The 72089-nt window shown below is 38.8% G+C and overlaps 1 protein-coding gene across 2 annotated transcripts; it reads right to left on the minus strand.

Annotated features, from left to right (window-relative positions):
- Positions 1–2579: 2579 nt before the first annotated feature.
- Positions 2580–55554, minus strand: pdzrn4 (PDZ domain containing ring finger 4). Of its 2 annotated transcripts, XM_017484733.3 has the most exons (8): positions 55150–55554; positions 24410–24663; positions 22124–22226; positions 17154–17252; positions 10739–10801; positions 7750–7851; positions 6727–6852; positions 2580–5280 (listed from the first exon to the last, which is right to left on the minus strand). In XM_017484733.3, the coding sequence occupies exons 1-8, from the start codon at positions 55216–55218 to the stop codon at positions 3871–3873; spliced, it is 2226 nt and encodes a 741-aa protein (XP_017340222.1). In that variant the 5' UTR covers positions 55219–55554; the 3' UTR covers positions 2580–3870. The 2 variants fall into 2 exon arrangements, with proteins under 2 accessions (XP_017340222.1, XP_047015890.1); XM_047159934.2 differs by lacking the exons at positions 24410–24663; positions 55150–55554 and adding an exon at positions 22331–22877.
- Positions 55555–72089: the final 16535 nt, after the last annotated feature.

Below are 72089 nucleotides of genomic sequence, written 5' to 3' on the forward strand. Positions count from 1 at the left end.
ATAACAGTACATGAATAATCATACACTAATACCTGAATTAATACTTAAATGTGAACTAATGATGAGTTAAGGCATGTACTAATCATGAACTAATGAGGAGCTAACCTTAACTATGACCTGATTCTTACGAATTCACTGGTGAATAATGACCACCGTAAGTACAAGTTAGTACACGTTTGTTAGTTTATGTATTAATTAACACGTAGGGGTAAACTAAATCAAACATGCCTATGAAAAAGAATATGAATAAAATTTGCATAAGTTCACATTGTTTATATAATTTGACGTACACAGCTGTACTGTACACATCAATGGATACTCATCAGTACTTGATGTTTAAGTAAGTATTAATTCCGTTTGATTACTCATGTACTGTTATCATAATGTGTTACCAGGAAGTCTGTTCGCAGCCATGTTTCTTCAGTCTCCACTGAAATGACTAGGGGTGAGATGAAAAATCAAGTGCTATGAATATTTAGTAAGGATTGCATGACCTATGGATGAACCACTATACCAAAGTGAAGGTCAGCAGCAACAGACAGAGACTTAACCTTCTTCAGAGTAGGATCACTGTTCTGTATTCGTGATTTTACGAGTTACATAAAAGCCTTTGATTAATACTTTACAAGACCTTTATCATTTTCATCATGATTTTTTTAATGGATTTTTTGGTTAAGACAAATCAAGAAACAAATACAGGTTGGTGTTACTAACATTTACCTTACAAATAAATAAATCATACCTTAATAACCTATTATAACTGTAAGTTAAGCTTAAAATGACCATTTGTTTGCAAGTCTGGCTAAAATATTCAGCAAATCCTGAGGCAAAGAACCTGAGACCATTATATTTCTGAAATCCATGTGACTATGTACAGGAAAGCGGGGAAAAAAACGCAGTGCAGTAAACTATCTAATTACTGCTTTCATGAATTCTATTAAATAATACATTGAAGAGACAAGTTTGCACTCCAAATGGAGGTTTGGTGAATAATGCATTTTAATTATCATTTTAATCATGTGCTGAAATATTCACAGATTTTGGGGCTTATTTAAATTTTTCATGGTCTGCTTTGGTGTTATGGAAACAACAAATGACAAATAAAACATGGAAGCGTCAAACTAAATGCATTTTGCTTTCAAATTCCTAGTGAGACAAAGCATTTCATAAAACTTGTCAGCGAAGCTGAAATGTGTAAAGTCTAGAAGTTTCAAAGTGAGAAAAATGGATGACCCTCTTCATATCCCAAAAAGGCAGTATTGTTTTTTTCTGCTTGATGCCACAGCTTTATAGTTGAAAGATTAGTAGTTAAAAGCATCACGCAACTAAGTGTAATAAGGGTGAGCCTGGATATAAACCAGTATTTATATTCTGAATATTTCTGAATCTCAGCAACAAGCAAGTGCAGCAAATGGCTCTCAGTAATGTTGTGGGTTTTTTAAATATATATTTTTAAGACAGCTTCTCTTTCAGAAAATACACACTCTGCCTCTCAGCCTGATAAAGACATCATCTCTGAGTGGTTGACAAAATAAAATTACCTCTATCTCAGCACACACCTACAATCTCTGCTGTAGAGAAGCCCATTAGTGTGGCCCTTCAATTACCATATCAAAGATCACAAGCACCATAAATATACGAAAATGACAATGGCTACATTATCCCAAGCACCAATGGCTTTGTTACTCATCCACATGCCCAGAGAGGAGCTTTCATGCTGCTGTGAAAGTGACAGCCTCTTTGTGCATTAAAGCCTCCTCTAAGCATTGCTTGAAGGTGAGCTAACGTTCCGCAGCGTAATGGAAGGGAATTTGTAGTCTGTTCTGTCCAGGGAATCATAAAGGTTATCAACAAAGCTTCAGAAACGCAAGCAGTGGCCATGCAGGACAGCACGGTGAAGGCTGAGGGGGAGGGCGACTGACGCTATCAGTTTGACATTTCTGTCAGTCCTGCTATTTGATTCGTTAGATGGCTCTGACAAATGCCAGCGCTGTCACTGGATCTGGTTTAATTATACCTGACTTGCAGCCATCCCTTGAGTCTTGCAGCCATCCCTGGATGAACTTAATTAGCTGATGTACATGCTGCTCCTCACAACTCTGAAGTAACCCATGTAGCAATGGGGGTGCTAAGACGGCATTTAATGGTGTCTGCTTAGATGTGAATTATGCAATGGACCACTGAGTTTGGGAAAATGATTTTAATTGTGACTATTGAGTAAAATTCGGAGGATCAAAAGCTAGACAGGGCCTTTAGACAAAACAGAATGGGATTCATTAACCTCTCCATAAAGCGAAAGGAATCACCACTCATCTGTTATTTATACTAAAAATGTTAAGGGACCATGGCGGAAACATAAAATGTACCTTAGCAACCAATTTAGCTTGCTTTAAATTATATGCTCGAATATTCAAAATACAAAAAAGTCGCATTCTCTCCTAAGAAATGAGCATAAATGCGTATTACATAGAGTGTAAAGTAATTGCCTAGTATTCAATTAAGGCTAATTTAATACGCAGATGAGCCAGTAATGAAATACTAATTAACCTCATTGAAATTCAACATGCAAACAAAAGAGGGGGCATAGAGATAGTTTTTTATTAGAAAAAAAACCCCAACAATTTATTTCAAAATATCACAATGACCACACATTCACCTGGCCAGGAGAGCCTACTACATATTACTTGAAATAAGACAATTAACAATTAGTCAATACAATTACAGAAATTTACATTTCTACATTTACATAGTTTCTTTAAAAAAAAAAAAAAGGCATTTTAATGATGGATTTGTAGCAAAGACATGAGTCCATAGTTTTTGAATGCCTGTAGTTTAGTTTTGAGAAACTATGCTACATTACTGATCCTGCTCTGTGTTTCCTCACACATAAAGGCCACTGTGTTGGAAGTAACATAATCATAGCATTTCGCCAAACATTCCTATTCACTTGTACAGATGCTTTATATCACACCAGCCTTCAGTTTTTGTTTGGTTATTATGTTATTTTCACATCTTAGAAACTGAGAACCGTCAATTTCTGTTATGAAGAAAATCCATCAATATATACCTGCATAAACTGGGTTCATTAATATAATACTTTAACTCAAATAGTCTTTTAAATCATTTCCTGGTTCTCATTCATATTTCTTGGGCCTTTGCACAGTGTTTTATTTGTAACACCTGGGATTCACCTGATCAACTAATTATTAAGCCCTTGAGGAAACAATTCAGTTTAGGGTACCCACTGAACTGGAAAGTCGAAGAATTATGTAGTGCTGTAGCATCAATTGTGTGGACTCTTTAGAGAAATAATAGTCCGAAAACAATTTTGTCCAGAGTAGCTACCATGTGTCTGCTGGTATTGGTCTGTTGCTGGTGGCTGGTTTGGTTTGACTCTTACAGTGTAAGAGAAATGCTGCATTGGTGTCTAGGTGTGAGTACATCGAATTACCATTCAAGTTCCAGTTGAAACAATGAAACCAGCAAGGAAACAAACTGAAAAGCTGACACCTTAATTACATGGCAGTTTATTTTCCAATTAACAGAAATCTGAATATGAGTACATAACAGAGGTAAGGATGCAGCAAATACTAAAAAAGAGCAGCTTTTAACACAAATTAGCACTTTGAAATTTTTGCACCAAAGAGTTTCTCACTGCAGGTGTCATGAAAACCCTCAAAATCTGTGAGAAAACAAAAAAAATCCCATTACAAATGTGATGAACCTGTCGATAGACTGTTTACAAAATGTTCATTCATAACAAAGTGAGAAAAATACTTTTTTTTTTGTTCCTCTCATAAAAATTGCCACATTGAACGAGGCAAAAGTAGATCATACCACATGGGGTAGAGTTTGAGTCCGAGTGGCTCTCTATACAGTTGTAACTGAAAGGAAGGCATTGTGAACTTTGGCCCCTTCGGGTGCTTTCGCTCCATGCGTCATCAGCTCCTGAATGGTCATCCAGTTGTCCAGGATCTTCTTGTTGCGCTTCTTCATCATCTTGCGTTGGCTGAGTTCGATGATGCTGAGCTCTTTTCGGCCCTCGCCGCTGCTCTGCGGGCACTCTTTCAGACTATCGAGCCGGCAGCGCTGCATGAACTCACGCCGTCGCCGCTGTTCCTTGGCCCTCAGCAACTGCTGCTTGCGCTCTTCCTTGCTCCAGTAGCGGCCCATCTTCATCTCACTCATGGTGTCATCGTCCGTGGTCATACCACCACTGCGTTCCTCTTTGATCTTAAGTGCTCGCTCACGCAGCAGCCGGTCCCGCACTGGGCGCTTAGTGATATAGCGTGTGCCATCACTGCGCACCTTTACCTTCCACTCGAGTTTTGGCTCAGAGGGCTGTGCAGGAAGACTGAGCTGACATTGTGCATATTCTACAGCTGAGCTCTGCTGAATCAGCTGCATGTAGCTCTGGTAGTGTGTGGCATGGGCAGGGATGTCTGCTTGCTGGTGCCTGGAGGAGAGGTAGGGGATGCGTGATCTTAACGTTCTCGCTTTTCTTGGTAAGCTCTCTTCCTCTGCTGGGGGTGTCTGCTCTGATTCAGAGGGGTTGCTGTGGTCAGGGCTGCCACTCGGAGCCCTTCTTACTGGAGGACAGAGGGCAGAACCGCGCCCCACAATCATAGTACTCCTTAGGTTTTTCTGATTGGTCAGGCTTACTAGTCTCTGCACAGAATGTTCTGGTGAACGGTCCATGAGTAGTGGTGTGCTGCGTGAGCTCTCTGCTGTGTTATAAGCACTCGAGCTGTCCTTGTCTGACTTCTCCGGACGTTCACTGATGTGGGCCAGCTTGCCTCGGTGAGGACTCTGCGTCCCTTGCTCTTTGGCAGACCTGTCCTGCTGCAGTTCCCTTTTTCGGAGTTGCTGTGCCTGCATGATGCTCTGGCACTCCAGCTCAATGCTGCGCAGTTCTTCATTGAGGAGACGCAGCTCGCGCTCCATGCCGCTGCTCCCACCCTGTTCAGTCAGGCTGCACTCAATGGTGCTGCTGCGGCTATAGAACAGGTCGTACTCACCACTGTTACGGATTTGGCACTTTAGTTGCAGCAGCTGCTGGTAACATTCACCTTCAGAACGTCCATCTTCTTCCTTTGGTGAGTCTTGGCTCTCCCGTCGCTGCCTCAGACACTGGGACAGTCTCTTCTGGAGCTGGGCCAGAACACTTTGCTCAGAGCTATCAGCCCCATGGTGCATGGATCCGGCAGCACAACTCCTTTCCTGGCTGGAGGAGCAGCAAGCACTGCTGCCCATCACATCCTCCTGCTCTGCTTTCCAGACCTGAAAAAAAAAAAAAAAAAAAAGAGTACAATATTTTGAATATAAGGTCTGTTTGCACGAGTATGCAGTAATTCTAAACTGCAACTTTTCCCCAAAGTTTCCCAAGTGCACCCGGAGGTTTTGGACCAAGGTGATGGAGCCGATCGCTGGTCTTCCTGAAAACGGTAGATGGGATTTTGTTTCAAGTGATCTCTGGTTCTATTGCCCCATGAACCACTCCTGGGGCCAAGCACGTACTGTTAATCTTGTCATGTTAGTTTCTATTTTAAGTTTGCAATGGGGCAGAAAGGCATGTTGTGGTCTGCAGATAAAATGAAACTCAAAGCAATAATTTCATGCTGTTTCATTTTCCAGACTTTGCACCCAGCAGACATAAAAACTGTCCAACTGATTTGCAGTGCAGAAAAAATTTGTCTCTGCATAAAAATAAAAAAAACAGCAGTAGTGATGCCCTCCATCAAACAAGCCCTGAATTAATATTAGGTAAGAATTTATGTATTCAGGCCAAGTGTGAAAATGCTCTAAAAGTCTGCTTTATGTTACCTAAACATCCTCTTACCATCTGCAGTTTCAATCAGAGACCATGCCTTGGCTTCAGTCTTGTCACAGCCTCTGCTTTAAAATCTGTCTTACTTCCTGTCACCGATCAGGTCCCAGTCTTTGGACTTTATCTTATTCTTGTTTCAGTGTTTCAATCTCTGCCACTGCTTCTCACTCATTCTCAGTCCTCTCTCTTTCCCAAGAGCTCAATCCCACACACTGACTCCGTTTCTGTGGCTGCTGTCAGCTCAGTCTGTGTGACTCAGTGCCAGTCTCAGCCCCTTACTCATGTCACATTTCATCCCTTGACTCAGCTTTAGTTTCAGCCCTTAATCCAGCTCCAGTATCATATCCAGTTCTCTCCATCTGTCCCCAATTCTATCTTTGTCTTGACCCAATTTCTGCCCCAGACCTCACTCCATATACCAGTTAAAAGGACTCAGTCCCTTCACCCTACCACCACCAGTACTGTCCTGGGATCGGTGTCCCCTGCTGTTTCCCCTCCTGAGCCATGCATTAAGCAGTGTCATAGGACCTTTACCTTTTCCTTCTTTTATTGGGTAACATTATCCTGTGTGTATTTACCCGTCTGTCTTCATCTTGCAAGGGTGTGATCACAATTCTAGATCCTATTCCTCAGTTCCTAGTTCTTAGCCTCCTGCATTACTAGTTTTCTAGTACCCATGGTGTGTTGTTTGCCTGTTTAATAGACTGCATATGCTTTCTGTTTTAAATGCAGCCTGCCTGTTTGTAATCCAAGTATGGAATTTTTTTTTTAGTGATGACCTTGGCTGCCTTTGTATTCAGCCAAATACCATATATATAAAAAAGAAGATCCATGACAAACATGTCCAACCACCACCACCACCACACCTGTTTAATATTCTGAAATATTCCACAACCAACCTGCTCTTCCTCTTCTCTGACTGCTCTTTCCATCTCTTCCTCTTCTCTTCTTTGTTCTTCCAGCATTTCCATTTTGAGTTCTTCTAAAAACTCAGTGTGCTCATCATCCAACCAGGCCTCCTCCAACTGCAGAAATCAGAAAGAGAAATTTACTCTATTACATAAACTGGGTATAGTCAAGCACTATAACAAAGACAAACAAACGAAACAAAGCATCATTCGAACCTTTATGAAAAATAGAAATTGCTTTCATAGTCTATTACACTGTGCTTTCATGGTCTATTAGACTGTGACGGACAGATCGTGGTCTTGTACTGTAAAACAAGCCTGTGCATGTTATGTTTATCAAATTTTGCAATGCTCATTAGATTGCTCCAGGATAATAAACTTTGCATGTGGCATATAATGAAGCAGGCTCTCATATCAGATGGTCAATATACAGCACAGTGGCCTTCTGACCCTCTCCTTTAATTTCTTACATCAGCTCTCTGCCTGGTGCTCACTCATAAAGCATGATCCATATTTATGGATTCAAATTTATTATCAGAGATGCATTTAATTACAGGGAGATAGAGAAGTGAGTCCATTAATGGTGGGATGAGCTCCGCTGCACTGGTCAGTCAGGGCCGTTCAACTTGGTCAAGGGTTTGAATTCATACAGTATTAGTGCGCTATTAGTTTTTTATGGGTGACTGCTGGAAGTCAATTACACCGACATAGCAAGAAAATAAAACATGACCAGGTGAATGTGTTGGTGATCAGCATGAGGAGAGGGCAGGACACATCCTCTGCTCTAGGCATGTTTACTGGCAGAAATAAAATTAAATGCCAAGCCTTTTTATGCTCTGTTGAGTACTGAAGGGAAACACCTTTAAAGAGTCTGAGGGTACATCAAATGAGGCTATTATGCTATCTAATGGTGTATAATTCTTGCTTTTGCTGCTATTATTTTCCTGTTGGTGTGGAGAGATTTATACGTGTGTGTATGTGTGTGTGTGTGTGTGTGTGTGTGTGTGTCCCCACCTGCACCTCTGGTCTGGCTACAAGCAATACAATATTTCTAGTGTCCTCACAAGAGAGCAGAGCCACTGCTTCCTCTCTGTTCTGCACATCCTGACCATTTATCTGTGGAGGAAACACAGCGATGGCCAAGATTAATCTCAGTCTGACCTGAAGACACTATTCATGAGGCCATTTTCCCTATATAGAAGGAAGGAAGCACAATGAACAAAAGAGGGAAGAATACGAACAATGTATTCTGTGCGTCACAAATAGCCCACAAACAACCCAGTAGTAAATAAACTCAATCAAAACTACAAGTCAGACCCTACTAAAATCCTGTAATAAATGCAGAAATCGTGAACTCAATGTCAAACACATTGTAATATGTACAAGGTATCATATTATATTGTATATTTTAACAAAGCAGTATTAAACAAGTGCAGTTTTCCTGAACAGTTCTTGCATGCAGATCTTGTACTTCTACATATATTGTCATGAATAACAAATAAATATGACTATGTGTAAGTCAAATCATTCACACAGCAAGTTTATGTGCATTTACAATATTTAAAGTGGCTTACTGACCTGATAATTCACTACAGTTTAGTCATAACTACAGCCTACATACTGTATGCAATAGACTTTCACTCTTTGCATTAACAAATCCATACCTGTTCTCAAACCTTTAACATTATTGGCCTAACCTAATGTGTGCAAAACATTTCATTTAAAAAAAAAAATGAACCTGTAATAGCAAGGCAAAAGTAGCTCACCTGTCAAGCCTGACTATATTATCAAAGTTCAATTAGGAATGCTTGTTGCTTTAAAGGTGCGATAGTCTAACTTGTACAAATATAGGTACAATATATAGGCCTCAGTGTATTATGTGGCTCAGAAAACCACTTGGAAAACTGCATTACAGTCTGGAATGTTTGTTTATGCCTGGATATGCCTCCTGTCAGTCATTTTATAGACACTCCCCAATTCCCCTTCATTCTGCCCCATTTCAGTGTAAAATTGGCAAGAAACCTGATAATTCTCCTGAGAGCAAAAATGGATTTACTTCAAAGGAACTTAACAAGAAATGCAGCAAACCCAGAATGACTATCAGCACTTCTTTTCCATGAATGAGGAATTACTGTTGAAGGGGGTTGATAGAATGGCTTGCTTTACATGTTTTTTTCGTTACAAATAAAAACAAGACACCAACAGCACTACTGCAGTGCTTATAAATCTCAATATGCCAAATTCCACATGTTTCAAGTGTCATAACTTGGCTTTCAAGCACTTGAAGACACAGAGTGTGCTTGAAAGTGATGTCATGACATTCATGGTTAATGATAAAGCTAGGTGAGCCACAGTTCTGGGTGCGGAGCTTTGTGTACATGGGTAGGAATGAGGAGCGGGCTCAAGGAACTGTTATTCAGCCCCACCTACGTAACTGTTAGCACCCTAAACTTTCAAATCTTAATAAATCTTGCCTAATGCTCCTTTAATGTATTTTAAGAAACCACTGCGAAGGCACTGGTCTGAAGGCACTGATGCAGTGCGTCATTAAGAAATGTTACTACACTCATTCAAAAGCCTTTTTTTCTTGCTGTAAGTGCTAGCAGTTACTGATGTTCAGGAGGTGATGTTTCCTTATTGCATATGAAGAAAAAAGCTGATGAGACAGGGCATTTGTGTTCGTGAGTGCTTCCTGCTTGCATCCACCCAGCCACACAATTAAGTGCCCTGTGACAGCCAGCGTCCATCTTTTTCCAAGATGAGTAATAGTGCAGTCATGGCTGGGATAACACTTTCTACTCTGCAAACCAGCACCAATCACTCGCCGACACACACACACACACACACACACACACACAGGTATTCATTTACAAAGAAATACTCATTTATAAGCATGTGCATCCACCCACACACATTAGCTTGATACAGACTGAATTGGCTACCTCACTCTCTCCTCTCCACTTATAGCTGGTGTGTGGTGGGCGTTCTGGCGCATTATGGCTGCCGTCACCTCATCCAGGTGGATGCTACACACTATTGGTGGTTGAGAAGACCCCCCCCAATACTATGTAAAGCGCTTTTAGTGTCTCCAAAAGTGCTATATAAATGTAACTGTAACTAACAGACTCATACGCCAACCTCAAGGCAGTTGTTATGAATTTCTATGAATGCCAAACAGGCTTGGTCAGGTCAGGACAAGCAGGACAGCGTTTGCTGTTTCTTTTCTGTCTCAAGTTGGTTCAGGTAAAAATGTTCCTAGAAGAAAAATATTTGACCAGCAAATTAGTTTTCTTACAAGAGTACTATTCATATATTTTATTTAAAATGTTAATTTTCCCCATTACAGATATAAATTCTGAAGGCAACTGGCGGCCCAGATACTTTACAGAGATTTATTATTATTTTTTTGTCAGTGAGCCAAAAGAAGATTACCAGTTAAGGTCACCAGAACATCCTAAATAGCTAATAACCCCATACTTTCCTCTGGATCAGCAGAAAATGGATTAAGAATTGCAGTACTGAAACTGTGGTTATATCCAAAAATATCTACTCATGAAGTACAGAACCTCCAGAGAGCCTGTAATAACCCACTCGAAAATGCTCCACAAGGAGACATTAACACTTCATGTGACCAGCACAGCAACACTGCTCCTGGCTAATGATGCCAGGGAGAATTCATCCCTGCCCAGGGTGTATACACACACACAAAGGAAGTAGGAAAAAAAAAGGATCTCAAGTAATGACCCTGTAATGACCATTTGGAAAACTTGCTCTGACTCTCTTCCTCTCTCTGCCTTAAAGACTTAAAGCCTCACTAAAGTAGGATTCAAAAGTGTGTGCTCCCCTTGTGGGCTGTCTTTGCTGACTCCTACACCAAGAGGGGTTACATGCAGGCTTAATGTACAGCCATTAAAAATGAAAGAGCCCTCTAACTGCGAGACGATGGCTGCCCTGCCAAAGAGCTCCTCATGAGTGTATAATGAGGATCGAGAAGTAACGTTACCTGCAAGATACGGTCCCCTTCCCGGATACGACCATCCCGGGCTGCGATGCTATTAGGTCCAATCTAAGAAAGAGTGGAAGAATGCATCATAGAGAATGAATAGGCATGAATTGCATAAGTAAATAGACACTTCTAGCTGGTTTTTCCCCCCCTTGTCCTTTACTCCAACACTCTTTTTTTTGCAGTCTATTGTTCTTGTCTCTCAAGGTGAAGAACAAAGTGAGAGTGACAGTAATGCAGCCATACCGCGGCTGAAAAATCACAATAAATCAATCAGACACTATTGTTTTGAATACTGACACACACAAAAAACAAAAAAACAAGCTGCTGAGTTGTGCAGTAGTGCACAACCTGGCAGATGCTGAAAGACCAAAGTGGTGAAGGATTTTTCGGTCAAATCGTGAAGAGGCTGTTGAACAAATCAAGAACACTCTCTAAGATGCAGGCATAGACTCAAAGACTACTTTAAATAAAAACGCATGTGCATGACCTTTGAGAGTTTACCACACGAGAGAAATAACAGGTAAACCTTAAGAACGTGAAAGAAAGGTTGCCATTTGTTGAAAAGTACATCAAATGAAGCATGTAGAGATCTGCTGCCAATTACGCCAGATGAGTGTGAGAACGATGTTCAGGGAGTAAAGTCAGTCTTAAACCATAGGTTTAGAGTACTTTAAACCTAGCGCATTGTAGCGTTCGTCTTATACCTCAGATGATTAACTATTAATGCGTAACATGGTCAGAAATCAAACCTTTGTTGCACAAAATGATCAATAAATCACCATCACTAGCCAATCAGAAACTCAGTCTGACATTAATGGGAAATATTACATTCAAGATCGAGATGCAAGGAAATGATTATTCAAATAGCTTGTGCTTTAATCTACATTTGAATAGGCTGAAGAACAGAAAAAACAAGTATAACATTATATTAACGGTAAAATGTTTTCAGTAGGTTGTGATGTGCATCTTTACTGGTGATGTGTACAGAAATTCCAGAAAACAGCCGCTTTGTTGCAGGTGCATCATTATAAATACCTGCTGCACATGGTGAACGTATGCGGCAGTTCTGAAAACTACAGGCTTTTCTGGATTGAAATATCCTTCCCTTTCACATGTATCTTAGCCAAGTTAGGCTTATGTCCATTTTGCTTTGGCACATAACTATCCAACAACTTGATTGAAGCATGATCTTCACTGTGTGATGAAAGCACACAAGTTTTAGATCTCTTTTCGCAAAGATTGACTGCTTTAGCCACCACATTTATGTTAAATTGACTCCTTACCTAATGTAATCTTTGTAGGAGGATTAAAAAATAAATAAACAGAATATTTCCATGTCATTTTGGTGAAATATTTATGTTTTCTTAGATTGGAGCTGTCCAAGTATTTAAATTACACTGAAAAACTCAATTGCTCGAGTAAACTCGTTCGCTCAATTTAATTTAAGAGTAATGGGATCTCCAAAAATTTGTATATTTAGGTTAGTTAACTTGGTGCTTAAGTGTAGGCTATTTAAATACAGGGTGTCCTCAAACAAGTAACTTTTTAGCAAAAAAGTAACTTTATTTACAAAACATCCTTTACATGATTGCCATTTCTTTGTAAACACACACAGAGTCATCTCTAGTACTCATGATGAACTCTTGAATTTCATTACACCGCTACCAGTAACAGACCAGACGAGGAGGACTGCATTTTGCAATTATCTACCAATCAGTGCATTAGTTCTCTTGTTGCCAGGCGAACCTTCTTGCATGGCCAATCATGTAAAAGAAAGACCAGAGTGAGCTATTTTAATGAATCGTGGTTTTGAATTCAACTTGAATTCAACTTTATGTATTTTGTAGGTAAATGCGTTTAATGAATGAATTTTTGACTTAGTGGTACAAAACAAGTTTAGTCAGGATTACTTAATTGTTTAAGTAAAAACAACATTAGGGTTTACAGTGTATAGGCAACATTTCTATTTTATCAAAGCCTATTTTAAAATACTTTTTGGCAAATAAAATCTGCAACAGTGACAGCCATTGTTTTTTCCCAGATTACCTGTGAAAATTTGTCTTTATTGTTTAACCTTTTGATCTTTTGTTAAAATTCACAAAAATACTCTGCTCTCATGGATATCAAACACTTGCAAACAAAACAGGTTTTGCAACAAAATATTGGCACCCTTTTAGTCAATAATTTGTGCTACCTCCCTTTGTCAAGATAAAAGCTCTGAGTCTTTTCCTATAATGCCTGATGAGGTTGGAGAATACATGGCAAGGGATCTGAAACCATTCCTCCATACAGAATCTCTCCAGGTCCTTCAAATTTCGAGGTCCATGCTGGTGGACTCTCCTCTTCATTTCACCCCACAGGCCATGGCAAGACCTTGATTTTGTGGTCAGTAAACCCTTTTTGTGTTGATTTTGATGCATTTTTGGATCACTGAACTGCTGGAAGATCCAACCATGGTCCATTTTAAGCTTTCTGGCAGAGGCAGTCAGGTTTTCATTTAATATCTGTTGATATTTGATAGAGTCCATGATGCCCCCCCCCCCCACACACACACACTACTAAATCACTTTCTGAAGACACAAATCGCCCAAAACAAGCACTATCTGAGCATAGTTGCGTTACAGGCCCGGAAGCTTGACCAGTAAAGCTACTCTGTCTCTGGGTTGTAGACTTCAGGCAGTGTGTCACATTAATTCTCATTTAAGTTTCACTGCCTATAAAGGCTTGACTGGTTCCCCAGTTTAGCCATCCCATAGATCCTCTGTCACTAATGATACTAAGCAAGTGGGCAGGCCCATCTTTCAGTGGCTAATCAATTCTTGTCTTGCCTCATTTGTTTCACTCTGTCCAATCAAGGCGCATCTCCAGAGATGACTGACAATTGGAGTGTTCCATCTTCATAACACTCCAGGCCTTCTCAGAGTCGCAGCTCTTTAGAAAGATTACCTGCCACCCTGTGCGTGTTCATTCTGACACGGCCATCCTGCCTTTAAGAGATACCACTGATATGTACCGCTGATCTGTTAAAGCAGCCTCTCAGCTGTAGCATTCTGTCTTGTAGATAGTCATCTAGAAAGACTATAAATGCTATCTCATTCAAGGGCTCTGACCTAAAGATTTATCACCGTACAGAATTATAGTGGCTTGTTTCTGCAGTTCATCCTTAGTTCTATATTATGACTACTATAGTTTTTGTTCTCGTATTATTTTAACAAATGAATAACTTTGCTACCTTCAACATGAATATCCTTTTCTCATAAAATGCATTACAATACAGTTACTAGGATCCCACTTTCCAGTTTTACAACCTTGTGAGAAAAGGCTTTACATCAAGGGCAGCTATAATATGGCACATAGAGCAGGCCATGGTTCTGCAGTCTTCAATTTTATGGAGTGAAGATTTTAATAAACCTGTAACCACTGACTGGCTCTGACGTATCTATATTCAGTGCAAGTTTCTCTTAGAGCATGTTGCAGCTCTGATGCAACTTCAAACGAACCAGTGAGTACGTGCGACAGAACAGAAACGAGGGTTTTGATGCTAACAAGTGTGAGAAAAAGCCTCTAGACCAACTCTTACGCACACATCCCAAGATCATTGGAGAGAAACTTTTGTCATGTTAGTAAAGCTCTGTATAGGTCGGTTCCTTTTCTAAAACAGATTATTGTGGACAAATCAATTAAACACTGCATATGTAGTGCAGTGAATAAGTATTTTCTCTCTAGCTCATTGGAGCTGAAATGATCTTATAGTGAAGCAATCTTGATATTTCTACAGAGATGCCATTATTGCATAATTCTAGCAGGCAGAAAGAAAAAAAAAACCCTGGTCTGTGTGGACAGGATGGCTCCATGCTAACAGCATAAACGATACTTGTCTCTTGATACAGACATTCAGAATACTTGTTTGAAGGATATTCTACTTTTATATACAGTTAACCAATTTCATTTTCCCTCACTGAGATTCAAACAGACTGATAGCACATATGTATGTATTCAGAGGTGACATGTTTTTCCCCCAAATATTCACCAAGCATCAATAAAAAACATCCAGTCTTGCCTTCTTCTTACTATTTACTCACAAGACTGAAGCTCACGAATTCACAACTCAAAGCTAGACAATCCAAATGTCATGGTAAATGATACAGCAAAAGTGTAGATGTTGGCAGTTCTGTTTATATCTTTATTAAGATATTTGTTTGCCCACATTTCAGGGGACAACATTTGGATGAATTAATCACAAATAAAACCAGCTTGTGTTTTCCTCATTTTCTTCAGTCTTGGACAGGGTTGTCTTTATCTCATCTGTTCATAAATCTTTCCCAGGCAATGTAACCTGGCCAGTGTGTTTTATCAGTGGTTGCATTGAAAGTGCATGTAGTAATGAGTTAATACAAAATTGGTGCATATTTCTATGCATAATAAATCTGTTATTGTAGCACAGGAAACAGAGAGACGAAGCAAAGCATTGCATGTTATAAAGACAAATTTGGTTGCTTACAATGAGAACCTTGAGGATCATTTGTGGCAATATTACACTGAAATATGTCTCACACTGCATTATTTTTCTTTTGCACATTGTTTAGGTTTAGTCCCAGATATATTGGGTATACTTCCCTGCTCAAACAATCAGTGTTTGCTCAACGCACAGCACAGCAGATTCACACAATGTGTGGTTAAGGATTTGCACATCAGTTCCTCTGTGAGAGATACAGCTCTACACAAGAAAACCCTGGCAGGTCATGAACTGCATGCAAGCAATGTCAATAAACTAAACAGGCCACCAAGAAAATCGTGTTTAGCACACTTTTAGTCTGAATACGGAAAACTTTTCCTGCAGATTCACTGCCATATCTTTTCAACTTTGAACACAGCTCCTCTGAGGTCACACTGCTCTCATTTTTACTAGACTCTTTGAACATATCTGCCCACCTCCTAGACTGTTTTCTTGATATGGATGATTGAAAGCATTTTGGAAGGATGCTATTCTGCACAACCAATTCTAGAAACTGGAAAGCTTAACACAAGAAATATTACCTTAAATGGTTTGCATGGTTTTATATTTATAAATTCATTGGTTTCAGGTGAAACCATGACAGTAGTTACCAAGTACTCCTGCCATAATTATGACAACATTACACAAATAAAACAACTTGTATAACATAACGTTCATGCTAACGACTGTGCATTTTGCAGTAATTTACTGGCAACAGGGTTGCCAATAACGTACTGTAAAAAATATATTACAATAAACAACTGTAATCATATGCTAAGGTTATGATTAAGGCTCTGATTTGCAGATCAGAAGATCATGTGTTCAAATCCCAGCTTTGCCAAGTTGCTATGGTTGTGTCCTTAAGCAAGACCCTTAACCTTCAGCTCAATTGTAAGTTGCTTTTTTTTTTTTAACCATCGGCCAAATGAGCAAAAGTACTGCATTATGTGCTATTGTATACTGTGTAAGATATTATAGTACTTTACTGTAAATACTGAATGTTTAAATAAATATGGATTGTCGCCTGTTGTAAATTACTGTAAAATATAGTCTTTTAATATTTTTTTTTACATTGTACAGTATCATTCATATTATTCTATTACTGTGCTGTTAAATCTGGCACATTTTTAAGAATAAATAAAACACTATACAGTCATATTTATCAGTCTAAGCACTTAGTTGGGCATCAGACTCAGATATGACTTTTGATTAAGATATATTTACAACGGGTGCGTTCTCTCATTTACATGCTACCCACATGACTCTCAGAATAGGAATAATAATCAGAGGCATATTTCTCTTTGTCAACATCACAGAAATCCTCAAAGAGTAAAAAACCAAAAAAAAAAACAAACATGCTCCCTTGCTGTGATATGCATCAGATTTCATAAATAATTAATGAACAGCATTATTACCAGGAGTTTACAAAAAAAAAAGAAAAAAGAAAAAAAAAGAAAAGAGAACTGTGTTTGGGCATTTGTTTTGTTTTGTTTAAAGATATGCAACCAGTCACAGTAGAAAGCTGAAGAAATACTGCATTGCTTTCTGCACACCGTTATACAGTACAATATATAATGTGTCTATTTTAAGACCCAAAACTACCATTAACCCCTTAACCTCTCAGGAGCTGACAGGAGTACATTCCTTATTCCTATTCCTTAACACCTAACTTTCATATTAATTTCAGTGTAGTTACTGAATAATTCATACTTACTGAAAAATATAGTTTAAGATGAACAACTTAATAACAAGAAGAGACCCTTAAGGGGTGAATCATGAATCATAAAGTGCTTTTAGCAAAGAGGGACAGAGCTTGTTTATGCCTATTGTTAGACTTGCATTGTGTTTTGGGTATGAGAATAATGTTAAATGATTGAATCTGGTCCACTGACAAAAAAAGAAAGAAAAAAAGCTCACCTCTGACACATAGATGGCAACGTCATCCTCATCGTCTGTCCTGTAGCAGAGAGTGAGGCCGAGCTTCTCCTGACTGTTCAGGCGGCATAGCTCTACCTCCTATATGGTGAAAATCATTGGACATTACCCCGACTGTTATTACACTTACGTTAGTAGATACATAGATAGTTTGTGAACCCTTTAGGATTTTCTATATATCTGCATAAATATGACCTAAAATATCATCAAGTTTTTCCTAAAAGTAGGCAAAGAGAACCTAGTTAAAAAATGAGACAAAAATGAACACAATCCAATATTAGGAACGGGCTAAAATTCCTCCAAGCCGATATACAGGACTGATCAACAGTTACCAGGCATGTTTAGTTGCAGTTATTACTGCACAAGGGGGTCACACCAGATACTGAAAGCAAAGATTCACATACTTTTTGCCACTCGAAGATATGTAATATTGAGAACATTTTCGTCATTAAATAAGTGACCAAGTATAATATTTTTGTCTCATATGTTTAATTGGGTTCACTTTACTTTTAGGACCTGTGTGAAAATCTGATGATGTTTAGGTCATATTTATGTAGAAATATAGAACATTCTAAAGAGTTCACAAACTTTAAAGCACCACTGCACTTAAAAATGTTATATAAGATTTACACCAATAACTATTACAAACAATAATACAACAATGCAACCTACCACAATTATACATTCATATGTAAACCATTTATAAGTTGTGTTTTTCTCCTTCAGTGACAGTGTGTAAGAGTGTTTCCTGGACTTCTAAACACACTGGTGGACTCAGTTTGGCTTCCAATATTAATGTTTACTTTTTTAATAAACTGTAGTTATGATATGACACGTTTATTTATTTGGGCAATGATTCCTGTGCAGATGAAAAATTCATTGGTTGCTCCACGGTAGAGATATTACGAGTGAGCTCGGTTAAAATCATAGCATCACTAACAATAACAGGCAACTTCACCTGAGAACATTTCAAATTTGAGTGACAGGCTTGTGAAACTGTAATCAATTTCACAATATTTACAGTTTGACCTTGTAATGTTTAATCATGCATTGGAGTGAATGTTCTTTGCAAAATCCAATGCATCTTAAGAAAAGAAATTACACCAATGTCAGAAAACATTAGTTTCAACCTTGGAGAGGTTTCAGGATCTATGTGCTGGAGCTTTACTGGGCGAAATCAAATACACAATCCAGAAGTCAAGGTTGTATGGAGCACAATGGTAAAAACGCAACCTAGCATGAAACATGAGGCAAAAAAGCATTCACTCGATATAAAGCTCAGGACTTACACACACTCAAGGGTCGGCAAGACATCACAATAATTGTTCATTTGAGATTACTTCATATACTGTGTAAACAGGAAGTACTTGCAAAGTAGTTCAGAATTTCAGGAGATGTAATATGACAGGTTGACGTGACAGGAGTAAACTATTTATAATAATGTTTATACGGGGGAAATGCCCAGGCGCATACTTATAGCACTGCTGAAGACATGAGCTGTCTTATTCAACCAACATAACCAACCAGATACAGATTACACGCCTGTTTCCTGTATTATTAATTTATTATTACTGAAATCTTTGTACTACTATGTACTGCTCAGTATGATATAGTACAAATCCACTGTTTTAATATTAACTCGATCACACGTAAAAAAACAAGAAATATATATATATATATATATATATATATATATATATATATATATATATATATATATATATATATATATATATATATATATATATATATATATATATATATATATAAAGAATTCAAATTTACATAGATGAGTGAGAAGGATTAATGGATTTCAAGCAGAAGACGGGCTAAGACATCTTCATATTTCCGTTGAGACGTTAAACAGTGGTCCTGACTCTCTGTGGTCATTAAAAATTTCAGGACACTTCTCGTAAAGAGTAGGGGTATGACCCCGGAGTCCTGGCGAAATTCCCCCATTGACCCTTCTATAATGGCCCCCTGATAATCTCCATCCCTGAATTAGCTACATCACTCTCTCTCCTCTCTACTAATAGCTGGTGTGTGGTGGGTGTTCTGGTGCACTATAGCTGCCGTCACATCATCCAGGTAGATGCTACACACTGGTGGTGGTTGAGGAGATTTCCACCATACATTGTAAAGCGCTTCGAGTGTCTAGAATAGCGCTATATAAATGTAACTGTAACTAACTAACTGTAACCAAGACCTACAATTGGATTGTGGAAATTTTAAATTTGTAAGTAAGTTACTGTGCTGGGGGACCGCTGATGAAGTAAGAATTTCACTAAGCAGTATTTGGTACAGGCTTCCTACTGCAAGTATTCCAAGTAGCAGAGTGAGCCTGCTGCTGCATGTACTGCCAGAGGTCACTTACACGTCCTCTTCCTTTTCTCTTTGTATTCATCAAACAGTAGTAGTCCGTCACAAACTCACCAGTCCAGGCATCTGCACAGCTAATTACCCCCCTGAGCAGTAGGCCAAAAAGGAAGGCAACTATATTGTCAGGCTTTGTGTCTCAATTTTTTTGATGCACTCCAGCAGACATGCTCTCAGATCTTTAATTGAACACTTCTCCAAGTGCTAGGCTACTGAAGGGAGTAAGGCACTGCAAATAATTCTATCAAAACCAACGAGAGACGATATGCAGGGATAAAAATGATACACTGGGAGGTTTTTCTATTATGTTTGCTGAGCTTTAATCTATCACTAATGCAGTCAGTCATCATACTTTTGTCTTTCAATAATAATAATAATTAGAAAAATATAATGGATGCCACAGCACTGTGTTTAGTATCATAAGTCCAACAACACTGGCATGAGATAAAAAACAAACAATAATTATACGCAAAACTAATTAGTGATATTGTTCAATAAGACAATGATGCTCTATTAATTTTGATTACAGATAAGTCACAAATCTATCCATTCTAATAAAAGTCAGTGTATTTTATGTAATGAGAGAAAACACAAAGCGTAAACAGCATTGGCAGCCACATTATCAGCTGCAAACACCTGCAATTCAGGCCTTAAAAAGGAAATTCCTCATACAATGTGTTTCCTTCTCCGGGGGTTTGCAGTGTAATACATGTATTGTATTATTCCCCTGAGTGGCTCAAATCTGAAAGCATCATCTGATCTCTTTTACACAGTCTCTTTGCAGAACATTCTTACTCCTGTTGCGTCCTGCTCGCTATGATTGCATTTTCTAGGTGATTCCAAGGGTCAGGGAAGCAAAGAGACAGAGAAGATGAGAGGAGTTCAGACGACTGATGGTAAATGAACGTGTGTGTTGGAGAGATTAGATGAGGTGACTGCCCACCGTCAAATTGCGCTGGATGTTGTCATAACAAGTGTGTATTTGCAAGGTGGTAATGTAAAGAACAGGTTAGGGATTGGGGGAAGTAAGAGGAAGAGAAGAATAGTTCCTCTTCCTTATCAGGAGACTGAAGGGCCTGGAAATGGAAAATTCCACACTTTATTTCAAAAGTCTATGGCACACTTTTAAATGCTGGAAATAAACAATAATAATAATGGTCTATCCTTCAAGCAACTTTTAAGTGACTGTATTAAAACCCCCCAATGGAAATGATAGCATAGGCTGTAAAACCTCAAAAACTACCTTGTAAGTCTCAAATCCCTCACACAGATTTTCTGGAAATACGCTACTTTAAGTGGACTACTCTCTCTCTCTCTCTCTCTCTCTCTCTCTCTCTCTCCACAAATATTCCTATTGACATGGTAAATGGAGATACGTTTGTTCAGCATGAAATACAGTAAAAGGAGAATGTACAATCTAATAGAATCAGTTAATAGAAATGAGCTGTGTAGATCAGCACATAATTCATTTACCCTGCCTTAATGAAAGCAGCAGGAGACACGAGTGGATGCATAAATCTTTGAGGAATAGCAGGAGCTCACGCTTGGAGGGGAAAAGCATTCAAACAAATTCAGGTTAAATAACGACATCACGGTTCTCATATATCACTCAAAGCTTGGAAACAAACAGTCTCCTCTCAGCTATGGAAATGAAGAAATCTTGAAGCTTGTGCCTTTTTTTTTTGGCAGGCCATGTTAAAAATATGTTTAATATGTAAGCTGAGGGAAACTGTCAGACCTGAATATAATCAGCGATATGACTGATTCTACAATGCATCATTAACATTAAGATTCTAAATGACACGATGCTTGGTATTGTTTTTTTTTTATATAGTTTGGGGGTGAATATTGCAGTGAATCTAATGTGTAGCACCTACATTAACCTTAAGTATTATTTTGCTTACCCAGTTCAGAGTGAAAACGCCAGGGTTGAATAAACACCTATACTGTTGAATTAGTTCTTACAGGGTTCATTTGCATCCAGCTGGACTTTTATAAACACAACAGGGTATTAATCAACACTAAGCATTTTGCTGTGTAGCCTGCAGCCATCCTATAGAGCCTCAGCCTGCTTGCCATGTTCATTCAGTCTGGCTGCAACCATGTGATCATAATATCATTAATGTCGGAGCACGTCTATTGCAATAAACCAATTACAAAATAATAATAATATAATAATAATAATCTGAAGGAATCCAGACTGTCAATATGTCTGTGATATGCCTGAATATGGAACTAAATTAGATTATCTGGATATCTGGAAAACCAGACTGGTTGGTACAGGAAGACTATAACTATATGCCAGATTTTTAAACAAATGCAACAATGGTGTCAGCATCCAAGGGCAACAGCATGCTTTAACCCCCACCGTTTATATACCATGCTGTGATCATAGGTCATAGGTCATGACTGTGACCCATCATCTGTCAGGAGGGACCCATGGGGACAACCCTGGGGAGTGTATTACCAGCAGGTCTGCTCTTATGCCTAGGAAAAGTCTATTATAGGCATTCATGCTGGGTGGATATCAAGTGTGAAAAATAAAAGTGACAGGAGGAAACAGGATAATGTCCTACCTCATACTCTAACTCATCAGTCCTCTCAGCCTCAGCTGGCATGTTGGAAAGATACTCACTCCCCTCGTAGTACTCCTGGCCCATGGTGTGGAGGGAGTGACAGCTGTGGGAAAAAAAGAAGAGAATGTGTAAGGTAGTGTGAAAACTTAACAGTGTGAATAGACAATAAATGAGTGAGGAAGAAATTAGGCATTGAGAAAATGATACTGAAGAAAAGAGGGCGCAAGAGGAATCATAAAGCACTCAGAGCAACAGTAGGGTAGAAAGATGGTCATAGCGGGAGATGGGGATGAGACATGCTGAGACAGAGGAGGTAAGATGGAGAGAGATGAGGGTAATTGTATGTTGTATGTACATTGTGACTGAGTCACTTGCTATTTCACTCACTTGCTGATTGACTCATTGATTCACTCACTGACTCAGTCACCGATTCACTTATTTACACACTCAGTGATTTACTGACTGACTCATTGACTTACTCATTCACTGATTCACTTACTGACTCACTCCTTCATTCACGCCCTCACTTCCTCTTTGACTCACTGACTCGCTCACTCACTCACTGATTCACTCACTCACTGATTCACATTTTCATTGATTCACTCACTGATTCAGTCACTCACTGATTCACTCGCTCATATGATTCACTCACTCACTTGCTCATTCACTCAGTGATTCACTCACTCATTCACTAACTCACTCCTAACTATGCAGTCCTTGTCCTCTCCTCTCCGACAGAAATTATAAGTGAATAAAGTATCGCCATACGTGATCAGTGATGATGTCATGCGTGGGGGTTGAGGAATCATTATAGACCCTTCAGTTCTTAATGATACTGTCACTTTCTGGCCTCCGTGTCCTTGGAGAAACCATGCCGACCACCTCTCTCCCATAATACACAAGATTTATTCCAGACATCTAGAGGAAAATGTACCTTTCCTTAATATACTCTTACATATAGGACTATGTGAACCCTAATATACAGAACTCTTGCTGTGGCTCAGAATTTTGGATGCTATGAAAATAGCAAACCTATATGAGCTGAACATATCACAGTATACCTCCATGCAATACATTGTAAATGTCACAATGGTTTATTTTTTTGGATCTGCCATGTGCCATGCCGCAATATGTGAATATAACACAATTACACATTTTTATGATCGCTTGTGTGGTACAGTGGGGAGAAAATGCAGTTGTTGGATATATAAAAATCACTTCTCTGTCTGAGGCACTTGATAGCAGATGAGGAGCCAACAGGAGCGTTAGTTTTATGGGACAGCTTGATTACATTGGGGCTCTGCTGTAGGCTATAGGAATAGATTTGGACTTAATTTTGGCAACTATGGTTTCCTATTTTATAGGTCCATTAGCTTTTCATTACTGTGTGCACTTTTTCCTAGGAATATACTAATAATTGCTGGTATTCTAAGAAAATATTTTTTTTTTTTTATAAAATATGAATTTTTTTATTTTTAAATTTTTTTTTAAAAAAATTAACGGCTTCTTATCTTTAGAAATGAGTTATCTTTTTCAACTTTATTGTAAAAGTCTCTTTCTTCTGGTTGTACAAGTGCTAGATGTGTGTGAAAGTCCTCAGAGTTCGTTTGGCTGTCATATGAGTATTAATGAAGCTTGTCATCAGATTCTGCCGCCTTTGTCTAATGAGACAAAAAATTCATTTGAGAAGTCCAAATCAAAGTACCCAACACAAACGGGATCTCAAAATGAAACATGACTCTTATATGAGTGACAAATTTTAGACAATTAATTATTCAAGGGCCATTGTGTGGTAATAATTACCTCCTTTACACACAGTCTTTGTCTGTGGGTGTGTGAGAGCTGGTCTCAGATAACTTCACAGCACTGTGGAAACAAACACCTCCACATACACGGCTCACCATGGGTGTATCTCAGGGGAGGAAACCCAGATATTCTTTATGCTAAACTACATCTTGTTCACATTTCACAATTCCTCAGAGAGGAACTTGAGAACAAGCTGAAGTAAATTAAGAAAGAAAAGAAGAAGAAAAAAAACCACGAATGCTCTAGCTTCCTAGCTTTCCTTCCTTTCTAGAAAACCCCAGGATGCATTTAAAATTCATTAGGATTTCATGGTCTTTAATTTAGGAACATTTGTGACTGAAGAGTCTTTGTAACAAACTTCTAGGGTATAGAAATTAAGAGCCTTGTCCAGGTTTGATTAACAGCTTGTAAATCCCTGGTAGTTCAGCAGGTGTTTCAGTAATGAGTACTCCATCTTAGCCTGCAGTCAGTGGTTCTTACCTGTCTGAGAGCAGGAAAGGGCAAATGTCTGGCACAGGAGGGCTGCTAGGTCGGAGTTTGGCGATAGCCATGATATGCTCGAAGGTGATGTCTGTCTGTGTGCATACATCCACCAGCTGGACATCCTGAGAGGACCCTTGACCCAGAGGCAGCGGTTGCCGTCGGAGCACCTGGACCACAATGGGGTCTTTGGCAGTGCGGAAGGCCTGCACTGCCTCCTCATGGCTAGCTCTCGATAAGTCCTTCCCATTTACCTGGAGGAGACATGGCATCACAGCATACATCACAATCAAGCACTCTTACCTTCAAACAGGTCTGTAAATAGTTCTTAATAGAGTCAAGACATTTTTTTTATTCAAATCCTGTGCTAAATAACTATAATACACATTCTAGAAGGTGCTGTCTAAACTGTGACTGTGTGAAGTGTCTAACACCTATAGTGGAATACCAGATTCATGGAATCTGGAAATAACTTTAATTATACCATAGCCTGTTCGAATACTCGATTCTGATTGGCTGGAAGGTGTGCGTTAAAAAACGTATATACCACAGGTAGTTCCAGTCAGTTTTAATTTAATGCGCTGCCTATAAATAAACTGTAACCATAGTAACATACATTTTTACTCACAGCTTCATTATTAGTAGAGATGCGGAACAGACGCAGGTAATTCACACATGCACAATCTCTCTCTCTCTTTCTCTCTCTCGAATAAATAAGTTTTTACTGGCAGAAAAAAAAAAACTTCCCTTACCCTACAGGAAAAATCCACAAAACGGTAATCAAGTTTACTATGCACAAGATGACTAAAATCAAAATTATTACATGTTTCACCAAAGACCTTAAAAGGCCCATATACAATAGAACGTACTCTATAAACTTATCGAGCAGGGTTAGGGTTATGTGCAAATGGAAGGCACACACAAATTTGTCACCAACTCTGTTCCTGGAGATCTACAGTACCTTCCTGAAGACTATAGCTCCAACCATAATCATGCCCACCGTGACTATCTAATCATCGCCTTAAGAAGTTCTAGATCAACTAAAACAGGTGCATTAGATTTTGGTTGGAGATGAAACCTGCAGGAAGGCAGATCTTAAGGAAGAGGGTTGGTGACCACTGGTGTAGAACATACTACTGTACACCTTACATGAAACAGCATCTTGGTTTAGCCATGTAGCATTTTCTACCCAAATATATTGTGTAAACAAATATAGCAAGATATTTCTAGATAAAATCTAAATAGTTCAGGACTGTTATATGATGCAACTGATTTCTGAAGTTAAAGCAAACAATAGGAAATAAAATAAAATAAAAAACACCTAATTAAAACATAAAATGTTATAAACCTTACTTAATTTGACATTTTGTGTAGAATGTTTTTAAAGATAAACCAGCACTGAGAACACCAAGCAATCTAGAGAACAGCAGAAATTCGGATCATAATATATGTTAATTTACAGTTATGTTATAGTCCCAAGCGATTTGGAGATGACTTACAGCTTATATTTTAATTTTTAAAAAAAACACAAAAAAAAACAGCCTAACTGGCCCTAAGTGTGGACCCTCTGCATGAAAGGGGTCATCTCTAAATAACTGAATAAATACACTTTATATAAGGTATTCTCTAAAAACCTCTCCAATTTGTCTGGTATAGTTCCTAAATGGACAAAGAGAGATGACTATTAACGTGTGAAGTGAATGGGGCGTGATGTTAGCTGAAGGCTAGCAGTTATGTATTCGAATAGTAGGCTGCTTTTTGTTCCGTCCCCCGGAGGCCTGTCTGGCTTCAGTTTAAAAGGGGGGGGGGGGGGATGGGGGGGGTTGGGGTTAGTGAATTCTGCTTCACTACAGAATATTATTATAAGTAATGAAAAACATCAATCTTTCTTAAACAGGTGTGACCTAATGAAAGAAAGACTTCTTCATAATTTATATTGAAGCTCGCTACATTTAAACATTTAGCAGTGCAAACAAATGGATCAAATTTGACAACATGTCGAAACCCAAGAAAGTGTACCAAATATCCAAGTAGAAGAACAGCTCAAACCAATTAACAATGCTCTGTGTATGAAGCATCAAAACAACAAAGGGCTTCTACATTTAGTAGAAGGGATTACTTATTGCCTGCACTCACCAAACTTTCACCATGAATATATTTTTTAATGTTGTGCATAATTCAAGCTTAATACTGATTAGCTATTGAAACATCCATCCCTGCAGCTAAATGAATAATAAAGCAATTACATGCTTCCCAGGATGCTATAAATGACAAATTAATCCAAAAAACAAATACAGTATGTGTTTCTGAGATGGATGAGAGCACACACAGGATCTCTACATCATTTAAAAATCTGCAGAATGATATCCTTCAGTGGTCAGTCTCAGTTCGAAGCTGTGCGGTTGGTGCCTCTATTTACCTAATTAGTTAAATATCTTTGCTCTGCACATGGCATGTATATGGAGAAAGGCTGTGGTTCATTTAGCTCAGTAATTGGGAGCCAGAGAGAGAACAATACGGATGAAATACTCCCGTGAATAGGCTTTGAAACGCAAGATAAAGATCTGCACCTCGATTATGGTCAAACCAGTACAATTTCCCCCCTCTTTGCTTTGCACTGGAGTGCCCCCAGCGTTTTCTCCCATTTGGATTTGAAGAGACAGTTTGAGAGAGGCATACAAACAAACACAGAGAGAGAGAGACAGAGAGAAAAATGCACATATACCTAAATCAGGCAGTGTAAATGTCTGTCTCCATATTCAAATAATGGCCATATTACTGTATATAATGTAATAATTCTATATGTAATGATACACATTTCATAATTCCTTTAATTCTCCATTATATGTGATCTCCCTAGATATAACACTTGACTCTGTGAGATGACTGACATGCCCTGAGACCATACAAGAGTAATTTCTGACACCTTTGCCAGTGAGAAACATTCCCAATAACATTCTCTTTAAAGATGCTTCTCTGCTCAGTCAAGTGACCTTTGTGTAAAGCAATGTTGCATTAATCAGCTAGGCGATAAAGTAGGTCAAATCTCCAGAGAGACGTTCATGACAAACATGAGGAGAGAGGCAAAAAAAAAAAAAGGAATCAACACAATGAGACACAGAGGCAGTCATCTCACTTGGGTCGCTACTTTCCTCTTCCATTTCCACACTGTTTTGCTCTTTGAACCTGATTCTACATGCTTTTGTTTTTTTTTGTTTTTTTTTTTTTGCTAGTCAGCATTCAAAGCCTATTGTTGTGGTTCCATGTGAAGTGCCTCTGTTACGGCCCGGCACACGATTCCTGAAGCAGAGAGATTCCAGACAAAGAAGCAGCACTAGATAAATGAGCATGCCTATAGCTTATGGCAGGCTGAGAGGAAAATGAACAAATTGTAAGTGCTAGGAGTGCCTTTCCCAGCTCCTAGCCTGATAGCAGATGTGGCCTTGCTAAAGGAAGAGAAACCATTTTAAAAGGAAAAACAAAACAAGTTTCTTGCTTATTGTTTATATCTGCTCCAGATGGACTGATTAATCCCTAATTGAGGGATAGAATATGAATAATTCTAGGCATTACGGGCATGTACCAGGCCATGCTGTTAGCATTCTGCTACCTTTCAGTGAATTAGCACTAACAATGTCGTTCTAATGCCACACAGATGTTCGAGGTAACTCACAAGGACAATGCATGCAGAGAGTGTAATGCAGATATGGACATTATATGAAGTATTTTTAATATCTGTGTAGTTTCACATAAACTATACGTATAGCTTCAATGTAAATGAAGATGTATTCACTGTTTCAGGATTGAAGAAATGCATTTTATATCACATGCATCACCTTCGATATAAAATGTATCTTGAGAGTTGTAACAGATACAGAGTGTCATGTCGATACCGGGATCGTTGAACTCCAATTCGCACAGCATACAAACATGGCTGCCACGGCCTACACCGCCGAAAACACGCTCCATGTCAGCTGATTATTGACTGTTTGCACATGCACTCAATGACACATGCTCATACACTCACACACACTCTAATACCCAGTCACAAACAGTCTCATCCTGTGTATCATCCTGTGTTTCTAATCCTTGTTGTTTCTGTGCATGACATTCTGTTCTTTGATCTTGTTATTCCCATTTGCATGTTTCTTGTGACCAAGTTCTTGTGTATCATTTAGCATCTGCCATATTGTTAAATTAAGCATTTATCTGTAACTGCAACCATATTTGCCGCATGACACAGTGGAGAATTGCCAGACTAGTGTGAGTTGACAGGATGGCTACAGTAAGTCAAATACTCACTCTTTACACCTGTGATGATCAGAAAAGGATCTCAGAAAGCACAACACACCAACCCTTGAGGCAGATGGGCTACAACAGCAGAAATCCACATTGCATTACATTGTATGAGGCTGAAACCAGGCACCTGAAGATTGGAAAGTAGTTATACTGTATATAATATATAGAGAACTGATACATCTTCTTTTTGGAGCTTCTGCACTTCAACTGAATGATTTGTTGTCAGCGGTAATCTCACCAGGATACTGGAAAGATACCTCTGTAACCTGGTGCTCATACTGAATATGCTCTCACCACACTTAGTACTGTGTGGCTTCATAGTATACAGGTGTAGATGAGTGATGATTTTCAGTATAATTCATCTATCAGGTGTCACCCAGGAGACGATGGATTCCCTTTTAGGTCTGGTTCCTCTGGTTCCCGATGTCGTTTCAGGAAGTTTTCCTTGCCACAGTGTCCTCTGGCCTGCTCATTATGAAACTAAATCTACATCCGGCCTCCTGTAATGCCGCTTTGTGACAGTGTCTATTGTTAAACGTGCTATACAAATAAAACCGAATTGAATGGAATTGGATTATAGACCTTTACAGCAATTAGCAGCTTAACCAGAAGAGACTTGTACTTAGAAGAAAGCAATAGACTCAAGAGTATGTAGTAGGACATGAAAGCATGAAAGGCAGCCTGGATGTAGGGTCAATTTGTGGACAAACACCTAAAATGATAGGGATCACATTTTGGACCCATTGTAACCACTTAAATTCCTAGGAATTTCCTCATGTTTATAACTACACAGCTTACCTTTTAGTTTTAGTGTACTGAATAATTCTTACTGAATAATATGCTTTAAGAGGAATATCTTATTAATAGGTTAGGAGGTTAATTTGATTCCTAATTATGGATGTTATTATTTATTTACAGTGAGCACTGTATTAAAGCCTATACATGATCAGGGCTTTGCAGGAAACTTTTTGACCCTATTATGACCCTATTATGTAAATTTAATATCCATTTAGATATACAGGAAATCTGTCATGTCCCTGGGATCAAAACACGCCATCTGACCAACTCTTCAAGAATAATTTTGATCAAATTCAACCACATTTTCCTCCTCCAGCAAAGTTGTTTTTTCATCAGTGTTTCCAGCAGGAGGTTGATTATATGGCACTTCCACAGATGCTCATAGGTGCTCAATGCTACCCTTGAGAAACTTCTTAGCATAATCCATAAACGTGAAATAAATAGTATCACACACTTGTTGAATACCTTCAATCTCTAAAGTTAAATGAAACTGACTTTAGATATTTTGCACACCACTGGTTCTTTTGTGCCGAACAGTGGACGATGTAATGGAAAAGCCTTGGGCTGAACACTGTTGCATGTGGTCCTGTTTGCACACAGAATAACATCATCTGTGATTGGGAGAGAACAGTTTTCATGATTAATCCAATAGCACTTCCGTTTCACATTCAGGAAGTCACTCAAAACCATCTAGTGTCAATATAGGAGTAAGCACAGGTCTCTTGACATGTATAAACAATCAAAAATATCTCTCGAAATCTCTTTTGTCTTTCAAAAGCATCTCTGTAGCTTTCCTGAATCACTACTCTATTTCTGTACAAAAGGCATGCTGAATAGAAAATATTGCACAATGATTTTCTGTGCTGCTTTTGTAGTCAAACATTTGTGCCCTGTGGATGTGCAGACTCAGAAGTTTTTTCAATATTATCTTAGTAGGAATATTTTCTACCTCAAGCTCTGGGTTGATATACATGTTTTGATCAGAGCTCCCCCCCCCCATTAGATGCCTTTTGTCAGCCTAATGTATATATATTCATTGCAATTTGTACTTTCTGTCAATGCCCATTCACTGTATGACTGTTTATTGTAATGACCAAAATTTCACTATTCATTGTTCATCAAGGTTCCACTTTCACTTCTGGCTTGCTAATTAGGGACCTAAATCTGGATCTGAATATCTGTAAAGCTTCTTTGTGCCAATGTCTATGCAAATAAAAACTGTATTTAAAAGAAATTAAACTGAATTAGATAATATATTCATGAAACAAACTGATGTGAATAAAAAGTGAGAATAGACAATAAGTACCATGAATAGTGTATAGCATGTAGGTCAGTAGCACTTCAAATCAATTATATTTCTGTTTACTAGACATCTCTGAATATGACACCTCAGCCAAAGCCACAAGGGAGAGGCTGCGTAATACGACCACACCGTCTCTTCAGATCGAAGTGGCCTCACTCTGGTTCAGTCGTCTTACAGCATCACAGAAGCACAGAAACCACACTCATACAGCCAGGGGCTGAAGCAGACAAATCTATATAGACAAGTGTTCTGACATGTAGAAGTATGTGAAATAAAACCTAATGCAAGAGTTCAATATGGCATCGCATTTTCTTCAATCGAGTTCTGATGAGCCGCCAATTATCTTTGTTTTCACTATGAACAAAGGAACAATAGATGTTGGATGTGAGAGGGAGGGGCGTGGCCAGGAGCCTACTCTGGGCACTGCGCTCAAGTCAGCCGCACTCGTTTTCTCAGACAGGCCCATTTTTTTCTGACTGACTGAATTCCTCTCAAGTGACCAACAATGCTCCACTGACTCAGCCCTTTGTGTCCCAGGAATCAATTTACATTTTCATAAATAAAATCCAGTGTTGGTGTGAGGCACAGGGCCGCTTAAACCAAGGACTGGTATTAAATTAAAAAAAAGAAAAGAAAAGGTAATTCCCCAGTGCCAAGGAGAGTCATATCTCCAACTAGCCACCACTGGGCCTTCATTCAAGCGGGCTAAATGTCTCATTTCAATAATAAGTGTCAGACTAAAATACGATGAGTGGTGTGATACAGTAAAGATGTTATGAGTACATAAATCATGCGGGGGGAGACAGATCGGCTGCTTTAGCGGGTCCCAGCACACGCTGTGCTGCTCCAGTGACACGGAACTGCGAAATAAAAACTATGAGAAGATCGCAAGGGAAATCTGAGTGGCCCCTCACATCACAACATCAAGCAGCTGAACATCTCGCCTTTCACCCCACCGCAGCATAAAACACAAGCACAGCACAGCCGCTAGCTATTTTATACATTAATAGAACCTATTCAACTCTACGCCCAGACACATTAAATGAATTTGAGCAATTTTCTTGCTCACGTACCTCTCCTTCTGAGCAACCTGAGTATTTCATTTATGTTCTGTTAGGACGGTATGTTTGAGTTTGGTTAGCTACAGATGGACGTGAATCAGTGCGAAATGCTTACATTTCTTCATAAGTTGATGAAGGTAAAGAAAGCTGATTTTGCCATATGGGGTGAAGTTCTCAATTTCTGGCAGCTAGCAATATAATATGAGTGAAAAATTGATGTGGACAAGCAACATCCAAGATCTGCTTATAGCTGAAGCTTTCGCCTATGACTTGGTGACATGGTGAGACATGATGTGCTTCATTAGAACATTTGTTAGAAAAATGATAATAACAAGAAATAGCACAGCGACAATTAGACAATGCCAAACGCGTGGAAAGAGCAATGTTAAACAATTTGAGTGAAGTTCAACTTCATGCAAAGTAGCAATGTGACTGGGATTGGAATCCGGTGGGTGTTACAGTTCTTTTTTTCTCTCACTGTGAAACATGATCCTTTTTTTGTTCCCACATTCTCAATGATGTTTTTAATATACTGTTTAGGTACATAAAACTAAAACTTAAGACCATCAAGTAGGTGGCAGAAACCGTGAAGAGCAAAACAGTATTCTTGGCTCATTCTGCTGCTACTAGACAGTGACAAACTGCATACAGTAGATGCATTTTATACAGTTGAGTCTCACCGTCTGGCCCAGGAGCTGTTAGTAGCAATGAATATGAAGAAATATGTTGTTCTTCACAGGTAGAGGGGGAAAAAAAACTACCACTGCACCGCTTGCATGAAGTTAAACTTCAAGGGTCACTAACAACTTCTCTACCTCTAGTTGCCTTTTGAGAATTTCTATTTTTAGTGTAAAGATGTCTGATTTGTGGGTGGATTTGCATAAATTCTGCAGCTGGCTTGTGAGGATATTGTGATTTGGGTGGTTATTGCAGTAGTCTGGTGCTACCCTTAAGACCAAGGGTGTATCTCGATCAGCTTGCTAGTTCAGTAGTCAGGGCACTGATCAGGGAGTCGGCCATTTTCAGGGCTGTCTCAATCAAAAATCAGTGCACTGGAACGTGTGCTCCCTAAAAAATCCCACAATGCACCGTAAAAACCATGGAACATCAATGCCCACTATGTTTCCTTACTGAAAATGACATCATATTTTCTGAAGACTCCATTTGAAAAAAAATGGCGGACGAACTCTCAGCCATTCGTCTACAAATGTAAGTAGCTTGTTATAATTGTCATAGTTCTCAAATGATTACGCACGTTAGCGATTTTTAACTTTATTTGACGCTCTATATATGATTTGTTTGAGTCTAACCATTTTTAGGTGTTTAGTGATTTTTAAAAATCCACTAGATAGACTACGATCCTGCTTGAAGTACCATGACAGTAACGTGTGAGATTAAGCTAACAAATTTATATGACATATAATGTCAGAAACATATCGGTCCTGCCTGTTGTTGATAAATGCCAGTGGTGACGTTTTACAGCGCGAGTACATAGTCATGTCACCGGAAATTGAGTCATCAGTGTCCCAGTGTGTAGTGAGCCAGGGTCCTTACCAGTGCCCAAAGTCGTGTATGTTATACTAATTCACAACCGAGGGAGCTAATTGAGACACACCCCATGACAGCCCACTAATGACCAGAATAGAGTGATTTTAGCAAAGTGAAAAAAGGTGTGAGGTCAGCTTTAGACTCCCGGGTCCAGACCCCTGACCATCATAACTATGCTTCTTATTAGCTTCACTGTAATTACTAAACAACTAGTAGTGCATGAGGCAGGACTACACCCTAGATGGGACACCATGCGCACACACACTCACACCTAGGGGATATTTTGAGTTACAGATCCACCTGCTTTCAAGTTTTTGCTAGGTGGGAAGAAACCAGAGAACCCACAGGAAATTCATGTGGACACAGGAAGGACATGTGAACAGTAAACTAATTAAACCAGGGACCCTGAAGCCATGACCTCCCTTTATTAATCAAATGATACAAATAACTGAAAAACAAGTTTTAAGGAATTATATTAGTGTTTCTTTTTCTTTAAATCTTTATTTCGGGGCTTAATTGATTATAAATATATACATAACTATATATATATATATATATATATATATATATATATATATATATATATATATATATATATATATATATATATATATATATATATATATATTTATTTATTTATTTATTAAGTCCCAATTTAAAGCCTTTACTGAGATGCATGAGACCACCTTCGATTGGTCCTTCAAATCATCCTTTTCACAGGGGATTTTATTCAACCAGACTTCAGTGTTGATGGTGTTAATATATTTCCATATCACATAAACATGCCTGTGTTTCTTCTTCAAATATTTAAAGACCCGCTTCATAAATTATGTCAAAATTCTAAGACTGCTAACAAAGCCCTATGAGGATCTCACAAACACAAACTGCAAACCTTCTCCTTTCTTTTCTGAAGTAGCTCAATCTCACTGCATCTCAACAAATTATTGTTTGGGGAAAACACATTCACTGAGGTGCCCTACAGCATATAATGCGCAACCTCTGCTGAGAGAGGGTGTATATGAGTGTGTGCGAGAGATGATTTAAAGCCTCAATGATTCTCTGCACATTCATTTGCACATCCGCGACCACAAAGTGCACTGCACAGGAGGCAATTAGCATCATGTGAGCGATATTTACATAGTGTCAGACACATCCTCGCTCACAACAAAGATGCTTCATGTGACTGGCTGTCACTCGCCCGGCTAGTTCTCTTCTCATTACAGCCCGAGCATGGGTCACGGGGTGGTCGTCAGAGCACAGTGCTGTAATGAGCGCACCGAGCACCAAGGGTCAGTCAGAACCCCTGCTGGTGTGGTTGCTCTTGATGCCGATTTGCAAATAATTGGGAGCTCTGTAACGTGTATGGAGGTGGACACTGAGAGAATCCTTTGGGCAACAGGGGGAAAAGGAGTTAAGAGAAATAGATAGTTAAAAAGGTATGAAAAACCGACTATTTGTTCAACACTCGTGGGGTTTAGCTGACACGTAAAACCTGCTGCCTGTTAAGGAAGGCTTCGAGTCATGTCTGAATTGAATGTTTGCATAGAATGCTTCATACTGAGACCCCTCCTTGAAGGTATCTTTTGCTGTCCTAAAGAGCTTATAATAATCTCATGTGTCAGTCTGCAGGTAAATCATACTTAACAATAATACTTAACAACGCTTTATTTAATCCAATGAACATAGCATATGTCAGTAACCTGGCAACATGGTGATGCTGTCTTCAAAGCCCATCTCAAACGGTTTTCTTACACACACCTTCAAGATATCAAAGTGCTTCCTTGTAAGACACTGATTTATGAGACAGCACAGACAGCAAGGCATCAAGGCAGCTGCCTTCTGTTTGGGACACAGCCACTGTCATTGTTAAAATGATGGAAAAGCTCCAGTAAATCAAATGTTATCCAAGCTTCAAGACAAGCGATTACTGAACCATCCTGTTAGTTTCATGAATCTTAAATATCTCATCCAATTATTTATAAAACCGCATTACAAAAGTAATATCCAGTTTCCCACTCAGATCAACCCAAACTGTTTACACCGTTTTTAACAAATTCAATATCTATTAACAGATGTACAGAGGAATAAATTTGTAGAGATCAAACACACACACACACACTTCGTACATAAACAGCCTCTCTTATATGCTGCTATACAGCCAGGACTGCTCTGAAAGTGAGGTTTGTGCATTCATTATTCGTCATTCTTCAGTCTTTGTGTCTGTCTGTCTCCCTCAAACAATTTTAAACTCCCTCTAAGATCTTAATTTTGGGGTTGGAGACAGCTGGCATGTGGCAGCAGTTAGACAGAAGTCTGACAGGAAAATAGTTTATTCTTCATCTTTGTCTCTCATCACTTGGGTAAATTAGAGGTTATAGGCTTAGAGGTTAACAAAGCGCTGTGCCAGGGAGTTTCACTGAATGTGCCACTAACACAATGCTTATTGTCTACAACTCCTTTTTGTCACAGTGTGTGGAAAAATATTAAGTTCATGAGGCCAGTGGTTTTTTTCTCTCCTTGTGTTGGATTGAATTAGGACTTCAACAACTAATACAGTTAGAATTTCATTATAATTTAGCTGGTTATGAAGTTAAGAAGCACACACTATGTTACTTCACTTAAACTAAAAATGTATTTGATGGAAAATGGTGGAGAATGTTGTAAAAGAGAAACTGTACATGTACCAAAGTGCTCAAAGTATGGGAACTCTTTACATTACACCACTATTATTGGTCTTGTAAAAATACCTCTTGTTTTGTTGTGTTTTGAGGAATAATTTGACTCAGTCATTCTCTTGTGGCCAACATGAGAATCACGTTTTGCCTCACGCCTCCGGGGCTGGGGGTTCAAATCCCAGCTCTGTGGAGTTTGCATGTTCTCCCCGTGTTTCAGGGTTTCTTCCTCGTAACCCGCTTCCTCCTCTACTAAAAAAGACATGCACTGTAGGCTGGTTGGCTTTTCCAAATTGTCTGTAGTGTGTGAATGTGTGTGAATGTGTGTGCGCAATTGTGCCCTGCGATGGGTTCGTACCAAATCCAGGGTGGCCCTGCCTTGTATCCCAAGTTCCCTGGAATAGACTCCAGGCTTCTGCGTGATCCCGTTTGGAATAATCAGTAAGGAACATGGATAGATGGATTTATATTTCCTACCCTATCGGAAAGCACTTTCTTGTGCTCCCCGCCTTGTGCCCGATGATCCCTGGGATTGGCTCCAGGTTCCCCCGCGACCCTGAAGAAGGAGTAAGCAGTAGAAGATGGATGGATGGATGGACTTTCTTGTGCTACTTTGATGGGTACAAATTTATGGGGTGAAAATGAACCCATGATCTCGAATGATTAGCCTGTGAGACAAATATTTTCACACTAATGTCATGCAACTAATTTGCACTGTGTTTCTTTTATTTGGCTTTGGAATATTTGATTCATAATTAATATCCTGAGTTATTAATAGATTTATGAGAGTCAGGATATTTAGCATGCATTGTTGGACAATAGCATCACCAAAAGAATCAAAGCTATTGGAATCAATGAGCTTGCAAGTAGTAACTATTTTTCTACCCATTGACATTAATAAAGATGACATTGTTTAATTTTCTCAATGTGTACAATATACTGTACATTTTCACTATGTTGGGTGTCGAGTCTATATGTCACCTCCCTACACCAATTCAGATGTTGGTGTTGGGAGTCAATCCCAGAAAGAGTCAATTCACTGATTCCAGGCATTGAAAATTAAGAGCCAACCCAAAATATTTGGGAGTTGCTTCAATACACCAAATATGACTTGCCTCGTGTAAACATATCAAGGAAAATTCATTTAACATCCCAGAGTTTCAGTTAGCGAGTGGGTATTGGCCCATATTATTATATAGGTAATGTATGTAAGACCCTCACCTAGTGGCATGTAAATGCAAAAATGCGTGCAGAACCAGTAAAAAAAAAAAATGTACAGAAATTTGAAAAACATGTTCAACTCATGACACGCTTGATAATATTCTCATACCATGACAGATGTGACCTGTTTAAAAAAAAAACAAAAAAAAAAAAACAATTACGTTCTGTAGTAGTATTAGCTGATTGACTTAAATTCTAGTATTTAGTATATTTTAAAAATAAACCAATTAATCGATTCATCCAAAAAAGTTCTTACTTTCTATACTCCAAGTTATAGTCTGGTGTCTACTTTTTATATGCAAGTCCATTGATAGTGTAGTGCATCGGTCAAATGTCCTGCAGCTCAAATCAGAAAGCCATGTAGTCAGATCAGGAGGAGATTAAAGAACGTTTCTTTCAACAGAGGCAGTTCATTTTAAATACCAAATGAGCTCTCTTTTTTTATGGGACAGATTATATGCTGGTCTTTGAAGACATCTTACATTCAAATAATTCAATACAGAGTTCTTAAAGCTGTAGTGTGCAAGAGTAAAAATAAAAATAAAAACACAACTGGAGTCAGAGGAGAACAAATACTCTAACAGGCTGCTGCAAGTTGCATTGACAACCCTGTATCTTTTTTAGTCAGAGCTGTTGGTTGGATTTGGCCAGAGATTTTGGACACATGGATCATCCTTGATACGTCATACAACATGACAATCCAACCTTAGAAAGAGGTCCAGCTTCACACAGACCTAATACTAGCAAACCAACCAGTTCATGTTGGCTGGATAGTTAAAAGACATGCATGAAAGACACAAATAGAATTGGCACAGACGATAGTGTCATTACAATTAGGCATGTGGTATGCAGTTTGAGACACAGCCTTGAACTTGTCACACGCAGCTGCTTAATTCACATGGCAGTAGGGTGTAGCACCATACACATATCGAAATGCTGTGTGAGTAGCTCGGAATAGCATTGTTTTAACCAGATTTGAGGATTATAACTACTATAATCTCTCCAAATCCCATCCATCAGCAGTGAATCACCGCAAAAACCGGGAAAAAAAGATGACTACTTTTAACTTCACGTTTGATTTTCCTGAATATATCAATCCACATTGCCATAAATCAATACATCCTCTTCATTTAAAACAGTTATGTCTGCTTGTGTTATGCAAGACTGCTTCAGGACACCTTCATGTCTACAACTGTACTTTCTAAGCTCTCTCTACACATTTCTCTCACATCCACTGTGCAGTACCACTTACAAACATGCCACAGTGACACAGCAATTGAACCCTACCTTATCGTATCATAGGCACAGGCTTGATCTAATGTGACTTTGCTGGAATATAAAGGTCATTGAATTACATTCTCAGAGGACGAATGCTTGTGTGTCTTGGCTGACTGTTTGGATAAATTAAATGCAAATAAGTTGCTTGTTTTGTTCTCTGTTATTGGATTTTCAAAAGGTATATAAAATAGTAAGTAAGTAATTAAGTAAATCTTTATTTATAAAGCACATTTAACACAGCAAAGCTGGCCAAAGTGCTGAACGGAGTAAGAAAAGTAAAATAGAAAACAGAATAAAACCAAATAAAGACAGCCAATAGACAATAGTAAAAATTTTGGGAGATGAGATATGCTTTCAGCCTCTTTCTAGAAATGATAGAGGTTGCAAGGCCAGTGACAATAGATGCCATGAACAGAAACTGAAAAAGCTCCATCCCCCTTAGTTTTTTTAAACGGGATCGAGGGACATACAGAAGAAACCTATCAGAAGAGCTTAAAAATCTGCTGGATGAATGTCGTGTAAGAAGATCTACCTTTCACAGGACACAATCGCACACACACTCACACACTAGGGACAATTTGGAAATTCCAATCAACCTACAATGTATGTCTTTGGACTGTAGGAGGGAACACTGGAAAATAAAATAGACAGTGGTTCAAATTTTGACATAGTACAATTTACTAACTCTACTGTCTATACATATACAAACATACAATAACCAGATACATAAGCTGAATTCCACACAAATGCAAAAATTCTGAGCTCAACAATATCAGGCAGTCATTCAGGAACAAGAAAGAGCAAAAGAAGAATCTCATAATCTTTCTCATAATTTGTTCAGAGTACTTAAATACGTTACAAATACATTATAATAAAGTGTTAATACTGGTTTCTTTGGGTTTTCTTTGTTGGTTTGTTTGTTTTTACATTGAATTGCTCTACTATAGAGCACTTGTAATCCTTTACAAAAGTCCATTTTGGTGCTACCTCAACAGTTATTTGTTTTTGAGACCTCAGGGGTTGTGATAGTTACATCATTCAGACTGTTTTAATTCAGAGAGACCATGAGCAAGTACAAAGGTAAGACAGAAAGAGAAATAGACTACTACTATCTTACTGATGTATTGCACTTGAGCAGTAGGCAGGAGTAATTTACCAGATAAGACTCTCTGCTTGTGATTGCAAGGTTCAACTCTGAGGATCATGTCTCTGTTAGGTTTTTGTGCACAACCATTATGTCTCCTCAGACACAGAACTAAATTGGGTTCTGAATAAAATATCCATCCATAAATCCATTTTCTGTACCGCATATCCTGCACAGAGTCACAAGGGAGCCTGGAGCCTATCTCAGGGAACTCTGGGCACAAGGCAGGAGACACCTTGGATGGGGTACCAACCCTTCACAGGGCACAATTGCACACATGCATACTATCGACAATTTGGAAATGCCAATTAGCCTACAATGGATGTCTTTGGACTGGGGGAGGTAACCCCCAAAGCATGAGTAGAACATGCAAACTCCGTACGCACAGGGCAGAGGGTTCGAACCCCCAGCCCTGGAGGTATGAGGAAAATGTGCTAACCACAAAGCTACTATGCCCCTCTGCCGCACAATATAACAAAATAATCACTGATTTGTGACTATGCCAAATTAATAAATGTAAATGTAAGCATCAAATGACAGACTCTACACAAGTCCTGAGACAAAAACCCAACATTTCTCATACACTTCATTTTGTGTAGCACAAACCTTGTTGACTTAACCATGAGTTGAGTATCTTAGCAGACACTTTTACAGCTGAAGGAGTTGTCAGTAGAAAAGATGGCCCTGAAGGCATATCTGCATTTTTGCATAATGCAGCTCAGTGCCTCAGAGATTTGTCACTTGCACCCATTTCACAGCTCCTTTACGCTACAATTCCCTGCTAGATAATTAAATAAATTACTCGAGTCATCAGAAAAAAATGAAAGTCACACTGTGTGCTAGTGAGTTTACCATTCGGAGCGTAATGAAATTCGTCTCAGATGTGTTCTCCTCTGATCACAGCCTGTGTTCAGGTTTATTAAGGAAATGAACAATCATTTCCTGGAAACACAGTACCTGCATACAGATTCCACAGGAAACGCACTTGCTGTGATTGAAATCATAACCGATAATGATTACACCTTCCAGGTTTTGTTGGCATGTCTACAGTTGGTGTCTGGTGTTTATAGTTATAAATATGTCATTATAACTAGATTCAATCACAACCTCAGTGAAACCTGCCATGGCTACATCTGGCAGCATGAATGAATACATCGACTGAATGAATAGAGAGACCAAGCTGGCTGGTCAGTATATATGTGTGTGTGTGTCTGTGTGTGTGTATACTCATGAGGGATCCAAGTCCATTCTGCTGGCAGTTTGAACACTAATAGCTCTAATAAAGGATTGTTTCTCAGAGGGTTCACTGCTTTATTCATGTTTTTGAGACAGCGGGTTGCAATAAGCCAACACTCTCCCTTTAATTTCCTCCTCACATTCACATGCCTGATTGACTAATGAATGCATCTCTCACTAACACGCATATGTGCGCCGCTTGTGCTGAATTGTTATGATCAAATTTATCTTTAAGCAGCAATTTAACAATCAGCAAATCTAGCACAGCAGCAGGATCGTAAATGGCTCCTGTTGAGACACTAAATGAGAGGTCGAGCATGGGGTCAGGCACGTATATACCAAACTTATTAAACAACAGGCTGAAGCAGCGAACACTGTTAAATAAGATGTAGAGAATGAGTGCAAACGATAAAGGTAGAAGTCTGAATTTTGATTAAGTAGGCCTATTTACAACCAAACCATCTGGTCTAATATGATTGTATCCAGGTCCCAGTAGATGCATTAATAGCTATTGTTCTGTTGTGGCTCACACTGCAATACACTGATAATTTCTGCTCGCATGCCAGATTGCCAGAATAAATATTCTTTTTGAAAAAATTTTTTTATGATTTGCAGGTTACCTACTGAGCTATTAAGTGTGAACCAGGTCTTCTTTTTCATTTCCCTCTGTGGGCAAGCAGACAGTGTTAGAAACTGCACTGCGGACATCCGTCTGCTGACCTTGCCCCGGCTCTCGGCACCACTAGCAGGTGCTTAATTGGTGGACGACTTTGCCAAGCATATGGGGAAAGCCCTGTCATTAATGCTGAATCCTGAACTCAGCATCAGGTAAAATGTCTCCTCTTTGCCAGTTCTCAGACTATCACTCTCAGCATCAGAAAGTCATCAGCTCATCCAGGTAAATGGAAATGAAGTCTGATTCCTTTGTTCCATAGAGGAAGTGGGAGTGATTATATGTGGTTAGACCAGAGTGCCACTTGGCGAGAATGGCGGCTCCACGTGGAGCCACAGTAACTCCAGGATGAGACCAAATGGCTTCCGCAATTGGAAAGCAGAGGGAGGTGGGAATATGGGAGTGGGGGGATGGTGGGCAGCGAAGGTGCATCTGTTCCAAATTCATCTTGTGTTTCATAATGAGGCGAGCCCAATTGGTTCGGAAGCAAAGCAACACGTCTGTTGAAGTGTGATCTTTCAGATAACAATTGTACTGGACAGAGCTTGGCTTGACACAAGTGGTACCCTCAACAAATATTAACCATATTGCATTGGAGAAGAAAGCTGTGTTTAAAAATGAACACATTCGATGCACAATTTGAAGGATGCAATATGGAGACAGATGGAGACGAGTTGAGTTTAACTCTGACCAACATGCTAAGAGAGTCTGGGATGCAAACCACATGGTGGACAATAACAGTTCAAAACTAAATGCCAAGCTCACCATGCTGAGTAGAAGATACTGAATGTAGAATACATTGTGCCACATTGGTAAAAATAAAAGTTGATTTTCCATCCCAAATGGTGCTCATTTTTCTTAAACTAGTATGCATGTAGTTGTAGATTACATTTACATTTATAAATCCTGGAGTTAATGTAGCTCATGGTTTTAAGGCTTCAGACTCACTGAGTAACCAACAGCAGGAAATAAGATTTCCTCTACCTGCACCAACATTAATGTAAAGCCATTCCATCCATTTCCTGTAGATGGCCAGATGCTAGGGAGTTGATACTTTCATTTCATTTCATGCATGGTCTGCCAACAGTGAAAACTTCACAGGTATAGCCCTCATTTTTATTTTTAGATTTTACATACGTGGGGAGGGGGTACTTTCTTGCTGCATCTCCAAGTATATCAGAGCTGGAAGAGTTTTCCTTTGAGGCTGTGCGAGATAAACAGGCTGCTAGGTAGCCAAGTTCTATGCACCAGCTCCTATGGGATGTTTCATTGCTACAAGGGCTTTTCTGACCCCAAACCAGGGTGTAGAGACCTGTAGGGAGATTTCCAGTCTAGGCTAATGACCTGTAGTCCTGAAGCTGTGGGTTACCCCTGTTTCGTGTTTCTGGCTCATTGCCAGAGCCGATAAGCATTTGCTCCAGTGGGTGAAGACAGGCAAGGTAAAAACTCTTATCTCCATCTCCATCTCTCTCCCACTCTCACTGATTAGTGCCATGTATCCCCTTTAGCTGTCCCAAAGCAGCCTTTAAGGAAAGCACTGTTTCCAAATCAGCAGTTCCAGTGCCCTTAGGTGGGATTTTTCTTTCCACCCCTGCAGTGCACAAACCAGACAATATGGCAAAGGCTCTTTATGCATGTATAAGACTAGCTTTAAGGAGACACTGTTGTTTTGTTTTGTTTCATTCTGAAAGCCAGGAGCTTTGACAGGCTTTGCAGCTTGTAGCCCAATTTAAAGTCTGGTATATAAAAAAATAAGTCTTAATTTTTGGAATTACTATATGTCAGATAGACTACTACCAGCAAAGGGATATAATCAGTATATATAAACAACTATTTTTTACAATAGAATTTTGAAATCAGGTAAGTTGAACCTCATGTTTCATATTTGATAGTATTTACATGCTGCATTTTCTATTACATTTGCAAGATTCTTTAACACTGCTAACACCAACTCATACAAATATTTATAGTCAGTGGTACATCATAAAGCAGGTATTACAGAAATTTATAAGACAGCTTATAATGCATCATGATCACATCTTAAATTGTTATCATATTTACCATCCACTTATTCGGTTTTATGGGTGGATGGAGGCATCTCCGAGTCTGCTCCAGGCACACTATCACATCCTCACAGGTTTGAGTGATGACTTCTCATTATGTTCCTCTTCACTGAGTGGCATCGTAATGCCAGAATGCACTTCCTCCAGTACACACACTCATACACGTACACTCATCTCACACAAAGGTAACAGATGTGTCAAAAATGAACTGACATAAATAACGATACAGCGAGCTCATTAAAAATGAAAGAAAAATCAATTGTGAGTGATTTGACAGGACTGAAGTCATTAACAATATTAAGCACACAAATTGAAGGGATACAGCTATAACAAGCACAAATAATCAACAGAAGTGTACTTATGCACAAAAGCATCATCTTTCTCAAACTTGTCATTTTAAAAAACAATACCTTAGCAGTTAAAACTACAACACCTCTTTGTAGTGATGTCTACATGCACCACACACACACACACACACACACACACACACACACACCGGAGAATGCGTTTCACTAACAATAGCCCTTGTGTATAAACTCTTTTGTGTAACAGAGCTCTTCAAGCTGTAAATGCAGATGAATGACACTGTGCCTTTTGTCCAGTTCCTTATCATCTACTGGCCAAACTGGTCCAGGTGAGATGCGAAACCTCAGAGGTGTACAAACCTCTGTCTTCCCATCAACCCACCTGTTCCCCTGCGCCTTATCAGGTGGGCTGCAGAGAGTGTCCACTGACGTGGAGACTGACATGCAGAATAAGCCTCTCATCAGGGAATCTGTCTCCCAAAGCACAGCCTCACCAAAGCAAAGCATTTCCCATGATTACTCTTTATCCTCAGAGCAGAAGAACTGGGTGACTTCTCCTTATCTCAGACAAATGTGCAGCTCAGCCTCGACATCTTGTGCATTTCTCGGAATGTCAGAGCAGATCTTGGAATGGAGATATGTCCAGGGGGGAAAAACACATCGTGAGCAGCTATTGACAAATAGACATGATAAGAGGGAATACTTGCTTGAAAGATGTCTAAAGTATATTCCCTATTCAGTACTCAAGGTAGTAACATTGTATTTCTTACAAAGAATGGCAAGTTTTAACTGTCTACATAGCCATGTCACCTTTGTGTTTAGGTAAGGGAGTTTATTATAGAAAAAGGATCTTGAATGGGAACTTGGAACGAGGTTATGTCACTTCAATAAAAATCCTTGATTTTATTCCCCACACATAAGCCTTGCTCTGTAAATACAAATATACCAAACCTTGACATTTTTCAGCTCAGTGTATTGCTGTTTGCCTTTTTTATTGACTTAGATATTGTTAAATTAACATTTATACACCGATGACCTTTTTTTCTAATCAGAGAACATAATACCAGCGACAAGCAAGCTTCAGATCCTGTTCTGTGGATTGATGAGTTGAAAGTGGAACTGGCTTAAACCAAAACACAGTATTCCACAAAAAGAACAATCATACCTGTGGTCAAGCATGGTGGTGGTAGTGTGATGTTCTGGGGCTGCTTTGATGCTTTATGGCTTGGGCAGCTTGCAATAATTGAGGGAAACTTGAATACCAGAAAATCCTAAAGGAGAATGTCGTAAGTCCGTAAGTTGAAACTCAAGCGCAACTGGATTATGCAGCAAGACAATGATCCAAAGCATAGGAGTAAATCCTAGTCCTAGAAGTAAGTGAAAGACGGATCTCCAGTTTTCGGAAGCGTTTGGTTGCAGTTATTGCTGCTAAAAAGGTAGCACAATTAGATTTTAAGTTTAAGGGGGAATTAGTTTTTCACACAGGTGATAGGTATTGGATAACTTTTTTGCTTCAATAAAACAAAACTGTAATGTATGTTTACTCATGTTGCCTATGTTGTATTTCGTTTGAAGATCTAAAACTATTTAGTATGACATATACACAAAAACAGAAGAAATCAAATACTTTTTCACAGCACTGTATATGTGGTAACACACACATAAAAAAGCAAACTACCCAACAACTCAACTCTCACAATGTGAAGGGAGCATTAGACAAAGTATGACAGGCTTCATTTACGCATACACACAGCCAATTGCATAAATAAAATTCCAACCTTTACCCGCCTCAACCCATCAGATCTCTAGATAATTCATCACTGAGCCATTTTTAGGCTGCTAATAGTCTCTCCCCTCACCTATGGGCACAATATCTCTCTCCTGCAAAGCTTAAACAAGGATAATCGGACAGACGGCAGCTCTTGTCTGTTGCCAAATGACCAGCCAGCCCCATATGTGATTTCATTGGACTACGGTGTATGATTTCAGTTTTATTCACTGTTCAAAGCCTGGAGCCAAAGCTACTGAGGATGTTGTCACCCCAACACAAGCACGGCGATCCAGACACTTCATTACACCTCAAACAATCCCTTCAGTATGATTTCCTCCTAGCCATAAAGGAGGGAGATTGCTGTTTTGAAATGCATAAAGTGTCATTTATGGAAAGGGGTTACTACAGCTTCCCTTCACTGAATTTAATAATGTGTCTCTGCCAGTGAAAGACAGAAAATATGGCACAATGTTTCATTTATGGCCCTCTGAAGAGAAGGTGAACAATACGGCAACATTGTAATGTCACGGAGGCTGACATGCCCTTTGACCACAATGTCTAACTGTCAGTAAAAAATACAACAGCAATACCGCTGTCACTTAGTAGCTGTTTTGCAATACCGGATCAATAATTCGAGAAATGCTGACAAAACTGCCAATACTGACCTGCAGTCATGAACATGACTTACACTGTTCATTTCACCCAAGATTTCAAAAAGAATTTCACCTGCTACATTTATAGTTTTTCATATAACAACACATGATGCATCGTATGTCTGTGTGCAGCTCTATGTGTGATTATTTTTTATAGTACAATCAAACTGGAAAGCTGCAAACACATTCTGATGGGTTGCGCTTCCACAGACGGTTCAGTTCAGAGCGATATGTCATGGATTTGGTACATGCCTGCAAAAGGTCAGTGCTGCTCTTACAGGGATAAGCAAGAGGTGCTAACGCTAAAGGGCAATTCATCAGCTCTCTCTTAAATCCTTATCTCATCCTGTTTCCTGAATGAGGTTCTCAAAAACTGACTGATAAAGCTTCCTGAGTTCATATCCAACCATAGGATGTGCATAGATTGCTGATTGTAGCTTGGAATTACACACGCAATCAGTCCTATAAAAGATAATTGGGAGCTAAATAATATTCAAAGGCTGCAGGCTGTTCAAAGTCAATAGCATATGAACTATGTAATGTAAAGTGCATTTGCAAAAAAATATTCATCAAAAGAATACACATAACCACCAACCAAAGTGTTAAACCTGCAAATAATATGCAGTATCCTGTGCTAATCCTGTCCCAATGCCTACACAACATGTATTCACCTACATATTGTACTGCTAGCTGTTATAGTGCTTGCTGCACTGGACAGGTGAGTCTTTGTTGAAATATAACACCTAGCTGCTTTAAAAGGGGAGGATTGAGAAAAGGAATGAAGTTAATCTTCTTACAAATAGTCAATCAAACCTTTCTTGAAGGAACAGGTAATTAAGACTAATACTATGTTCTCTCGCTTCCTCACACCCACACACAGATGTTCCCACACCCGCAGTGCACTCTTAGGGGCCGTTTACACCAAAAACTAAAAACAGAACACTTTTTATGCGGTTTGGATGTTCGTTTGCACAACAGCTGCGTTTTGGGGCCTGAAAACGCAAACTTTTAAAAACGGGTTTCAAAGTACAAGTTTTTGAAAACAATGGCATTATCGTCTCTGCGTAAATGTAGAAAAATGAGAGTTTGTGAAAACGAGGACACGTGTATTACGTGTTCAGTCTATAGGCATGAGCGCGAGTACTTCAAAACAATGTGCAAGATGTTCAAAACTACAATGGTGGAGTACAGGACTGTATTTGTGCTGCTCAAGATTTTGAGGTTATTGACGCTTCTCCAGCAAAGTGTAGATTTACTGCATCAGTAGTACGACCAGTGGAGACACATTTTTTTACATACACCACATTATTAACCCACGTCTACGCCGACGAAGGGTATTCAAAATCTTATAATTATCTTTATAATTGTCTGTTTTGGAGTATATCTGCATCCTTTTATTGCTAATAAAATATAGAAAGCAGACTGACTGCCAGTGTCTCAGTATTTGACTTGTATTTGCCGATTTTGTTCCATTTTGTACAATGATGGTCAATTATTTGTACTTAAAGATGCACTATTTCGATTTTTTTCAGTATTTAAATATGAATGAGCTTTGTTAACAGAATTCTGTCCTGGAGCACAAACACAGAAGATGCATTTCCACAATAAAAAAAAACACAAACTTTATTCACATTTCATGAACATTACATTATATTACATTTAGTGACGTCTCAGCATTTACTAACCAAGAAAAATAAGCCAAATCTATGCTTGACAAGTGTGTTTTCACAATTCCTTATGACAATTAATAATTTTCCAAGTCTAACTATCGAGATTCTAAGTAACTGGAGGCAGAACTTTTTTTTGTACTTCACGTAGCTCATACATTAATGAAATCATTTGAGAAATGTAAACGTTATTGGGCTTTTTTTTTTATTTTTATCAAGAACAACCACAGCTCCCCCGTTTACTTGTATTGGTTTATAGGGCAGTCTTGCCCGGTCAATATGGCAGAAACGTTGACGTGAATGCTAATGTGTGCAGGCGCATAGTGATTCTTTACAAAGTGACATCGCCAACTACTGGCCTGGCATGCATAATACAGCGTTTTTAGTCGTTTTCGCGGATCCGTGTGAACGGGAATGTTTTGACAACGTTATCGTCTGTACGCAAAACCTTTCAAATACGCAAAGGAAAAAAGTTGTCCATTTTTAGTACATCGTTGTCATGTAAACGTCCCCGCAAGCAAGTTTCACACCTTGCCCGTCTGCTGAAGTCTGTTCAGAGTTTCATTTTTTTGTGGCATTGTATCTGTTTCTTTTGGTTCAGTTGGTTTTCACTATGCTGTCTTTTAATTTTTTATCCTTGTTGTGTCTTATATACAGTACTGTGCAAAAGTCTTAGGTACCATTTTTTTTTTAGTACAAACCCTAAATATTTTAATATAAATATAAATTTCCAAACATTTTTAGTTTTCTAGCACAAAATTCAATGTTACAGAAAAATGTTTGTAATAAGAAAGCAGCATATTACGTAAGAGACCACTTTTTAGACAAAATAAATAAATAAATAAATAAAACCATAATGAAGACTGATGGGTTTTGCTGCAAAAATAAGAAGCGAGTGCGACAATATTTTATATATATATATATAAACTGCACACATTGTACCGAGACTGTTTTTATTTTTTGTCATGACAAATATTGACTTTCTTTCATTTATTATTGTTTACTGCCCTTTACGTTATTCTCTTTAAATGTAGAAACATTTAATTTCATTATTATTGAAGGCATCTTTGTTCTACAGCATTTCTTTGCATGTGCCTAAAAATTTTGTATATTCTCCTGGACTTTTTCTAATCTTTAACTACCCAGTCTCAGTGAGCCTGTGTCCACAACAGCCTCAGATTCCCATTCTTAGTTGTCAGAAGCAAAACCCGATGGTATCTCCTGCTGTTGTAGCCCATCTACTTCAAGGTTTGACCTGTTGTGCACTCTGAGATGATTTTCTTCTCACCACAGCTGTACATAGTGGTTATTTAATTTACTGGAGCCTTCCTGTTAGTTCGAACCAGTCTGGCCATTCATGTCTGATCTCTCTCATCAACGAGGTGTTTCCACCCTAAGAACTGCCGCTCACTGGATGTTTTGTGTTTTTCACACCATTGTGTTTAAATTCTAGTGACTGTTGTGCCAAGAGATCAGGAGATTCCGAAATTCTCAAACCAGCCCAACAACCCATGCTACGGTCAACGTCACTGCGATCACATTTTTCCACATTCTGATGATTGATGTGAACATTACCTGAAGCTCTTGACCTGTATCTGCATGATTTTATACACTGTGATGGTGCCACATGATTGGATGGATGGATAATTGCATGAATTAATTGCATGAATATGTAGGTGTACGGGTGTTCCTAATAAAGGGGTCAGATACTGTGGACAACAAATGAAATAAGCTCTGTTTTACTGTGCATTACTATTGCTGTTATTCATATTCAAATAGTTTAATTCATGCATTCATTCATTCAAGCACACCAACTTGTGCGTACGTAAGTGTTCCTTTATTGGTCAGAAATTTGCGGTTCTGTTTTTTGACACTCTTTATTAATTCTCATAAAGTGTATGTTTATGACCTTTGCAGGTCATGCACATGCATCTTTATTAAAGAAATGAATAATATTAGTTAGTAATTACTAGTTAATGATATGTCAAAAACATGCACAAGTCACTCAAACAATATTTGATGTTTGTTCCCGGATTTTTAAAGATTTTTTTTAAACACATTTTTATGTTCTTTGTTCCTGGACAATAAAATATCGCTTAAATTCATCTCATCCATTTAACCGAGAACAAATTTCATGTTCATTGATTTCTGTGTGCAGTAGAAAAAAAAAACGCATTGTGTTCTGTGTGGAGAAGTGGTCTTTATTTTTTCATGCTTCATTTCCCAGAGAAATGTGCAGACGAGTTGGGTGTTAATCATTCTCTGTGCTCGTACTGTTGCAAATCTGTGAGCGTTTACCGGATAGCAGAGTTCATTCAAATGGTATTAGAGCCAAAAAGACAAACGTTGAACGAGAAACTGCTTTTACACAAGCACTCAGTCCATTGTATGTCATCTTGATGTGGAAATGCATTACCATTAGTAACCAAAAGAATGATGAGTCTTGGATAATAACTGAGAACCTTGTTTAAGGCAGATCCAGTTGTTTGGTGTGCACCCAACCTAAAGTCCCTATGCAATCAAAATGGAAGTTTTGTAGCTTTTAGTATGAATATGTTAACCTTAAAGCTATATATAAGCGAGTGTGCTCCAAAACAATGACAAAATTCACATTTAGAAGATATATGCATTCAATATTTACAGTGTCTCTCTACCTCTAATACAGATCAACAATTTTGATGACATCATTTTGCACTTCAGCTTCTCATCAGATTTTCTGTCCAATCAAATGCTCTCTAGAATCGAAGTGTCCAACCCCGAACATTATAAAAATTCATGGTACTAACGGTCAAGTACGGCTAAGCTAAACACTATTGGGAGGAGCCACTCGATATGTCCTGCCCTGATTTCCTGTTTCAGTGGAAATGACATCAATACATCGAGTAACGCTACGTGTTTCAAGGCAGTTTGCGGGGACTTTAAGGTAGAGAGTTCACTTCTGTCAAAATAACCCAAACTAAAGATTTGTATTTGAGTGGTTCACACTGAACAAGATACACGTGAAAATGTGTCTGTGTTAACATAAATGGTTCTTCAAGAGTTCTTTGTTTGGATAGCAGTTTTCCTAAGAAACCCACTGGCTATATATAGAATCTTTTACAAACCCTTTAGGATTCAATATAGAGTGTGGATGCACTGCACATTTTCCATCTTCCAACAATGAATTTGCTCATATCTCATGAAAAGACTGACATTTACCTTATGAGTTAAACTACGTCAGCTGGAGAAATATGTGGTAAGGCGGCAAGACTGAGAGCCAGTGCTCTGAAGATTTGATGAATCATATAGGCTACTGCAAGCAGACTCCTCTGGAAGCCAGGCTGAATATCACACTGGCTATATTAAAAGAGAAATCCTGATTACATAAGGCACTGCAGTGGATGAGATGTATGAGGTGAAGAGAGAGCGAGAGAGAGAGAGAGAGAGAGAGAGAGAGAGAGAGGGAGAGAGAGAGAGAGAGAAAGAGGGGGGGGGTGGGTTCAGGCAAATATTCCTGCCTCTTCTCACTTGCTTCTTTTATGATTGAAAAAAGCATCAATGGGAAATCAAGAGGACGCATGCATTCCCACCCAACATTTTATCAGAAGAAGAAGGGCTTCTAAGTACGATTGTCACTCTGAGAGAAAAAAAAATGTTTTCAATGCTCAAGTGCAAGTGTGTCGCTCTCTCTCTTTCTGTTTCTCGACCTTATATATATAGTACTTCACTGTAATCTTATGGCTGGAGACAAAAGATCAATCAAGTCAGGCATCATTCTATTTTTCCCCCTCCTTTGTTCTCTCCTATCAATTTTAATGGCTGAGGACCATCACTCAGAAAAAAATGTAATGGGACAAGAAGATGGATGGGAACATTTGTAGCATAGAGGCAGGAGATAGCACCAGGACGCTATGAGGGGTGACCAGAGCTGAGAAGGGTGCAGAGGCCTCAGGCCATTCTTCACACATACATGATCTCACACACACACACACACACACACACAGTGGGGGTGACCCAAGCAGAAAATTCCCTAGTAGTGATGAAATCCATTTGTCAAATACACAAATTCACACCTGTCCTTTTCCACATGATAGGAAAGTCATATCCACAAGAATGCACATCTCTTCCTCTTATCTTGGCCATCTGAGTTTATTATTACACACTGTGCCACTGCAACCAGTGATCCTATAGGGGGCACTCACCAACAAACTTTTTTTTTTTTTTGGACTTTACACACAAGTGTGCTTGAGCAAAACTCTCCCTTTCAAACCCTTCCTAGACCGTGTGCATGCTGTAACTGAGCAGTAACATGCACGTCCAAAAACCACTCAAGCACAAACCACACACACACACAAAGGAATGGTAAATGAATGTGATAAACAGACAAAAAGAAATAACTCAGAAGCCTATCATATTATGCTCAGCAGTGTGTGTCAGCTTCTCATCTCTAGTCTCTCTAATTAGGCCAAAAAAGACACACACCAGTGAGTTTAACTCCTCCCAGATGCTGAGCGACACTCTCATGTGAAGTGTGCTGCCAGATGAAAATGCATGACAAGCGCAACGGGAAGAGAGGGACACAGAATTTTTTATATATATATATATATATATATATATATATATATATATAATCCTACCTTTAACAACCATGCTATCCACTGGTGACAGTGTTGGGAGTGGGAAATGACCAACAACAAAAAGCTTCCAAAATAACGAGTATATTAGCAACATTATCTACTAATCATTATATATACACACACGGTGGTTATAGTATATTATATATATATATATATATATATATATATATATATATATATATATATATATATATATATATATATATATATATATATATATATATATATACACACACACACACACACACACACATACACATATATATATATATATACACACATACACACACACACACACACACACACACACACACACTCATTGTACTGACTGATATACTGGTAGAGAAAATATTCTGAAGGACAAAAAGCGAAAGATAGGACACAAAGAGAGCGAGAGACAAGAGAAAAGTAGAAGAGAGAGACAGTAGAAGGAAACTCCAGCGGCAGACCTTATAATCACAATACCACTGTTTCAGCATGGAGCTCTTCCAGTCCTTAAAAAACACTGCATGATCTGGTTATCATATTACTGATGGTTATTACTGGCTGGCCGTTGGTCATATGGTCAGCTATGCACACACACAAATCCAAGGACCAAAACAGATCGGAAACTAAACTGCATATTTGTTTAAGGGAAAGGCCTCAGAAGCCTATATTCCAAGTGGAAAAAAATGTTCCAGTCAATATGCAGTTTTATTACCATTACTTTTAATGCATGTTTAATCGAACATTGGAAACAGTAGAGTGGTTTAATTTGCTGCATATCATTTTAGTTGTTAATATTCTTCATCAACACCTCACTGCTCACCGAAACTCTCTCTCTCTCTGTCACTCTCTCTCTTCCTTTCTCTCTCTCTCCCTTTCTCTCTCCCTCTCTCTCTCTCCCTTTCTCTCTCCCTCTCCCTCTGTCTCTCTCTCTCTCTCCCTTTCTCTCTCTCTCGCTCTGTTGGTGATGATGTGCCAGGTGCTGATGTGGCAGCAGTCCCCCGCAGAGCACTAGGGTTTAGTAGTGTATGCAGGATCAGATGCGTCCTTATCTAGCATTAAGGGTTCAACACACACCTCGTGCACCAGGACACAACACACTACCTCTGGTTTTCACCAAATTCAATTCCCATACAAGCAGAAGCTTTGTTCTCTGAGGCTGCAACTGTCTCCCCACACCTTTTCTGCTTTCCATACTGCAAAATAACAAATGCCAAGAAATAACAAGAAGCAAGAGAAACAGCAGAGGCAGTATTTTCTAATGCAGTGTTTTACCATTTAATGAAGCAAGTTTGTTAAATGTGGCAAATACGTTCTTCAATCACTTTTAGTATCCAGCTCTGGCCACATGACATCTGTGAAACTTTCCATTGCTGAAATATGAGCTGCGAGAAGACACATGATCTTCTCTAAGGGATCAGTGTTTTCCTGCTCCAAAACAACGCTCAGCCCTTCATCGAAAACCCAAATCCATTGGAGTATGGTGGCAATTAACCAAGCTGATATGCCTTTGTGTACAAAGTGAGACATTGCACATCTAACTCAAGCTCAGGATTTGAAAGACGTGCTAATGAGTCTGTAATTATACCATTCTGAGTGCAGTTGTGATGGATGGATGGATGGATTGATGAAGATAAGATAGAAATGGTTCGAAGAACGGTTCACACACACACGCACTGTGACATTAAGTCTGTAGATTTAACACTGTGGGTGACAATCACCTCTGTAGTGATACCTTTCACTCATAGGATGAGGATGGCATACCCATAAAAATGAACCAAACACTTAACATCAGTCTTAATACCCACTGTAGTATATTTTACATACATGTTTATACAAACACCAGCAATTTATGATGAGTGAAAAATTGACTTGGTAATATATTCGGTATATTTAATAAAATGAGGAATTTTGTACTCCTGAGCACATATTCCGAGGTCAGACTAGAATCCTTGAGAATCGTACTTGAATTGCTCATATGTACGGACTAACCCCAAACTGTCAGAAGAATTGGGTCTCTTCCATTCGTGTGTTGGTTCAGCACAGGTGTTTGGATACGATCTCTGCTATCTCACCAGGGACCTTTTCCTTGGCAAGAACAAATTATCACACTTCCTCTCTAACAGAGGAGGCATTCACGCGCTCTCTCTCTCTCTTTCTCTCTCTCTCTCTCGTGCTCTCTCTCTTTCTCTCACACTTTTCCCTCATAATTTCCTCGTATAGTTCTTTTATTATTTCCTTCCTCACATGGACCATAATATACCAAATGTAACCTCTTCCTTTGACTTTGATTTTTTCATGCCAGTGTAAATGACAAAATTCCGGTGGCAAATTGTTCTATCTTACAAAGTCTTTCTCCTCACACATGCACACACACACACAATCTGGTGTAGCAGTGCTCGCTCTCTCGCTCTCTCTCTCTCTCTCTCTCTCTCTCTCCATCCTACCTGTGAAATTTCATAAAGCAGTTTGTAATGCTCCTCTCTCTTCTGCAGCGAGCACAGATTGCAGCCCATCCTCGGCGTCACGGGTTCGCAGGAGCTCTCTCTCTCCCCAGAATCAGTCGGGGGGTCACCCTCCAGGAACACGCACCGTCTCTCATCAGTCTGCCCTGAGCACTTCTACCACACACACACTTTGCACAGAGAGCTCCGATCAGCTGCACATGGCACGAGCGCACCAGCGTGGTTCGTGTGTGTATGTGTGTGATGCGATCACAGCAGCAGTAGTAGTAGTAGGAGCAGCAGCAGTCGTAGCGATGTCAGTCTCCTACTTCTCTCCCCCCCCTCCCTCACTACCACACACACACTCACACACACACTCACACACGCTGTGGCTCCCGGTCACATACACAGACACTCCCCCTTCTCTCTCACAGCCTTTGCACATGCCTGGTTCATGAATAATGATGACGGACCTGACGCATATGTATCAGGGGAGGTGTGGCTGGGAGAGTGGGAGGATTCAGTGGCCCGTGTGGAGCTGCTCGAGCTCATTAAGGCTCTGCCACTGTAAAGACAATGAATCTCCTTTGTGTTAGTATCAGAGGGACTGAACGTAGCGTGCAGGCTGCCGTATTAACATCCATTGAGGAGAAGGTCTCTAATAAAGCCAGGATTCATTTTATTTGTAGTAAAAGGTATTATGTACACTCTGGAGCAGTGATTTCGAACAGCCCTTTAAGGAAAGATGCTTCTGAGATGATTAGAAAAATTAGAAATGAAAAATTGAATGGACCACTAGGTTATTATTATCTTAAATGACTCAGTACGGCTAACAAGAAAATCCTAGCAGGCAGAGAGAGGGGTGGCGGTGGGGGGTGGGGGGTGTACAGAATTTTACCACAAAAACTCTAGCATATGCCTGTGGATGAGACAGCTAATTATATTTCCAAGATGTGTGCCAAGCAACAGTGAGACAACAAGGAGGCACCGCAATAAGCAGCACCTCTAATTTTTTTCCGTCCTAAGAGACCACAGTTCTGTGCACTTCGGTATCTATTGGCTCACAATTCATGGGTCAAAGTTCACCTAGATAAAGTCAAGGTGACCACTACAAGGAGCAAATGCACATATTTTACATCCCACATATTTTCCCGTTCAGCAAATTGGCATTTTTTATTATATGGATTGGTTTTATTTGGCTGTTTTAGCTTTTAGATTTTGTTTTTAGGTGTTTCCTGTGTCAAAAATCGTACATTTAACCATATAGAGTTTGAAGGATGTCTGAGGAACATCAGCACGTAAAGCCTGCCTTAAGCCATGTATTCATAATTATGAGCATGAAAACTGGTTGGTTTATATGCTGTTTAGATGCACTTTCTCTCAATCTATCAGCAGCAAATTGCTGGATATGAAACGTGCTGAGGTAAACAAAATACAAGCCAAGAAAAGAGGGAGGAGGGGGTGACATACTGTTATTGAAACTCAGGAACCAGAAATGCACTCTTCACAATCAAGTCGTCAAATCATAGTTCAAATATATCATGGAGAAAAATATTTCAGTCGCAGCACTTTAATGAAGCATGGCAATGGTGGATGAATAAAATGATCCAAAGCAGCACAATCTCATAATGCCACACACACACACCGCAGTGATTGCAGGTGTCATCATATTATAATGGCATCTCCAGAAACAAGTCAGCAATCAGAGCCGAGGAGGTTCATAGTGGGCTGATAATAGCAGATGCGTCCCTCTGACTGTGATAATTACAACACAATAGACCAGCAGTGGAGTACAAATCCAGGAGTCCCCTCGGAGACAGGAGGGAATCATAATGAGCTGTAATTGTTAACAAATTGGCCCTGGAGTCAAGAACCACTCACACACACTCACACACATATATATGTCTATGCATGACTACTGTTATGGATAGATGATCTCCCACCAGTTGGCTATCAGCCTCTTTCCTCTGGGAGAAAATAATCTGATTTAGTGGGCTTTAATTTCCCTCCACAGCCTGAGGCCAGACTGGGAGAGACCCTACCAACTGTCTACAGCAGAGATGATACAAAAACATCTCATTCTGGATCTCTAATTTGGTCATAGTTTCACAGTTGTTCGTTGTTTATATAAAATACATATGATATTGTATATAAACAGAATTCACTGGAGTGTCTAAAAAAAGACATGCAGTGGCCTCTAGAATTATTGGAACCTTTCATTAAAAATCTGAATTTTATTTTTATTTAAAAAATAGTTATTTTTCCTACACGATTTACAGTGCATCCGGAAAGTATTCACAGCGCTTCACTTTTCCCGCATTTTGTTATGTTACAGCCTTATTCCAAAATGGATTAAATTCATTATTTTCCTCAAAATTCTACAAACAATACCCCATAATGACAACATGAAAGAAGTTTGCTTGAAATCTTTGCAAATTTATTAAAAATAAAAAACAGAAAAAGCACATGTACATAAGTATTCACAGCCTTTGCCATAACACACAAAATTGAGCTCAGGTGCATCCTGTTTCCACTGATCATCTTTGAGATGTTTCTACAACTTGATTGGAGTCCATCTGTGGTAAATTCAGTTGATTGGACATGATTTGGAAAGGCACACTTCTGTCTATATAAGGTCCCACAGTTAACAATTCATGTCAGAGCACAAAGGGCACACGGAGCATCTCACAAAATACAGCATCTGAACTTTATCAGGTGTCATTAGAATTACAATTGGCATAGTGCATGATGGTCAGACGAGACTTAAATCAACACCATGAGTACGTTTTGTGACAAAAGGGTACTGTCTGGGGGGGCACCTGGCACTCACTGTAAAAGGGATCATTGTGGCTTTGGGGTTGTTTGGAGGGGTACAGGTTCGGTGCTTTGTGGTTAGCACGTTTTCCTCACACCTCCAGGGTTGGGGGTTCAATTCCCAACTGTGCCCTGCATGTGTGGAATTTGAAGGCTTTGGAGGGTTCCTTCTATCCTTCCACTCCCAGTCAAAAGACATGTGTTATAGGCTAACCAGCATCTCAAATTGTCTGTAGTGTGTGAATGGGTATGTGAGTGCGTGAATGTGTGTGTGGGTCGGCACCCCGTCTCCTGCCTTGATCCCCGAGTCCTCTGGGATAGGCTCCAGACTCCTCACGACCCTGTGTAGGATAAGCAGTACAGAAAATGGATGGATGGGTTGTTTAGTGGTTTTATTGGCTCTTGTGAAGATCTGCTTAATGCACAAAACCTGGTTGCCTCTGCCAGAACGACAGGCTTGACCAGTGTCAGATCTTGATTTCAACATAATGAGGGGTTAAACAGACTTCCAAATCAAGTCAAAAAGTGTTAAAGAAAAAAAAATCTATTTTGGTCTCCAACCTTGTTAGACATTACAGGAAGAGATTCAGTGCTGTTATTCTCTCCATCGCTGGCACCACAAATTAATTGTACATCATTTTAAAAACTTTTTTTTTGTGCTTGAACTATATAATGCAAAACAAAGTTCACAATATCACATATAGCAAGTGTTATACTTTACATACTGTATCTAATCATTTTCACTCAATTTCACATAGGGTACCAATACATGTAGAGAACCCAGTACATGATATTGATGACACATACAAGCTCATATAAGCCCGTACAGATTCTTTGCCTCAAAGAATCATAGATTTTTTTTTTTTGCAGTTGCCAGGCAATACCAGATCCCTGAAGTGCTATCCACTAAAGTGTCAATTTTACATCAAAGGGTCTTGTTGTGAGAGGAGAGAGTACAGAAAAAGGGGGTATGATATTGCATTTCAAGGGCTGCATGTGGCATGAATTAGGATTCAATTTCAGGCTTTAGGAGCTACGAGGGAAGGTTTGGAATGCTTCGACATGTTTCTCTATACCCCTCATAGTAGGCAGACCATAATCATAAGTAGATATATGCTATACATCAGGAAATCAGGTTCAGATTTTATCAGGAGGATATCTGTATTAAAATATTTGCTTCTATCCTTTGCATCCAATTTACAACTCAATGAATGGCTTTACGGCATTTTATTTTCCCATCAACTTTCCCCATCAACTTGTTTTCATCACACACAGCTATATGTTCACATTTATGACCATAAACGTATTTAAAGAGCATTACAGTCATGATATCGAGGCATATGCAAATATAAAACACTGTAGCTGTCTCTGTAATGGCCAATTTAATCAGCCTGCATTATTGTGCTCTTTGATTTGATAGCCTTTATTTTCTTTTTCCTTCTAATGAACTCCATTCAGAGAATGCGAATATAATACATACGCGACGTGATACCATACTTGTTTAAGACACTCTCCCAAAGCAAGCATCATTTCAATATTACTGGAAGTGTTTACTCCTAATCTGCAGGCACTACCTACAAGGCGACATCTGTCTACAAAATCAGATGGGAATAAAATTGTCAGTTGAGCTTGTCAAAAAATTTTGACAAGGCTGGAATCCTTTCAAAAAGTGATAAAAACATATTTGATAGTCTGGATGGAAATCCATTCAGAGTTGAGCTCATGTGTCAGCTGTGAGTCATATTAAAAGATCTACAATTCCTTCTGCCTTCATAGATATGGCTTTGTTTCTGTGTTGATACCAAATTCTACGTAATATATGAGGCACAATTAAAGATGCTGGAAAAAATACATACAAATAACAGACTATATGCTTTATATTCACAGGAAACAATTCTGTCTGTGCACATGCAGACTCAAGCTGTTCTCACTTTTTTTTCTATCAATATATTATTGAAACACTGATATTAGTTTTTTTCCTGCACACCTCTCTTCTTTTTCCTCTCTTTCATCCACCGCATGCCATAGTTGCCTAAGCAGTAAAGAAGATGCCCTGCTTTCCTTTCATAGACTTCCCACAGAGCAGGCGTGGAGAAGCCATCCATCCTCACACCAAGGGTCCTATTACTTCATTTCGCCCACTATGTCTTTTGTGAAAGGTAGAGTTGATATGTACCTCAGGGCAGACAGTCGTTCCGTGTGAAACCCAAACACAATGCATCAAAGATTGACCACTGACCCAGCGGTATGACCCACCCAAGGGATAAATGTTAGGACAACAGAAAAACCTGACAATTCACTTGTTAGCAACGCCCACAGTTGGCAAAGAGGAATGAGTTCTCAGTATAGCATTGTGGTAAAGATGTGCAACAGAATGATAAAGAGGAAATGATCAAATGAATTGTGTGGAGGGATGAAATGTTCTGGTTGATTCCTTCTTATAAAAACGGTGTCGCTCTAGTGTAGCGGCTCAAACAATAATCACACCGTTGTTGCCTCTCGAGACCAATCCTTCATATGAGAGGAAGAAAAAAAAAAAAATCCAAGCACTGATTTTGAAATGGTTCAGTAAATGGCTTTTTATTAGAAAATCGTTCAGACTTGCAATGCTTGGAAACACTGCAAATATTATCAAAGCAGCATATTATATTGGTAAAGTAAGTAAAAGCGTGTGAAAAATAAAGACCATTCTGTCTCTCTAAGGTCCCAAGTAATAAAATCAGCATATTCACAGCTGCACAGAAAAGATACGTCAGTAACCCAGTTATTTCTGTTCATCTGGCTCCTTTGAAGTAACTCAAAGTAGGTTGGGTATGACACCAAATCAGGTCACGTCATTTCTGATACTCACAAAAAGCTAAACTCCAAATGCCTTTGTGCTGAAACCAACAAATGACTGCAGCTGTAAACATTTTGCGAAAAAAAAAGTGTCTCTGAGGTTGTTTATATTCACCCCACTCGCTGACTCGCTGCTTGCTTCGATTGTGGGCCTCCCACACAGGGCCACAGCATCTCAACACTAGTGAACTATTTCAACAACTAAGACACTTCCATCCCAAGATCTCCAAGCACTGCATGCTTCCAAAATAAAGCGCAAATAGAAAACCATACAAAAATATACATGCATACTTCTAGGCTTTTCCACAACCTTTAACCTTCATGAGAATACCAGATAACAGCGTTTTCTCCTCAACTTTACTCTAAGTTGAGGAAAGTGTGCATTCTGTGGATGTGCACTATTTAAGTTACAGCAACAACAATTCAATCATAAAAATAATTGGCAATAAATTTCATTATTGATTAGTTGGTCTATGTTATGTAGCACACTGTGGCATGCTGCACCACTTGACTTCATGTCACAAGCAATGTTTCAAGCCGTTAATGTTGATCGATGCTGCATCATTTAATTTTCTTAACATACACAGTGTACATTCATAATATACTGTATGCTATGGTTCGAGTCATCAACTCTCCGTCCTGCTTTTAGTTCCTATCGAAAGTGCTGGGATCAATCTAAGTCGAGACACAAATTCTAAACAGTGAAAACTAAGAATCAACTCCCAAGCTTTGAAGTTGATTCCACAAACTGAAATTGATTCACCTTGCACAAACAAACAAGGCAAATTAATCCAGCATCTGAGGGTTTCTGCTAGTGAGAGAGCCGGTGGATATCGGGTTTTATTTGGAATTTTGACTGGTCATTATTGAACAAATCAGGCCTTGAAATCCAGGTAATAACCTCTCCTAGCAACTCAGAGCATTGGTCTATTGACAAAACTAGCATATAATTGCCAAAAAAAAAAAAAAAAAAAAGGTAGAAGAAGAAGAAGAACGAAAGTGTGTGGAACAAGTAAATAAATCTTTACAACAACTCTGTGACCTAATGTTAGTCTGTGTGACTCATCTGGCTGACAAATACTTGATAATATCCTCATGCTGTGACTCAGATTATCTGATAAATGTCAGCCATATTGTATTATAGTTAGAGACCTGTTGTTTAATTAAGGCTAGTTTTCAGAAAATGGAGACAGATGCAAGTGCATTTTTTTTTTTTTTTACCAACAAATAAATAAAAAACAAGGCTCATAAATAGATTAAAACTAGGTTCCATGGCATCAAACACACAACAAGCCAGGTATATCAACTATAACGCTGAAAACAGAACTTAAATAGTGGTTCTAATTAGGGTGAAACACAACACAGGTGAGTGTGATTAAGTGACCATGTGACAAGATCATGTGACTAATGGGGCTGATGGGAAATGAAGTCCATGTCTCAGTTGAAACCAGAGCTGACAAAATTTCTGTAGTAGTATTAGTTAATTGAAAGGAATATTGTTCAGTAAATACTTTTTGGTATTTAGTACATTAAAATCCCGGCTAATTGATTAACTGAGAAAAAAAATTGATTATCAAAAACAAATCATTTGTTGCAGCCCTAAATTAAAGCAGGAAGAAATATCTTTTAATAATCAACTTCATCGTATCTTTTAATAATTATTTTGATTTGAAAAGGTGTGGTGAGTTTCTCACAGACAGCAGGTAGTAACATTATTTCATTCTGGAGTGTGAGAAAATTTACCAAGTGAGCTGGAAAAGAGTTCATAGAACGTAACAGAAATCCAATAGTCTCCTAAATCATAGCCACACAAACACACATATTTCACCATGGTTTTAGCACTGGGTGCTAATAGCTAGCAGTGCTCAGTGAATAGGCTCCTGATGGGGTTATGCCGAGCAACATAAATTACAATCCAAAAAAGTCGGGACGCTGTGTAAAATGTACCTAGAAACAGAATGCAATGAACATCTGGAAAGGCACCATCAATGCTGAAAGGTATACACAGGTTTTAGAGTAACATATGCTTCCATCCAGATTCCATGCCATGTTTACTTCTGAGAGACTCTCTAAGATACTCTTTTTATACCCAATCATGTTACTGACCTGTTGCCAGTTAAACTAATTAGTTGCAAAATATTACTCCAACTGTTTGTTTTTTTTTAATAACACTTACTTTTACGGCCTTTTGTTGGCCTGAACGTTTTTGAGACGTGTTGTGGCCATCAAATTCAAAATTACCTTATTTTTTCCTTAAAATGTTACATTTACTCAGTTTACACATTAGATATGTTTTCTATGTTCTATTGTGAATTACATATGCATTTAGGAGATTTGCAAATCATTGCATTCTGTTTTTATTTACGTTTACACACATCACATGCAGATCACACACATTACATGTGTTTCCCTAAGGCATATATTCTCAGTTAGATGTAAAGTTATACCATTGATGAAAAATTACATTTAAATATTCAATTCTAACTCCAGTGAATGTATAAAATCATGCACATATAGGTCAAGAACATAAGTTAACTCTCACATTAAACATAATCCATTCATTTTCTATGCCGCTTATCCTACACAGGGTCGTGGGGGAGCATGTAGCCTATCTCAGGGCACTCGGGGAACACCCTGAACAGGGTGATAACCCATTGCAGGGCACAATCGCACACACATTCACAATTTGGAAATGCTAATCAGCCTACAATGCATGTCTTTGGACTGGGGGAGGAAACTGGAAGAAACCCAGAGGAAACCACAGGGAGAACATGCAAGCTCAGCGCACACAGGGCAGAGGTGGGCTTCGAACCTCCTCGGAGGTGCGAGGCAAATATGCTAACCACTAAGCCACCTTGTCTCCATTAAACATCATAATTGATCCTAGTGCCTTTGACTGCGGCTACGGTAACTCAATTGACCACTCTTTACAACCATTGTTAGCAGAAAAGCATCTCAGAACACACAACCAATCAAACCTTGATGAGAATTGGCAACAACAGTATCTGGTTCCAGACCTGTCAGGAATCTGAGGCTACAGTGGGCACAGGCTCACCAAAACTGGACAGTCGAAGATTGGAAACACGACTGTTCTAACTGCTCAAAATTCTCTGGCTCTTCTCTTTTGATATCTTTCACTAACACTCTGTTTCTGCTATAGCTCGTTGGATGTTTTTTGTTTTATTGCACCAGAGACTGCTGTGTGTTAACCTCCCACAAGATGCTTGATGTGAACATTAATTGAAGCTCTTGAGCTGTATCTACACAATTTTATGTGTTGTGCTACTCCAACCTGATTGGCTATTCGGATAATTGCATGAATATGCAGATGCAGCGGTATTTCAAATACAATGAATCTATAACAAGGGGAAACCATTTCCCCTCTACTGGTTAAGAAGTGCCATGTCCTGCTCTTTCATTTCTTTCATTGTCTCGTCCTCCTAGGCCATGAATGACTGAGCAAATAGACATGGAGAGGAAATTCAGTATCACTGAGTGAGGAACCACTTCTAAGGGTCTCAGTCAGCTCCCTAGCTCCCTAGGACCCTGGCTCACTACACATTGGGACACTGATTATTTCTGGTGACATGTGTACGTATTCACATTGTAAAATATCATCACTGGCATTTATCAACAACAAGAAGGACTGATATCTGTCTGACATTATATGTCATATAAATTTGTTAGCTGTAATCACGTGTTTCTGTCATGGTACTTCAAGCAGGATAGTAGGTATATATAGTGGATATTTTTTTTTAAAAATCATTAAACAAAAGTCATTAGACTCAAACAAACCGCATATAGAACGTCAAATCCAGTCAAAAAAAAAATTAATGAAAGTAATCATTTGAGAGCTACAACAACGATAATGAGCTACTTACATTTGTAGATGAAGTTGGTTGAGAGTTCATCCACCATTTTGTTGAGCTGAAAGGCTTCAGAAAATATGACGTCATTTCCAGTAAGGGAACATAATAAGCATCAATGTGCCCTGGTTATGGATTTTTTTTTGGATGGATTTTGCAATTGAGACAGCCCTTAAAATGACCGACTCCCTGATCAGTGCCCTGACTACTGAACAGAGTTGAGATACACACTTGATCTCTATTCTTAACTCCCTGGCAGACTGTAGTGGGCCCAAATTAAGCTCATAGAATAAAGTGTCTTTATTACTTCTTTTACATTATTTTTTATTATTCTTTATGTGCTATATGTATTTTATGTCCTGATCAAAGGAAATTATTTTAAAATGTGAATTATAAATAAATCTTATTTAATGACTTGCTTTCTTTCTTTCTTTCTTTTCTAGTCACATACAGTATGCACACTTATTATCTATGCCAACTGTACCTAGGATTTTAGAGGGGTGTATAAATGCGAGTCATAATGAGCCATACTTCCAGTGGCATAAAAACGTATTTTTGTTTGTTTGTTTGTTTTATGCCAGCAATCCCAACTTCCTGTTGAAAATTGTATATAGCCGTGTACATGACAAAGCAGTACTGCATCACTGAACTTGCCCTGTCAGGGAAAATTTTCTGCAGCTTTCTCTTGTACAGGACCAATTAGGGTCATTATTTCACCAACTGGATTATATTTTTGCATCTAATTGACATGCGATTAGTGGCATAGGTGGTTCTGGGTGACAGTTGCCAAACTTAAATAAGCCCTGCCACTCCAATTGTCTCCCTAGCCCTGACCTCTAATCACTCTAATCTCTCAGAGATCCTGTACAAATTATGGGTCACAGCTAAGGCAAGCTGAGTTAAGTCACCATTGTCATGTTCAGGTCAGGTTTGGGGCCATACAACACTACAATAAATTTGGACGTATAGAGAAACTGTGACAGGATTACATATGTCTTCGTGTGCCCATTTATTGTGGACCAAGAAATAAATAAAATATTCAAAGACAAATAAGCTCACAATAAACACACCACTGCTCACCACCACTGCGGTGGTCTAGTGGGTTTATATTTGATCACACCAAATCATTAGGACAAATGGCTCCACTGCTGGTGCCTAATGATCAGCATCATCTGTATACCCATATTTCTTATATTGACGCCAGCATCGACTTCCATCAGTATGCATATAAGAGGAATAGATCAACTGCAGATGCCATCTCATATGTTTTACATCTGGCCCTCACCCAATTGGAGAGCACGGACTCTTATGTTAGCCTGCTCTTCCTAGATTTTAGCTCCGCTTTTAATACAATCTTACCTCAAACATTGATACACAAGCTAGAGACACTTGGGCTGAGTCCATCATTATGTAACTGGATACTGGACTTCTTAACAAACAGGAGACAGACTGTCCTGAGCCTCCTGCTGTATTCTCTGCTGACCTATGACTGCTCAGCTACATTCCCGAGCACCCACATTGTCAAGTTTGTGGATGATACAGTAGTGATAGGACTAATTTCCCACAGCAATGAGACGGAGTACAAGCTAGAGGTCGAACAACTGGAGGCTTGGTGCAGAAACAATAAGCTCTGCATCAGTGTGAAGAAAACAAAGGAAATGATTGTGGATTTCAGGAAATTCACTAGGAGCCAGCAGAGGAACAGCTGTCTAGGTCATCCACAGCTTCAAATACCTGGGGATACACATCAATAACGACCTCACCTGGCACACTAACTCTATCAGCTTAATAAATAAGGCCCATTAATGACTGTACTTCCTGAGGAGGCTCAAGAGGGCTGGTCTAGGTACCACAGTCCTCACATCCTTCTACAGGTGCGTAGTGGGGCACATCCTTACATCATGTGTCACTATGTGGGACTGATACTGCTCTGCTGTAGACAGGAATGCTCTGCAGCGTGTAGTTAAGTCTGCACAGAGGATCATTGGTTGCAGTTTTCCAACAATTGAGAACATTTACACCAGCAGATGCATGAACAGGGCTGACCGTATAATAGTAGACTCTTTCCGCACTGCTCATGGACTGTTTTCCCCCCTTCCCTCAGGTAGAAGGCTGCACAGCATTAGGTCCAGAACAACCTGGCTCAGAAACAGCTTCTTCCCAGAAGCTATTAGACTGAAAAAAAATTCTAATATGCAATAACAGTCATACACCAGAGACTCTTCATGTGCAATAACACTCGTGCATTACGGACTCTGTATATATGCAGTAGCACATGAATATTTATTCCCATATTTATGCTCATATTTATTTATTTATTTATTTATTTATTTATTTATTTATTAATACTCACTCATTTGCACTGTTTCATCATTGCTAATTAGAGATTCTATGGTATTTTAATGTATTATTGTTATGTATTGCACTTTTTTTGCACCCTTCTGCTTAGTTTTAGATTTTAGTGTTGTGGAATGACAAACTTCCTTTAACCCTCCTATTTATGTTAAGGGTCAGTTTGACCCATTTCCACATTTGAGATGTCTGAAACCCTGGTTGACTTTCCTCTTTTAGGATCATGAACTCTTCTTATGGCTCATCTCAGACAAGCCATAATAAAGGTTTACTGTTTAAGCTGTTCTTTGCTGTTTTTGTGTGTATTTAAACTGTGGAAGTCATTTTGACCTACAACATAATGGATGTAACCTTTTTCCCCAACATAATAGGAAGGTTAATCCTTGAATCCTTATTTGGACAGTCAACATGTGAGTTTATTTGTGAGTTAATTACTTTTTTGTGATGAAGAATGACTTTAAATCCCTAACAACGATCAAACTACAAAAGCAGTACTTTTCAAGTAAGGGAATAATTCAGTTTGCATTCTGCTGTAGGATATTCAAAGGGTTTCATGCTCATTCATTTCAAAATATTCTTAAAATAAAGTTAACGAAGCAATTCGAAACACACCCCTGTTTTCTCAAAGTTGTCGTTGAGTAATATGCAGCATGGTGTGAGCTGAGAAAGCAGCTTGAGTCACAGGTGGATGAATGGCAGAAACAAACATTTCCTACTGATTATGATATTTTCTGTTGGGGGAACAAATGAAGGGATTTATTTGCCACTTTGCATGCTTTTTTTTTTTTGAGTTTGCGTTATTACTCGCACTAACTATAGCGTTTTGGCTGCTTCGTAACCAACTGACTATTACACTGTGTTGTTACTTCTTTACAGTATATATGTGTTTGCTGTTAGGGATCAACACATGATAAACACTGTTATTCTGAACAGCGTGTAAAAGAAAGGAGAGAAAATGAGGAAACATTTGCTTTAGCTCCAAATATTGATTTAACTTCAGCAAATAGAAAGGGCCAACTTGGGGTGTTTTCACAGTATGATAACGCAGGCTAAAAATATCTATTGATATTAACTGACACTTTATTTAAAAAAAAAAAACTCAAGAACAAATTCATAAGAACAAAAAGAGAAAAAAAAAACCCAAACTGACTATTTTCAAAATATAGGCTGTTTAAAGTGGGGAAAAGCTTTAATTATACTGTTGTTAACACAAATTGACATAATGAAGTTGTAGTCTATTCCATTAGAGACATAGTAAATGTATTTCCACTTCCTTCTTCCATTAAGCTTTGACTAAAACCACATACTGCGGAGTGTACTCCAGTTTATTCATTCCTGTAGCTCAAATACACAGCCAAAATGACTGTAAAGATGTTCTGAGCTGAATTTAGCATGTCATTTTTTCATTTACTATGTGTGTAGCTGTAGCTGAACTTGACCAGTTCTTGAAAAATCTTAGCATTCCTTATGCTATATAAATGATGAGACAAAGCAGGCAAGTACTGTATGAAGCAGGCTTCTCAAGAAGTGCAATTTGTCCTTATTGTTCAGCACTCCAGCTATTCTGTATTCAACCTCAGATGACATTTCCTGGCTAGTTCCTCTTATCATTCATCTCTTAGACATCCACTTCTGCTACCATGAATTATTAAACAAACAGGCATCATATAAAGCCCAGTGGACATCGCTGAGAAACTGGGATTCGTCTAAAGTCTGCCAAACATTCAACAAAAGTTGCAGTGTGAATTCACAGCTCAAAGCACATAACTATTTGTAAAATAATGTGTTATTGGAGATATAAAGTAGCCATTGCTAAAGGAGGAAGTACCATAAGGTTATTTTGTTAGCAAACCTATATATCATGAAAGATACTGTGTATCATTTTATGAAATTTGTGTCACTTGACCTATCCCTATTGCAGAATACCAAGGAAAGCTGTCAACATAACACCATCACTATCTATGCAGCAGACGCTAACACCACCCACTATAGTTATTCATGTTTTTCAAAAAGATGAAACAATTCACAAACAGCAATGTCAAAGTGCAGAGTATAACTAAAATATGAAGATACTCATCACCTTGGATGACCAATCCTTGTTGGTTTTGAGGATTCATAGGCTAATATAGCATATTGATCCTCACTAACTAAACATTATTTTTGTACAGAGTCTTTGCAGCTCACAGCTACAGACATTTCAGTCCTCAGTTTTACTACCAAAAACAAACAAACAAAAAATTCTGGTTTTGGTTTCAGTTTTAATTTTGGTAAAGCACTAATGTTAATGTTTAAACACAAACACATCCAGTGCCTATCACAGGTGTACTGGGCACAAGGCAGTAGTACACCATTATAAGGGACCCCTCCAACACCCAGCCGTACATCAAATTATGAACAAATTATTAATTTAAACCACAGTGACAGGGACTAGAATAAATCAGTTACTGATTATGAATAAAATAATGAATTATTTTTTATTGAAGCAAAAAACAGTTGTCCAATACTTATCGCCAATGTGAAATACAAATTGCTGCCTTAACCTAAAATCTGGTTATGCCACATTTCAGCAGCAATAACTGCAACCAAACACTCCTGATATCTGGAGATTAGTCTTTCACAGCATTGTGGTGGAATTTTGGCCTACTACAGCATCGCCATTGGGTTTAAGTCAGGACATTGACTAGGCCACTCCAAAAGTTAAATTTTGCTTTTTTTGAGCCAATCAGAAGTGGACTTACTCCTATGCTTTGGATCATTGTTTTGCTGCATAATCCAGTTGCGCTTGAGATTCAATTTATGGACTGAAAACCGGAGATTCTCTTTTAGGATTTTCTGGTAGAGAGTAGAATTCATGTTTCCCTCAATTATTGCAAGTTACCCAGACCCTGAAGCAGTAAAGCATCCCCACACCATCATACTTCCACCACCATGCTTGACCGTAAGTGTGATGTTCTCTTTATGGAATTCGGTGTTTGGTTTACGCCAGATGTAACGGGATCCCTGTCTTCCAAACAGTTCTACTTTCAACTCATCAATCCACAGAAATTCTCCCAAAAGGTTCGAGGATCATCAAGGTATGTTTTGGCAAAATTCAGATGAGCCTTAACATTCTTCTGGGTTAGCAGTGGTTTTCACCTCGCCACACTTCCATGGAAGCCATTTTTGCCCAGTGTCTTTCTGATAGTTGAGTCATAAACAGTGACCTTTATTGATGCAAGGTATTGGTGCATTTTCACACAGGCCCAGTTGTATTTGGAAAACTTTTTTGCCTTAGCAAATAAAATTATCATTTAAAAACTATATTTTGTGTTTACTCAGATTGTATTTGTTTTATCTTAAATTTGGTTTTATTTTCTGAACCAATTTAGTATGAGATATACACAAAAACACAAGAAAAAAAATACCATTCTCTTGTTAATGAAAGTGGCATTTCTTTGTCCTGTAAGCTTCACATCTGATCTATAAGAAAGAAAGAAAAAACAATGGCACCTCTACCTTATAGTCCCAGCTTATTTATTTCAGTTCTGAACGAACTATTATAAATTATTCTGTAACTACTGTACAGTGAAATGTGTGTATGAGATTAAAGAAGGTAACGTGGGACTCAGCTTTGATTACATCTAAAGCCACGGGTGCCCCTGTGCCCCTGGGGTTAAACGTGTGATGTGACTATGTGAATAGCCAATGAATTGAAGCAATAAAGCAGAGGCACTAAAGGCATTTTGTAATGAAAGAGTACATTTATTGGGTTTGACTTCTGAAGATAGGGTCAAAACTGCAAAATACTTTATAAGAATATTACATAAGGAAAGCACCAGAGAAACAAGAAAACAGGGCAGTGTGGCAGTAAACCTACGAGTTAAAAACAGGTGATGCTGTGATACATGTGCAAAACATCTCAAAGTAACTAAAGAACACACATACAAGGATAAATTACACAGTAAAGCGGATGCAGGTGTATGTGATTATAAGCGGGCCGTGATGGTGCAGTGCTGAATGGCTGCATTATTTTTTAAAGTTCACTACAATTACAGACAATTGCATAGCTGACAGAAATGTGATCATACTGCATACTGCACTTGAGGGCTAAATGGCATGGGATAACACTAATGCTAGAAGGCTGTACCACAGGTGAGACACCAGGTTGACGTGTTAATTATCAACTGCTCCGAGTTAAATCTGTCTTGCTGATTAAAATTACAATAAAAGTGATTTTATGTTTCATAAATCTTTATAGACATCTTCTTACACGTCAAGTTCCTGAGCTGAACTCGACTCATCAGCGTGGGATTTGTGTCACCTCCTATTACACTGACATCGGAGCATCAATACCCACACTGGCTTCATTAGACACGACAAATGTCAGAAATGTGGAGTGATGCATCAAAAGACACCTCAATGCATGCTCTCATGGCAAAAACACACACTAATATTTATTTAATGCACCATTATACTTTTCAGAAATACATTTACTGGTCTTGCGAATCAAAATAGTTTTACATAGATTGAATTAGAGATGCATTATTATATCAAAATCCTATCAGAATAGTTAAATGTAATTTTTTTTTTTTTTTTTTAAAGTAAAAAAGGCATATGACTGATGCAGAGAATTTTAAATACAAATTCAAACTAATACTGGATGACACATTTATTGGATTCTGAACGAGCAGACCATTTATGCAATCTTTATCATTGTTTTATACCACAGTGCTGTTGAATTCTCAGTTTAGATTTATATTAATGTTCTGCATCTGATGATACATTATCATTTCTATAGGGACTTGTATGTGTCATCATTTGTCATGTTGTCATTTGTTGAAGTTTTCTATGAGGAGATGTTTCTTCAGCATTTTTTGGAACGAGTCTCCAGTGTCACTGCTTTTCTGACATGGGAAAGCCTTCACCCTTTTTTTTTTTCTTTTCTTTTCTCTTTTTGTAATTTGACTAGCTGTAATTTTTTTTTTTTTTTTTGGTCTTACAAACTTAAAGAGAAAAAACCAGAGATAGGCTGGTGAAGGAATGATTTTTAAAAATATCTATAAATATGTGATACCAGGGCATAACTTGTTTTGT

This window comes from Ictalurus punctatus, chromosome 14, assembly GCF_001660625.3.
Source record: "Ictalurus punctatus breed USDA103 chromosome 14, Coco_2.0, whole genome shotgun sequence".
NCBI classification, from domain to species: domain Eukaryota; kingdom Metazoa; phylum Chordata; class Actinopteri; order Siluriformes; family Ictaluridae; genus Ictalurus; species Ictalurus punctatus.

Excerpts from the sequence above, each read along its gene's own strand:
- pdzrn4 (XM_017484733.3), bottom strand. The coding sequence starts at position 55,218 with ATGGGCTGCAATCTGTGCTCGCTGCAGAAGAGAGAGGAGCATTACAAA. Across the intron at positions 22,227-24,409 it reads CCTTTCCTGCTCTCAGACAG|CTGTCACTCCCTCCACACCA; the intron begins GTAAGAACCACT and ends TTTTTCCCACAG. Across the intron at positions 5,281-6,726 it reads TCAGAGAAGAGGAAGAGCAG|GTCTGGAAAGCAGAGCAGGA; the intron begins GTTGGTTGTGGA and ends TTTTTTTTTCAG.